Here is a 65,127-nt window from a genome sequence, read left to right on the forward strand (position 1 = left end):
ACCCGAGTCAGGACAGCTTAGAGGAGCCCACCCAGTTGAGAGATCACATTCTCCAATTCAGCCAGAATTACACCTGCGTCCTCCTCAGGCGAGGCATGGGCCCAGAAATTATGCTTAGGGTCTCCTTCCAGCTTCACAACAGCCTCAGGAGGTGGATGCTGTCATGACCCCCACTTTGTAGGTGGGGAAACTAAAGTTCAAAGAAGTCTCATAACTTGCCCAAGGTCACACAGAGCCAGCCATGGCCACTGCCTTTACTTAAACAAGAGCAACAACAATCATGACAGCTGCAGTCACTTTACGTGCATTATCTCATTTGACCAGAAGTAGGAAAACTTGTCTCCATTTTACAGGGCAGAAAACTCAAGTTCAGAGAGACTCAATAACTTTCCTAAACAACTGAATGGGAAGATGGCAGAGCCAGCCTACGACAAACAGGATAACAATAAGAATGGCAGCTATATTCATTCTGTATTGTTGCTCTAACAAGCTTCCACGAACTTAGTGACTTAAAATAAGATACATTTATTCTCTTACCGTTCCGGAGGTCCAACGTCTAAAATCAAGGTGTTGGCAGAGCTTGGTTCCTTCAGGGCTTTCTGAGGGAGAATCTGAGTCCTTGTCTTTTCCCGATTCTACAGGCCCCCTACAAAGCAGGTGCCTCCACCTTCAAAGCACGCATTCCACCCTCTGCTTCCAGCCTCACATCTCACGTTTCTTCTTGTCCTGCCCACCGCCTCTTATAAGGACCATTGTGGGCCAGGTGTGGTGACTCATGCCTGTAATCCCAGCACTTTGAGAGGCCAAGCCACCTGAGGTCAGGAGTTCGAGACCAGCCTGGGCAACATGGTGAAACCCCCATCTCTACTAAAAGTACAAAAAGTGGCTGGGCATGGCAGTGCACGCCTATAATTCCAGGTACTCGGGAGGCTGAGGCAGGAGAATCACTTGAACCCAGGAGGCAGAGGTTGCAGTGAGCTGAGATCAAGCCTGCACTCTACCCTGGGCAACAGAGTGAGAGTCTATCTCGAAAAACAAACAAACAAACAAAAGACCCTTGTGATTGCATCATTGGGCCCCTCGGGGATAATCCAGGTGAATTCCTTCATCTCAGGAGCCTTAATTTGATCACACCTGCACAGCCTCTTTTACCATGTAAATTAGCACTTTCACAGGTTCTGGGGATTCGGATGTGGACCTCTTTGGGGGACCATGAGTCCATCCACCACATTAGCTAATATTCATGGAGCTCTTGCTATGTGTCAGGCCCTGTGCTGAGCATTCTGCATCATTTTAGAACTGCACATCTCACACTTTTTAAAATTTTTTATTTACATAAATTTATGGGGTACAAATACAATTTCATTACCTGCATAGATTGTGTAACAGTCAGGTCAGGGCTTTTAGGATCTCTATCATCCCGATAACATATGTTGTACCCATTCAGTGATTTCTTTTTGTTGTTGTTGCTGCTGTGTTTTTTTGAGACAGAGTCTCACTCTGTGAGTAGGCTGGAGTGCAGGCTCAATCTCGGCTGACTGCAACCTCCACCTCCCAGGTTCAAGCTATTCTCCTGCCTCAGCCTCCTGTGTAGCTGGGATTACAGGTGCCCGCCACCATGCCCAGCTAATTTTTGTACTTTTAATAGAGACGGGGTTTCGCCATGTTGGCCAGGCTGGTCTCAAACTCCTGACCTCAGGTGATCCGCCTGCCTCAGCCTCCCAAAGTGCTGGGATTACAGGCGTGGGCCACCGCACCCAGCCTATTTTTGTTTTTTTAAACAGGTTCTCATTTTGTCACCTAGGATGAAGTACAGTGCTGCAATCATGGCTCACTGCAGTCTCTATCTCCCAGGCTCAAACGATCCTCCCATCTCAGCTTCCTGAGTAGCAGGGACTACAGGTGCTTGCCACCATGCCCAGCTAATATTTTGCATTTTTTGTAGAGATGGGGTCTTGCCATGTTACCCAGGCTGGTCTTGAACTCCTGGGCTCAAGTGATCCTCCTGCTTCGGCCTCCCAAAGTGCTAAGATTACAGGTGTGAGCCACCTCACCTGGCAGCCATTAAACTATTTCTCATGATTCACAGCGGTGGATGAACCGCCAGAATTCACATTCACTCTTCTGAATCTCTATTGTTTATTATTCCACTTTCTGTGGAGCCATGTGTATGCATTTTTTAGCACCCACTTGGGAGTGAGAACATGCAATATTTGTCTTTCTGTATCTGGCTTATTTCACTTAAGATAATGACCTCCAGTTCCATGCATGTTGCTACAAAAACATCTCACACGTTAATGTACACACAGATCACCTGGGGGTCTTGCTAAAATACAGATTCTGGTTCAGTAGGTCTGGATTTCTAACAAATGTCCAGGTGATACTGAGCTATTGATCCAGAGGCTACTCTTTTTTATTTTATTTTAATTTTATTATTTTTGAGACAGAGTTTCACTCTTGTTGCCCAGGCTGGAGTGCAGTGGTGCGATCTCAGCTTACTGCAACCTCCACCTCCCGAGTTCAAGTGATTCTCCTGCCTCAACCTCCCAAGTAGCTGGCATTACAGGTGCTCACAACCATGACAGCTAATTTTTGTATTTTTAGTAGAGACAGAGTTTCCCCATGTTAGCCAGGGCGGTCTTGAACTCCTGACGTCAGGTGGTCCACCCACCTTGGACTCCCAAAGTGCTGGGATTACAGGCGTGAGCCACCGCACCCAGCCCCCAATTTTTTTTCATAAAATAAAAATCAAAATGCAAAAATCATTCTTAGTTTAACGTCCTTGCAAAAATAGATGGTCAACCAGATCTGGCCTGTGAGCCACAGGATGTGGACCCTTGTTCTACAATGCCAGTTCCAGGAGGGCATGTCTGTCTGTCTGTCTACGTTTCCTGAAGTATCACTTGCGTCTAAAACAGTGCCAGGCATCTAGTAGCTGCTCAAAAAATATTTGCTGAATGAAAGCACAATTCCTCTTGTTTAATTCTTACAACTGCTTTACCAAGGGGTTACATATTTGAATATTGTGTTACAGAGGAAGAAATGTTGAGAGTAATGTCTCTGGATTTTTCGACGGGAAAACAGGCATAGAGATGGCATGTTCCAGCCTGTGTAGCTGGTCTCCTAGAGGAAGCAAAAGCACTGTGATCCTCCTCAGCAGTTCCAGAACCTCCTCCCCAACAGGTCTCCTGGTCCCCAGGCGGCTCGAGGCTCCCCGACCCTGAAGCTTGAGACCCCACCCCCAGGCAGCCCGAGGCCCCACCCCTGAAGCATGAGGCCCCGCCCCCAGCCGGCCCGAGGCCCCCTTCCTAGACAGCTTGAGGTCCCCCCCCAAACAGCCTGAGGCCCCACCCCCAGGCGGCTCGGTGCCCCGCCCCTGCAGCCCGAGGCCCCGTCCCCAATGGGCTCCAGTCCTCGCTGGACCAAGTGCCACAGAACTGGATGCATCCCCAGCACAGCAGGTCCAGGACCCCTCACGCCAGCCACATCTCGGGCCAGGCCTTGCGGAGCTCTCACTGGCAATAAAAAGCAGCAATACATTCTCTCCTATGTTTGTTGGAAGCAGCAAACAGCCCTGCCCAGCCAGCTTGGGCAACCAGGCCTCACTCCACCGGGCGGGGCGTAGGTCAGGGGACACTGGCGAGGATGTCTCCAAAGCCCGTCAGGTCAGGGCCTGGCACGCAGATCCCCTTCAGGGGCCAGTCTGGTAACATAGACATGTGAAACGGGTGGAGTTGAAACCACAGGCGCCAAATGGCCGCTACTGCCACAGGCAGTGACACCTGTCCAGTTTCGGGGCTTTTTAAAGCCCTCTGTGGCGGAGACAACGCATCAGAGAGACCCACGTGGCTGAAAGCTTGTTGGTTTCACAGAGGCCGCCTCCCACTTCATGGTCTTTGCCCATGCCGTCCCCTCGGCCTGGGATGTTCTTCTTGCAAAACCATTCTCAGTTCCTAATCCCTGCGAAAACACTCGGCCAACGAGAGCTGGGCCGTGAGCTGCGTGTGCAGACCCCTGTGGGCCCCATTAGCTAACTCCTTCTCTGACTTCAAGTCTCAGAGAATTCTTCCCCAGCACAGGCACCCTGCACCTCACTTATTATAGGGCAATTTCGCATTTGTTTGCTTACTTGATCAGTATCTGTCTACCCTTGTTTTCCTTTCCCAGGGCTACAGTAACAAATTATCATAAAGCTTAAAGCCACAGAATGTATTGTCTCACAGCTGCGGGGAACATAAGTACAAAACAAAGGTGTTGGCAGGGTTGGCTCCTTCTGGAGGTTCGCGGGGAGAATCGGATCCATGCCCGTCTCCTGGTTGATGGTGGCTCCTTGGCTGGTGGCAGCATCACTGCAATCTCTGCTTTTCTCATCACACAGCGCTTTCCCTGTATGCATCTGTGTGCCAGGGTCCCTCTTCGTATAAGAACCCCAGTTCTACCATATATGGGGCCCATCCTAAAACAGTATGACTTCATCTTATCTTGACAACATCTGCAAAGACTCCATTTCCAAATAAGGTCATATTTGCAGGTTCCAGGTGGATGTGAATTTTGGGAGGACACTGTGTAACCCAGGAGAGCCCCTGTGTGTGGGGGGTCCGCTTACACTGTGCCTGGAAGGTAGGGGCCCCCATTGCTGAAACCCTTCACTCACTTGCCACCAGTCCCCTGGCCTGATCTCTGCTGGGGTGAGAGGGTGACTGTGAACAAGACGGGGAGGAGAGATGGTCCAGGAGTGCACTGGCCAGGGCGGGAGCTGGTGGTGAGGGCACAGTGGGTACTTGATGTCTCAGTCTGTGTGGCCTCCTTTCCTCCTCTGCTTGATGACAGGGCCCAGAGTTTCTTCTGAAGTTTTGCTCCTCCCCACCTCCTGGCTGATGGGGTTTGGGTAGAGATGATGCCATTCCTAGGTCTGGAGATGGCCATGTGTCCCAGGCCTGGCCAATCAAACAATGCTTCTACCTGACACAGTGACCGGTTCAGGACCGAACAGATGACCCAGTCATTGCCAACGGAGTCTCGTTCTGTTGCCCAGGCAGGAGTGCAGTGGCGTGATCTCAGCTCACTGCAATTTCCGCCTGCCAGGTTCAAGTGATTCTTCTGCCTCAGCCTTGCAAGTAGCTGGGATTACAGGCATGTGCCACCATGCCCAGATAATTTTCATGGGTTTTTTTTTGTTTGTTTTTTTTTAGTAGAGACATGGTTTCACTGTGTTGGCCAGGCTGGTCTCGAACTCCTGACCTCAAGTTATCCACCCACCTCAGCCACCCAAACTGCTAGGATTACAAGTGTGAGCCACCAAGCCCGGCCTCAACTTGGGCTTCTGATGGAACTTATCCTTAAGTAGCTGAGCCTTTGGCTATAAGCCTCTTGTCCTGGGCAGCCACCTTGCCACTATGAGGAGGCAACAAATGCTTGAGTGTAACCCCTGCAGAGAAAACTGAAACCAACAGCCAGGAGAGGGACTCCCGATGCCACATGTGGGTGCCTTGATCCAGCCATTCCTGAAGCCACACCTATGCTTACACTTTTTGGTTATATGGCCCAGTGAGAACCCTTTTTGCTTAAGCCAGTTTGAGTTGGTTTTCCATCGGAGATAATAGAGTGAAGTGACATGTAGTGTGAAAGCCACATTGGATCCCAGGACTGTTATGGAAACTGAGGTTTGGTGTGGCTGGGCCACTTTCATTGAGGTCACAGCTCTGACTTGGCAGCAGGCACTGAACTACACAAAGCAGCGTTCCTGTTTAACAGGAGATAAGGAACAATTACAGTGTCAAGAGGTGAGGCCAGTTTGAGCATTTCAGTCCCCAAGCATACCCAGGAGGACTAGACTCAAGAAGAGAAACTTCAGGATGGCTCTAGATGCCGGAGGGAAGGGTTTGGGGAGAGGTGGGGAGATGGAAGTGGATGTGCTGATTTGGATACCATCCCCAAGCCTGAGAAGGAGCCTGGGACTTGGCAGAGTCCCAAGAAAAGACAGGGGGTGTGAGGGCCCTTGGTACTAAGAACAGAGCCAGGCAAGGTGGCTCATGCCTGTAATCCCAGCACTTTGGGAGGCTGAGGCAGAAGAAGCGCTTGAGGCCAGGAGTTTGAGACCAGCCTGGGCAACATAGCAAGACACTGTCTTTACAGAAAATTAAAAATTTAAAAATTTAAAAACTAGCCAGGTGTGATGGTGCATGCTTGCAGTCCCAGCTACTCAGGAGGCTGAGGTGGGAGGGTGGCTTGTGCCCAGGAGTTTGAGGTTGCAGTGAGTTATGAGGTTGAACCACTGCACTCTGGCCTGAGAAACACAGCCAGACTCTGTCTCTATTAAAAAAAAAATGCTAAGAATAAGGCTCCTTCTGGCTGCTAGGAAGGGCCCCGGTCCCTAAGCTTGGCTCATGAGCAATGGAACTGCCACCTTTGAGGGCTCCTGGAGCTTGGAGTCAGGGCACAGAGCAGGCCCAGTGTGGATTTGAGCCTGGAGGGCCTTTCCACACATACCTGACCCAATATGCTCCTGAGACCTTCTCGCAGCTCTGGAGAGCGACGGCAGGGAGCCCTGGTATTAAATAATTGTGGCTAGGTCCAAGCACGGTGGCTCACACCTGTAATCCTAGCACTTTGGGAGGCTGAGGCAGGTGGATCACTTGAGGCCAGGAGTTCAAGACCAGCCTGGACAACGTGATGAAACTCCATCTCTACTAAAAATACAAAAATTAGGTGTGGTGGTGCACAGCCAGCTACTCGAGAGGCTGAGACAGGAGAATTGCTTGAACCCAGGAGGCAGAGGTTGCAGTGAGCCGAGATCACACCACTGCACTCCAGCCTGGACACAGAACAAGACTCCATCTCAAAAATAAATAAATAAGTAAACAAAATAAATGATTGTGGTTCACAACACATTCCATTTAATTTAGAAAAAAATAATGGATTATGGCTTTAAAAAAAACAGAGTCTTGTTCTGTTGCTCAGGCTGGAGTGCAGTAGTGTAATCATAGCTCACCACAGCCTTGAACTTCTGGGCTCAAGCAATCTCCCTGCCTCAGCCTCCCAAGTAGCTGGGACTACAGGTGCACACCAACACACCCTGCCATTTTTTTTCCTTTGGTAGAGATGGGGTCTTGCTATGTTGCCCAGGCTGGTCGGGAACTCCTCAAGCAATCCTCCTGCCTTGGCCTTCCAAAGTACTGGGATTATAGGCATGAGCCACTGCGCCTGGCTAGATCGTAATGTTTTTACAACCCAAGTTTGTGGAGTGAAACTTATGTGTGTGATTAATGCTCAGGGATTCCACCAGGAAGGCTGGGGGCCACTCCCCTAACAGCCTCTGGAAACCCCACCCCTAGATTGTCCTCAGCTATTCAAGTGTGTCTCAACCCCTGCAAAGCACTTAGAGCAATGCCTTGTGTGTAACAAGGTTGCATAAGAGCCTGCTCTTACTGTAGCTGTTTTCATTCCATCTAGCACTTTACAAGCTTCAGGCAAGAAGTCCTAGATTCATAAAACACCAGCTTGTCCTCCTGGGAAGAAAAGGCTCTTAGAGAGCCAAGCTTATGACAGAAAAGAGACATCAACACATTCTCCTCCTAATATTTCTTGATTGATTGATTGATTGAGACAGGGTCTCACTCAGTTGCCCAGGCTGGAGTGCAGTGGTAAGATCACAGCTCCCTGTAGCCTCAACTTCTCAGGTTCAAGCAATCCTCCTGCCTCAGCCTCCTGAGTAGCTGGAACCACAGACACCTACCACAATGCCTGGCTAATTTTAAAATTTCTTGTAGAGATGAGGTCTCGACATGTTGCCCAGGCTGGTCTCAAACTCCTGAGTTCAAGCAGTCTGCCCATCTTAGCCTTCCAAAGCGCTGGCACTACAAGTGTGAGCCACAGCACCCGGCCTTCTCCTAATGTTTAAAGAGAAAAATATAAAGATGCATTGGTGAGTCCCAGGATGCTTCCCATCACTAACCTCTCTCTCCTTGGGCCACTGACTTGCTGTCCAAACAGTGCACCATGGTCATGATTCGTGTGCTTTAGCCATATCCAATGGCTACCCAGCTCCTCCTGCCATCTCGAAGCTGAGGCCTTCCCTTAGGAAGGGAAGGGACCCCTCTTTAGGGATCCAGATTTTCCCTCCAGTTACACAGCAAATCCCATGACCCACCCACAAATGAGAGCAAGCCCACCCTCCCCTCCCACCTGGATTCCCCCATCCAGTGTGAGACACCTGTCCACCCAAGTCCCTGCTAGCTTCTGGTTGAGATTGACTCTCCCATTCAGAAAGCGTAAGAGAAGAGGATATTGATGGCTCCCGGCAAACACATGATCACCGTGGAGACAGAGATGGGCATGCCTGGAGAGCAATGGGGCTGGAGACTGGGCTGAGGGAGGGGAAGCCATCCCAAAATGAACCCTGGAGTGGGTTGGGACCCTGCGCGGATACACTGTGACTGATTGCTTGTGCGCATGCAGCTTCAGCTCCAGGATGACAAGGCCACCAGATGAGGTCTGGAAAGGTGAGTGCTGGGTCCTTGCCATGGGTCACAAAACCCAAATAGTAATGTTTCCTGTGGTGGTCACTACCCGAAAGGACCCTCACGTTAGTAAACAGGCAACTCACTATATCTTCTGAGCATATCAAATTCCTAATAGAGAATATAATGGCAGAGTACCATGGCAGAGTACCATGTTAAGAAAAGCAATCACAGGCCAGGTGCGGTGGCTCACACCTGTAATCCCAACCCTTTGGGAGGCCGAGGTGGGAGAATCACTTGAGGCCAGAAGTTTGAGACCAGCCTGGGCAACATAGCAAGACCCCCATCTCTACAAAAATTTCAAAATTAGCCAGGTGTGATGGTGTGCACCTGTGGTCCCAGCTACTTGGGATGCTGAGGCAGGAGGATAGCTTGAGTCCAGAAGGTTGAAGCTGCAGTAAGCCATGATCGTGCCATGGCACTCTATCCTGGGTGACAGAGCAGGACACTGTCTCAAAAAAAGAAAAGAAAAAGAAAAACATCTAAGTACCAGTTCCGTAACTCTATTGCTAAGCTCAATGGTTATCAAGTGCTCATCACAAAGATGCAAGCTGGACACATATCCAGCTCCTGGCTGCTTCATAAATACTCCTGCTTTTTTTTGTTTGTTTGTTTGAGATGGAGTCATGCTCTGTCACCCAGGCTGGAGTGCAGTGGCACGATCTCGGCTCACCGCAACCTCTGCCTCCTGGGTTCAAGCAATTCTCCTGCCTCAGCCTCCCGAGTGGCTGGGATTGCAGGCGTGAGCCACCATGAATGGCTTATTTTTTATTTTTTTTATTTTTTGGTACAGATGGGGTTTCTCCATGTCAGGCTGGTCTCAAACTCCCAACCTCGGGTGATCCACCCACCTGGGCCTCCCAGGGTGCTGGGATTGCAGGCATGAACCACCGCGCCCGGCACAATTGATTAATCAGAAAGGAATAGATGGGCCTGGCGTGGCAGCTCACGCTTGTGATCCCAGGACTTTGGATGGCAGAACGCTGGGGATCGCTTGAGCCTAGGAGTTCCAGACAGGCCTGGGCAACATGGTGAAACCTGGTCTCTCTTTTTGTTGTTGTTGTTGTTTTGTTTTTGTTTTTGTTTTTTGAGGCGGAGTTTCTCTCTTGTTGCCAGGTTGGAGTGCAGTGGCGTGGTCTCAGCTCCCCGCAGCCTCCACTTTCCGGGTTTGGGTGACTCTCCTGCCTCAGCCTACCAAGTGGCTGAGATTGCAGGCATGAGCCACTATGCCCGGATAATTTTGTATTATTATTATTTTTCTTGGTACTGACGGGGTTTCTCCCTTCGTCAGGGCAGTCTCAAACTCCTGACCTCAGGTTACCCGCCCGCCTCGGCCTCCCCGGGTGCTGGGATTGCAGGCATGAGCCACCATGCCCAGCTTTTTATTTTTTTTCTTTTTTGGTAGAGACGGCTTTCTCCATGTTGGTCAGGCTGGTCTCAAACTCCCGACCTCAGGTGATCTGCCCGCCTCGGCCTCCCAGGGTGCTGGGGTTGCAGGAGTGAGCCACTGCGCCGGGCCCAATTTATTAATCAGAAAGGAACACATGGGCCTGGTGTGGCGGCTCACCCTTGTGATCCCAGGACTTCAGAAGGTGGAGCGCGACGGATCGCTTGAGCCTAGGAGTTCTAGGCCGGCACGCGCAACATGGGGAAACCCAGTCTCTCTCTCTTTTTTTTTTTTTTTTGAGAGGGAGTTTCGCTCTTGTTGCCCAGGCTGGAGTGCAGTGGCAGGGTCTCACCTCCCCGCAGCCTCAGCCTCCCGGGTTTGGGTGGTTCTCCTGCCTCAGCCTCCCGAGTGGCTGGGATTGCAGGCGTGAGCCACCATGCCCTGCTACATTTGTATTTTGTATTTTTTTTTTTTTTTTTTGGTAGAGACGGGTTTCTCCATGTTGGTCAGGCTGGCCTCAATCTGACCTCAGGTTATCTGCCCGCCTCGGCCTCCCGGGGTGCTAGGATCCCAGGTGTGAACCACCGCGCCGGGCCCAATTTTTAATCAGACAGGAATAGATCAGCCTGGCCTCATGGCTCATGCTTGTGATACCAGGACTTTGGACGGCTGAGCGCGGTGAATCACTTGAGCCTAGGAGATCCAGACCCACCTGGGCAACATGGTGAAACCTGTTTTTTTTGTTTGTTTTTGTTTTGTTTTCAAGGCGGAGTTTCCCTCTTATTGCCCAGGCTGGAGAGCAGTGGCGCAGTCTCTGCTCGCAGGGCCTCCGCCTCCCGGTTTGGGTGATTCTCCTGCATCAGCCTCCTGGGTGGCTGGGGTTGCATGCATGAGCCATCATGCCCAGCTACTTATTTATTTATTTATTTATTTATTTTGGTTGAGATGGGGTTTCTCCATGTTGGTCGGGCTGGTCTCCAGCTCCTCACCTCCGGTGATCCGCCGGCCTTGGCCTGCCAGGGTGCTGCGATTGCAGGCGTGAGTCACTGCGCCTGGCCCGAAACCCAGTCCCTTAATGGAAAAACAAAACAAAAACCACAAAGATTAGCCGGGCCTGGTGGGCCCCGCGGGTAGTCCCAGCCACTCTGAAGGCTGATGTAGGAGGATTGCTTGAGCCGGGGGTGGAGGTGGCAGTGAGGTATGATGGCACTACTGCAGTCCAGACTGGGCAACAGAGCGGGACTCTGTCTCAGGAAAAGGGAAAGGAAAAAAAATAATAAAGAAAAAGAAAGTATATAAAATTGCTAAATCCAGGAACAGCTTCACAACTTTTCCAAAAGAAATCTATTATTGACAAAAAAAAAAAAGTTGGTTTGTTACAATATACAAATAGCTACACTTTATATAGCCACGACCCTCTTGTAGCACTGCTCTAAGCCTTTTCCTGCTCTGAAATAGCTGCTATTGTTACCTCCATTGTAGAGAAAACAGATGCCAGAGGTTGTTGTGGAAGGACACGGAAACTGACTGTGAAATTGACTTGTTGTAAGTTTCTGACTTAAAGGTTCTTCCTGCTCTGCTCCTTACATTGCCACATTTTAGTTAACATACCTCTTAAAACAATGGTCCTTTCTGTATTTGGAGGGCATCCTCTTGCAGTTTGAAGTTTTTTCTTACACTAAGCATTTGGTCAGATCATCTGGTTTTATGTCAGTTTAAGTTTAGACATTGCTCAGTAAGGAATTAAATATGAGCAAACAGTTATCTGATTGAAATAGATAACCTAGAAAAAAAATCACCTATGAGAAAGTCAAGAAAATGTGAACTCTGGATTCGTGGCTATTTTCAGAATATTAATTTTTTGGCATTTAATGGCATTGTGAATATATTTATTTTAAAAAATTCCTTGTCTTCTACAGATACATATAAGGTAATTAAAAAATGATAAGATGTTTAGGTTTTACTTCAAAATAATTCAGAGGAAGAAGGAATGTACAAAAATGAAGTGGGAATATAAATGAAACAAAACTGGCTGTGGCCAGGTGTGGTGGCTCACACTTGTAATCCCAGCACTTTGGGAGAATGAGGCAGGTGGTTCATCTGATGTCAGGAGCTCAAGACCAGCCTGGCCAACATGGTGAAACACCATCTCTACTAAAAATACAACAGTTAGTAGGATGTGGTGCCAGGTGCCTGTAATCCCAGCTACTCAGGAGGCTGAGGCAAGAGAATCGCTTGAACCTGGGAGGCGGAAGTTGCAGTGAGCCAAGATCACACCACTGCACTCCAGCCTGGGCAACCATAGCAAAATCCCACCTTTAAAAAAATAAACAAAAAACCAAAAACCAAAAAACTGTCCATGCCATGAATGAAAAATTGTTGATGATGTGTATATGTAGGGCAATTACATTATTTTTCTCAACTTTTTTTAGGTTTGAAACTTTTTATTGAACACATGCACACATCCCTTGATAACTGGGGCTGCTTCCCCATTCTTCTCTCAGTAGCCCTTCTGATTTTCACTTCATCTTCATTCTTAGAGATTCTGGATTTTTTTTTTTTTTTTTTTGGCAAGTTCAAGTATGTCTTTGCAAGGACTATCCAGCATGTCTACCTACTCAGCCATATTATCAGAAACAGAAATAGTTTCCAGATTCTTGTCTTGTCCTGTTTAGATTTTTTAAATTCCAAGAACAGTCACCTTCCACCAGACACTCTGATGTTGGAAGACAAAGCATATTGTGTAAGTGGCATGATTTCTGGGCTCATATTTAGAACAGAGACACAGCTTTCAACAACCCAAAAATAACTTACTGTGACTCACCAAATTTAGAAAGATGGAGATTATTTAAAAAAGAAAACCTTAATTTACTACATGACCTCTAAGTATCTCGGCTGAAAATTGTAAAGATAGAAAGGTAAATCAAAAGATATAGAGACTATAATCATGCACTTAATGAAATGCTAAATCAAAATATTTTTGGCATATGTGAAAGAGTTTAATGTTATCACTTTGTTACTGGCACTATAGCTATTTGCAAGTACACATAAACCTACAGTGTTACATATAAACTACCAAAAACTACTTTTTAAGAAATAAGGCAACTTTATTTAAAAATTTATCTTAAGGGAATAATTAAGGATGGCCATACAAAAGGATGTAGCCACAGCATGAGAATGTTCTCCCTGGCAAATCAATGGAAATTATTAAATGTGCAAAAGGGGGCTGTTGGAATGAATTGTAATACCTTCATATGATCATATATCATAACCTTTTAAAATGATATTGAAGAGCTGCGTAAATTGACTTAAACCCATCTTCGCAGCACATCACTGAATAGTATAAATATAGGCCAGCAAAGAACATAAAATTGGTCCAATTTCTACAAAAACAAGGAGACTAATAGCATGATAGCAGGGAAGGGGGAATACGTCAGCGTATGTGTGTATATGTATATATATGCATAGCAAGTATGAACTTGAAAGGATATATTTCAAATTGTTTACACAGATTACCTCGGAGAGGTAAATAACTTTGGTCTTTGGTGTTCTGTATTCCACATATTCTGAATTTTCTTTTCTTATTTAAATAGAGATGGGATCTTAGCCAGGAGCAGTGGCTCACCCCTGTAATCCCAGCACTTTGGGAGGCTGAGGACGGCAGATTGCTTGAGGCAGGAGTTGGAGGCCAATCTGGTCAACACGGCAAAACTCTGTCTCTACTAAAAATACAAAAATTAGCCAGATGCAGTGGCTCGTGCCTGTAACCCCAGGTACTCAGGAGGCTAAGGCAGAAGAATTGCTTGAACCAGGAGGCGGAGGTTGCAGTGAGCCGAGATCACACCACCGCACTCCAGCCTGGGCAACAGACCAAGACTCTTGTCAAAAAACAAAACAAAACAAAATGAAACAACAACAAAACAGTAATAAAGAGAAAACCTTATGGACAGGAGCAATGTCTCATGCCTGTAATCCCAGTGCTTTGGGAGGCCAAGATTGGTTAATCACTTGAGGCCAGGAGTTCAAGACTAACACGGGAAACATAGCAAGACCTTTTCTCTACAAAAAAATTTAAAAATTAGCCAGGCATAGTAGTGCATGCTTATACTCCCAGCTACCTGGGAGGCTGAGGTGGGAGGATCACTTGAGCCTGGGAGTTGGAGGTTGCAGTGAGCTGTGATCACACCACCGGGAAGCCATGACCCTATCCCTGCCTCCTTCCTATGTCCAGTGCTAGCAATAAATAAGTTTCCCAGCCACAAATAATTATTAGAACTTCCTCCTATGTGCCAGTTCCAACCTCCACTAGGTATGATACAGGGGCAGCCCTACCCTCTGGAATATACAAAACGTTACACAGACACAGTATGTACACTGGGGAAGGGGGGTCACCCCAGCAGCCCGTGCCCTCTCCTGGTCCACAGTTAGTCCCACTGTCCTGCCTCAGCTACCTCTCTGAATAGGAAGACTGGAGCCCCCCAGAGGGAAAAGTTGTGAGTATGGAGGCCACGAGGCCTCCTCCAAACAAACTGACTCCACCAGCCTCTGGCTCTTAAATAACAATCATCATCATCCAGAAATGTAAGGACTCAGCCCTGGTCAAGGTGGCAAAGGGTCAGTTTGTCTTTCCCCATTAGACAGACGTCTTGTCTTGCTACCCTAATTGTAAAGGGGTGACTGGGAAGGGGTGGTAGGGACATGGTGGCAGTGGAGACTCCAGCCCCACTTCTCCAGGCTTTGCTTATAGGGGCCTGCTTTTAATTTTTATTTTTATTTCATGACTTTTTTTTTTTTTTGAGATGGAGTCTCACTCTGTTGCCCAGGCTGGAGTGCAGTAGTGCAATCTTGACTCACTGCAAGCTCCACCTCCCAGGTTCACACCATTCTCCTGCCTCAGCCTCCCATGTTGCTGGAACTACAGGTATCTGCCACCACGCCTGGCTCTTTTTTTTTTTTTTTTTTTTGTATTTTTAGTAGAGACAAGGTTTCACCGTGTTAGCCAGGATGATCTCGATCTCCCGACCTCGTGATCCACCCGCCTTGGCCTCCCAGAGTGCTGGGATTACAGGCATGAGCCACCGTGCCCAGCTCCCATGACTTTTTTTTAAATCCCATAACTTCTTTTTCATAACCTTTTTTGGGTAACTTTTCATAAAATTTTTTCTACTTTTTTGCCACAATTTTTTACATTTTTTATCCTGTAACTTTTTCACCCCATAACTTTTTTTATCCCATAACTTTTTTATTTTGTGTTCTTTTAATAAACCCTTGCATATATTACAATTTTGTAAAAATGAAACATTATCTCATGCCAAGCATGCCCAGCATTTGCGCAGTATCAATACCTTTAATACTATAGTTTTCAAGACATGCAAAATAAAATTTTAAGGCAAAAACAGCACTTTGCAACAACTTAATAATTTATTACATTACAGTAGCATCACACCAGCAGTAAATAATGCCATGTTAGGCAAAAGTCTTTCAGTATTTCCATTATACATTCTGTTTACAAGAATTTGTAAATTGGAAAAATTCATTCCAAGAAAACTTGGCAAATAAAGCTTTGGACTGGAACTGGCATTTCTTTCTCTACTTTTCCTTCCCACCATTTCTTTCTTTTAAACTACAGTATTCATATTTTAAATGTTTTATTTCAGAACATTAAGAGAGCAGTTACATTTTTTAATAGTTGTACTATTTTAAAATGACTCTTTAAGATAAAGATTTAGAGAAACTATATTATGGATAGGGTTGATTTACATTTTCAAATTTTCTAAAAATCAGCTTTTGTTTAGAGCTGATGTTTGTTCATTTCTGGAAAACCTATCAGATTTAATCCAATACTTTAAAAATGATTATTATATTTGCAATCTTTAAATAGGTGTTTTGATTCTTCCTACAGAAATTCAAATTTATTCAGTTGAACTCACATTTTAAAATTCTATGTTTCTGATGAACTCTAACCTTCCAATGTTGCCTTCAAAGCAAATTGAAAGCTGCCTTATACTGAATGAGGAAGAGCACAAATTCTCGGCTGAATCAGGTGTCACAAAAGACTGCATACACTTTGAAGAAAGATTTGTTATTGGCCTACGATTTCCATTCTTTTTAGCTTTTTCTTAAACGTATGACAAATACCTACACAAAGAGTGCTATTTCAGTTAATATAGTAAATTTATTTTCCAGACTGGCATTTAGCTTCAATGTGCCAATGTGTGATTTAATCCATAGGCACCTGATGAACACGTTATTGTCAGATTGGTTACAGATGCTAAACCCTATCCGAAGGTCATTCTTAGTCATTGATATTTGTCAGGGTAAAAGTGAAGTGATTTCAATGATAAAATTACCTTTGAAATAATTTATCAATGTATTAGATAAACCCAGTTTCAGAATGATAAAGAAAAAAAATTAGACGAAATAATGTGGCTAATTAACAGTGGTCCGATTTCTAGCCCAAGGGTTTAAAATGGACTTATCTTTAAACTGAACTCAAAGAATGCAAAAGCGGCAAGTTCAGAAAATAAAAGGCAAGAACAGGACTTTAAGTCCTGTCATGAGGATGCCAAATGCTAAAAATGGAGATGGTCTAGTAACTAGAAATCCCCACCCCAGGGAGCACACATACATATCTCCCTACATCCTAATAATGTCATGTGTTTTGGAACACAGACATTAGAACTTCATGAAGTTTGAACTGTTGAGTCTTTCCCAAGCATCATCAAGTTATGATTTAGGCAATGTATGACTGAAATTCATTCATTCATCATGCATAGGCACAATCACATAAATACTGCACAAAATATGTCCCTAACTGAAACTGAGAGTTACAAAAACATATTTCACTCTTCGTAGTATGTGAGGAAATATAACTCTGTGATTGTGTAGACACATTTCCTAATACACTGAGATTCACAAACAGTAGATTGCACTGCAGTTTGTAAACATTTTAAGTTGCATAAACTTCTCTTTGATTTTCAAAGATAGTATAATACTGTTTACTACAACTCTTTTTTGTTTCAACTAAGTACTCTCACGTATATTAGTTTATAATAATGTTCATTATTAATTTTTAAAGTGTTTTCCACTCAAGGAAAAGAAGTAAATTCCTATGTCAGAGTAACAAAGGTGGTTGAAGAATAGGTATTAGCCAGAGACGTCTAGATGGTAAAATTAGTCTTCAAGCCTCAGAGAAGCTCCATGAACAGGGGAATGCCAGGTGTCACACAGCTTTCCTTCACTCTAATTCATTCTTGACTAGAGCCTGTATGCCTGTTCCAGGGACAGTTGAACTCTTAAAGGATTTCTTATGATCTTTACTAAATACATTAAGAAGAATGCCAACCAGCGCCCTTTTGTGTGCTGGGACATGTAGTCATGTGATTAAAACAGGGAACATGAACTCTGACTTCAAAATGTATTGTAGATACAAATGCTCTAAGCTAGGAAAGGTTTTCCACATCCACAGTCAATGATGGGAACCTTTCATTCCTCAGAAATAATCCCTTTTTAGGTCATCGAAAAAGAGTACAACTGCTGCAGCTCCTGATGCAATATCTTCATGAGCCCAGAGCACATACAAATCCTTAAGAAACTACCATAGTACAGCACTAATTCCTGGCACCAGAACAAATGAAACACACTCTATCCTGCACATACCTGCCAGAGCAGGCCACTTTCATCTTCTGTGAGATTTAAAAAGCTCCCCCAAAATGTTATTACTCCCATCACCAATACACAGAAAATGGGGGAAAGGCTGTTTCCAGTTCTCAGCCTTTAAACAACTCTAAATGTCTGTACTCATGGTGGCATATTACAAAGTATTCAACAGTGCACACTTGGGGGCAAACCACGTATTGAGCTAATGAAGAGCTCACTGTGATTAAGATTAGATCAAACAATAGCAGAACGTAAGCAAATTTTATCTGAATTCTGTAATGAATATACATGCGGCAATAACATTAAAAACACATGGCAGCCTATTCCAAACCAGCGAGAATAGTTTTGTGCAAATACTGGGTCTTTGTGTGTTTGAACTCCCACCACATAAGGGCAAACTCAATATGCATGCTAATGACCTACAATTATGAAATTGAAAAAGAAAATTGCTAAAGGATACCAGAGTGAACATCAGTGAAAGCCACAGAGTCCAACTCTCTTTTAACTATTTACAAATAAACTTAAACTATAAATTAGAAACACAAATAATCATGAGTGGCTGTAACATTCAAATGAAGTAAATGAATTGTGTAGGAGATTAACCAATAACTTTGTTTCTTTTTTAAAAATTTCTTGAGCAGCTCTTGGATGACAGTGATATTTATCTCCTTCTTCTTGGCAGCCAAGCCCAGCAAAAGAATGGCACACAGTGGTTCCTGCCCAAGCCTGGGTGCTCCTGGGGGTCCTGCATGATTGGCTGTGCAGTAGGGTTGTCGTGGGGAGAACCCACCCTGGCCTCTCCTTGCGCAGACTCCACACTGTCAGTGAAGCTCACCTCACAAAGATCTTTGGAGAGAGGGAGGCGGGGATCTGAGCACAGTGCGAGCCCCCCTGCTCCTGCCTGCTCACCTCGCCTGAGGGCTCTACTCACCACCATGCTTGTGGGCAGCTCCAAGCTCCTGGGGGGCTGGGGCTCCTGGACCGGGCTCATGAGCAGGGTTCTGGGCAGCGGCCAGGAATTTGCTGTACCCCTTTTTGTAGTCTCCACCAGCCGCAACACCATCTCCTGCAGCTCCAGGAGCTTCACCTGGAGGGAGGGGTGCTCAGCTGTCATGCTGATGCCTGCACCCACCCTCACCCCCACCCCCACTCCCACAGAGATGTTGCACACTCTACCTTCATCTCCTCCCTGTCCAGGGCCAGCCTGATGATGTCCTCCTCCAGGTGCCACATCTTTGGCACTGCCCCCTGGCTCTGTGATAAGGTGATGAACTTTCCTGCGGGGGGACAGGGCTCAGATGCTGGGGCCCCTCCAACAGCCCTGCAGCTCCCCGTGCCATGCCGTGGCCTCCCACTCACGGATGGCATCTGTCTCTGCAGTACTGGATGAATCCAAGTTCTTCCTCCACCAGCTCACTCAGGTCTGCCTTCTCCTCCAGGTGGTCCATAAAGCCGCTCTGGAGCCAAAATAATGGGGTCACATCTTGGCAGCGACCTGCCCTCAGGTGGCATTTTCAAATCATGGAGAAGCTGGAGGTGAGTCCTGGCATGGACCAGCTTCTGCATGACTTCCTGCAGGGCCCACTGGGTCTCCCCACTCACAGACTCGCCCCCAGTCTGTGGGGGCTGGGACCACTGCCTCTGGCTCCTTCTGGGCCGAGGCCACTTGGTGAGCCAGGCTCTGGCAGCACACCCTCTGCTCTTTCACCTGCTCTCATAACCATGCCTGCCTCTCCTGGGCACTGGCTCCAGCAGACTTGAAAAATGCCACCTGAGGGTAAGATGTGAGCATTCTTGCAGGGGCATACACAGAACAAATGGGACAGGCAGGTGGAGCACAGCCCCTTCCCTTGGGGCCTCAGAGAGTGAACGTGTTGGTCACAGGTGAAATGGTGTCTGACCACTGGCTCCCGGAAGGGGTGAGGGTCCAGAGAAATCAGAAGGCAGGGAAACTAAGAGCAGAAAGGGGTCTTGGAGGGAGCACAGAGGAAGGTGGCAAAATGGGTTCAGGTGGAGTCAGGCTCACCATGGCCTCCCTGCTCTCCAGGTCCTGTGGGATGCTCGGAATGGGCTGAGGTGCCTCTTCCTCCTCACTGTCCAGATGTCCTCCTCCATCTCCTGAGGGAGTTGGCCAGAGTGGTCCTCAGACAACCCAACAAGGGAGGTATGGTGGGCCCACCTCTGCCTCCACCCTCACTGTGTAACCCTGAGCCAGCCCCTCCCCAGGGAGGAATGAGCTGCTGTTCTTTATTTTTACTTTTAAGAACCAAGATCTTGCTATACTGCCCAGGCACATTCCCACTACTGGTCTGTGTGGGAGTTCTGACCTGCTCCCTTTCTGACCTCAGCCAGTTCAGCCATCCTTAGGCAACTTGGTGGCCCCCCCGCTCCCAGGAGGTCACCATATTGATGCTGAACTTAGTGCAGGCACCTGGTCGGTATAATGAGCAGCTATTCTAAAGGTCTCTTCCAACTCCTCAATCCTATGCTGCTAAAAGTCCCCCCTTCCTCCTGGGGCTCTCTCCTCTTCCTCTGAGCTGTCTTGCCTACCTTCCCCAGGGAGACCCATGAGGCTCAACTGGGTTGTTAGCTGCTGTTTCAGCTGGCTGGCAGCTTCCAGATGCTCCTAAGGGGCCAGGAAAGAGTCAGAAGGGATGGAGTTTGCCAGGTCATCCCCCTCATGGCCCCATCCTTGGCACCTCCCTCCCCTGGGTCTCCTGCAACTTTTGGTGGGTCATCTCGGCCACCACTGTGCCCCAAGCTTCCTGCCGCTGCAGCTGGTTGATTAGCTGGGTCTGCCGCAGTCACTGTCTGTGCAGCGCCTCCTTCTCAGAGGTCAGCTGCTGATAGGCGGCCACCTGCTGCTGATAGGTGGCCACGTACTGCTGCAGGTGACCCAGGTAATGATCTGGCTGCCACTGCAGACTCTGAGCCTCTTGGCTCTTCAGCTCCCAGGAAGACCCTGGGCATGAGGGCACGTGGTGGCTGGCTTCTAGATTCTGGGCCCATTAATATGGTAGTGAGGGCACTGTGGGGCTCTGTCACCTGCCCAGGCCCCTGGCCCCTTACTTCAGGCCTAAGTGACTGCCTTGCTTTCCTAGAACCCCATGCCTCCTTCCTCAGCCTCAAATCTCATACCCTCTTCTCACCATTTCAACTGTAGACCACAGACTGGTAGAAAAGTAGTGGGAGCCAACCACCATCTGCTAAGTGTGCTACAGGCCTAATGCTTTCCATGTATTATCTCATTTAATCCTCAGCACCTCTGTAAGGAAAATGCTAACTTCCTTTTGAAGTTAAAGAAACAGAGACTTAGAGATGTGAAGTATTTGAATGGTGACCAGTGGAACTGAGGCTGGAATCCAGTTTTAATCTAAGGAGACTTTTTGTTTTGTCTTGAGACAGAGTGTCACTCTGTGGCCCAGGCTGGAGTACAGTGGTGCAATCTCAGCTCACTGCAACCTCCACCTCCTGGGCTCAAGCAATTCTCATGCCTCAGCCTCCTGAGTAGGTGGGAATACAGGCATGCGCCACCATGCCCCACTAATTTTTCTTTTTTTTCTTTTTTTGCAATTTTAGTAGAGATGAGGTTTTACCATGTTGGCCAGGCTGATGTCAAACCCCCAACCTCAAGTGATTCCCCTGCCTCAGCCTCCCAAAGTGCTGGCACTATAGGCATGAGCCACTGCACCTGGCATAAGGAGCCTGTTATACCACTCTGTCTTCCCCTGTGATTGGGGGGCTCCATGCCTCTAGCTGGGATGATGATGTCCAGACCTGGGAGGAGCCCAGGGCTACCCACCTGTAAAAGTCAGAGGGCAGGAAGCAAGAAACAGACACAGGACTGCCCTGGAGGGTGCTGGGGTCACCTGCCCCCAGGCTGGAGCTGCCTCTGGCCTGGCACCTCCCCTCCCCAGAGGCTGCTGCCTGCCTCCCAGACCTTCTTGGATGAGGTGGAGGTTACCGTCTCCTTCACCTTGCCTAGCTTCTCCTGCAGCTCCTTTACTTGCTGCTCCAACTGTAGTACACTCTTTTTCTCCTTGTTCTGGATAGAGAGAAGCAATCAGCAGCCACCCACTGCAGCTGGAGACCCCAGAACTTGGTGTCTGCCTCCCATGGCACCGGGAAGGGTGGAGGCAGGTTAGAAAAATCATCCCCTCTCTCCCACAGCCACCAGAGCAGGGCTCTTGCTCACAGGTGTCTTTAGAATTAACATTTCATGTGAGGGCTACACTGCCCCATTTTACAGGTGGGGAAACAAATGCCTGGAGGGCTAGGGAGGAAGACAGGCTCCCCAGCTGGGGCAATGCACCAGCTCCTTGAAGCTGCTCTGTGGCTCAGCCAGCTGCTGAAGCCTCTCCTCCTGCTCCTGAAGCTTCTCCTCTTGCTCCTGAAGCTTCTCCTCCTGATCCCGAAACCTCTCCTTTTGCCCCTCATTCAGGAGACTTATGCACTGATTGTTCTCCACCTGGGCCTGGAGTTCTCCTGCCACTCTCTCTAGTTCCTTCCTCAGGTGCTGCATCTCCACCTCAGAGGGCACTGCTGGGGGCTCTGGGGGCAGGGGTTCAGCTGAGAAAGGAAGCAGACAATAAGGGCCTCTGGATTCTCAAAAAATAAAAAATAAATAAATAAAGGAAAAACCCTCCTCTTGGTCCACAGATCCTCTCAGGCTCCCCAAACTTGGCCTCGCTGCTAATGATTCCTCGCACCCTGATGGTAGCCAATTTTCCAAACCACTTTCAGATGGAGAGCACTGTGGGTGGCTGGCAATGGGCCCTCTTTGCTGATGGGGACACTGAGGCTCATTGAGATGACAAGACTTGCTGTCTCCTGGCACAGACCTCTTTCCCTCTGCCTCAAAGCCCTTCCATCCACCCACCTCCCTGGGGCATTCGAAGCCACCCTCACAGCCCTCTGATGCCAGTCCTTCTCCCAGGTCACGCCAGCCCCATCGTACCCATATGGTTTTTGAGTTTGGACAAGCTCCTCTCCAGCTTCTCTACCCGATGCTTATCATGCTTCTTCTCCTTCTTCAATGTGCAAACCTGCCCAAAACACAGGGGGAAAGGGCCCTGGAGAGAGGGGCTGGAGGCTGGACAGGCTACCATCTGCCTCTCTGCCTCCACCTCCACAAAGCCCAGACCCAGGACCACCTCTGGCTGTACTATTCCCATTTTACAGATGCCCAGAAAGATCCAGTGACCTATCTAAGGTGGGGGTGCTGAAGGGTCAGATCTCACCTCCTGTGACATTTTTCTCATCCTCTGCTGCCACCGGGTCCTCTCTCCTTTTATATGTTGAGCATATTCATCCCTTTCTAGCTGGACTTGTTTAAGTGACTCCTTCAACTGCAAGAATGGGCACAGAAGTTAGGAAGGGCTGTCACTGGTCCTCACCTGCTCCTGGCCACCTGGGGTCATCTTCCTTCTACATCCCTCCCTCTGAAAACCTCACCTGTGTCAGCTGCACTTTCAGCGGTGCCTGCTCCCGGATGGACTGCTCTAACTTCCACTCCATATGTGCTTTACTGCGGCTGGAGAACTGGATGGTGAAGAGTGAGAAGTTTCAATCTGGGGAGCCCGGGCCATTCCACACTGTGCCCCTGAAAAGGGCCAGGGCTAGGCCCAATATACAACTCAGTCAGTAAAGATCAAGGCATTTCCAAGCCTGTGGTTTGGTTTTTGAAGAACTCAGTAAAGTTGGAAGGGACAGGGAAAGAGATCGAATGTATAGCTGGCTAACAGAGGCCCAGAGACATCAGATAATATTGCTATTGTTATTACTGTTATTATTACCACTGTTTGAACCTTTATGGAATGCTTCACCAGGTACCATGCTAGCAATCCCATTTAATCCTCACAACCACCATAGGAGACAGTTACTATGATTACCTCTATTGTATAGATGAAAAAACATGGAGTATTTGAGGTTAAGTTCTTGCCTAAGATCACTTAGGCAGAGCCGGGATTTAAACACTCAGTTCTATCCAATTCTCTAAGCCCATTTTTCTTGCTGGGGGTGGGGGCACAGATAGGAAGGGGAAAATTAATCTTCTGTTCACTTTTTGAAAGGATGATACATTCACATAATCCAAAACTCAGAAGGTACAGAAGGGCAGTATCTCCTAGCCACCCTGTTGCTCTCTCCTGAGTTTTTATGAACCCTTGCAAACATGTTTTATGTATATTATCATAATATGTACACACACACACACACACACACGTTTCCTCTCTCTACAGAAATGGTAACATACTAAATGTACTCTTCTGTGCCTTCACAGTACAAGTACCCAATACCCCACCTAGGACTTGGCCAAGACCACCGCCAGGTAAGGGCAGGGCAGGCACTTGGCCTCCAAGCTCTGTGTCCGGTGCTCACTCCCCAGAGTGCCCCCCAGCTCACCCACAGCAGATGACTCAGCCCCAGGCTGCCGCTAACAACCATACAAAAAAGCAGTGAGAAATGGCCATGCTGCCTTCTGGGCAGGACACTCCATCCTGCAGCAGGGACCTTTAGGCTCACTCCTCCATCTGTGAAGCCGGGCTCCCAGGGGATGGGGCAGGTGGTTGGACTCACCCTGTCCACCTTCTTCTTCTGTGTGGCGGTGACAGCAGAGAGAGCCCGCTCTAACTCTCCTTTACGCTGCAATGAATGTTGCAGGCGGATGGCCAGGTCCTTGGACTCTTCTGTAATAAGAGAGTTGAGATGGGGCCCAAAGGACTCCCCCTGAAGACCTGTCAAAGTCCCAGGTTGAAGGATGACAGGGTGCCCAGATTCCCACCTTTAAAGTATCTGAGAGAATGTTTCATGTGGTACAGGTCCATATTTAGTTTCCCTTTCTGTATGTCCAATCTCTGGATTTGAAACTTTGGGAGAAAAGCCAAGCAAGTGCTGAAAGAGAGGGAAAGAAACATTCTCCGGAGGACAGGAGGAAACTTCACACCCTCCACTCACCTCTAGCTCCCTTTTGACTTTCTGTTTCTCATTGTTTGCTTTCTTTTCCTGTAGGAAGAGGAAGACAGAGCTCTTACCAGGCAGAAGCAGAGATGGCACAGCAAAAGACATGTCCCCAGAATGCCACCACTGCCCCAGGACAGGCCCACCCATGAGACCAGGTTATCAGGGACCCTGTGGGGGTGGGGTGGAATCTGGGGGTGAGCCTTCTTCCCCAGGCTGGGAGTGAGTGAGATGAGATTCGGGGCCTCTACATCTGAGTGTTCCCCAGCAGTCATGTCACGAGCAAACAAAGAAATCATGTTACTTCTTCCAGCTGATGTTCCACTTGTTTCTTCTGTTGTTTCTGTGGGGAGAGTCACATTAAGGTGATGGAGGGTGGCCCCCTCAACTCTATTCCCCAGACCAGGAAGCGGTAGGCAGGGGCCAGGAATGGATTTTAAAGGCAAAGTTCTCAGACCCAGTGGGAACTCGAACTGGTAAACTCTCCTCAAGCTCCCAAGGACAGAGGATTTGGGTCTTTGTTGGCTTTTGTCCACAGCCACAGAACTCAAGGTCTGAATCTGGAATCTCTTGAGAGGACAGTAACATAAACCTCTAGAGATGGAGTTTGAGAAACGCCCCCCCTTCTGCCAACTTGTGATTTAGAAAAGTGCGTTCATTCAATAAACATTTACTGAGCACGTACGGGCCAGGTACGGTTCTTCACAGCAGATTTAGGGTGGAAAAGAACAGACAGGAGCCCTTGGCCCTGAGGTTTCCATTCTAGGAGGCCTTTAAATGTCGGACACTCAGAGCTAACAGAGATCTTTGCTACTCACTACCTCCTCTGGAAACAAGAGCCCAAAAAGGAGAGGTGGCTTGTCAAGAATCAAAGAGCAAATTAGGGACTGAGTCATGGGCAGAAATACAGGGCCCCTGACAACCAGTCAGGCTAGCACTTCCCCGAGAGGCAACAAGCCCAGGGCATGTGTAGCAAGGACTCGAACAGGGGTGTCTGGAGAGGAAAGAGTTGGCAAAGAGGGCAGCAAAAAAGAACCATGCTGCATGCTCTGGGGTCCCTCCAGGTGAGGCCTGGGCACCCCAGCTCCCTATTTGCTCTTGGCACCAGGGGCCCCATCCCCTTTCTTCAGGGCTCCAAGGGGAAAATGGATCCCAGGATTGGCAGCGTGGAATCAGGGGACCCCACTGGACTCTTACCAAAGCTTTGATGGTGTTCTTCAGTTGACTGATTTTTACAGACCTTGAGTCCAGGACTACTGCTAGTTCTTGGCACGGGCTCTGAGGCACATGCAGAGAGGAGGAGGTGGAGGAGGAGTGGGTGGAGAGGTACAGAGAACAATCATTAGGGCTGGGGTGTGTGGTGTGTGGGCTGTCTCAGCTGGCAGAGGGGCACCCAGTCCCCACTGTGGGCAGAGGTTGGAGGGCTGGCCTGCAGGGTCACTGCACCTCTGCCCAGAGCCTCTTACCTCCAGATCCTTCAGGGTAGCAGATGATGTAGGGCCCTCCCCGTGGATATCTGTTGCTGACTACCAGAGATGAGAGTGCACATGGAGATATTCTGTCCCCCTCAGTATCTAAGCCCTCTGACTTCTTTTCTTCCCCATCAACTGGCACAATTTTCTTTTCTGCCTGTCCTGGACCCTTTGTCCCATAACTCCTTTGTGCCAACTTCTCTCATGGTTCTTATCTCCCCACCACAGCACCCTGGGGCCCTTTCAGTGATTCCTGATGACAAGTGACTGTTTTCATTGTCCTGGCTTCCCCTTGAGACTGGGGATGAGGAAAATCCAACAGCAATGACCATATCCTGGGTGTCCTGGGTGTTTACAGCAGGTCATGTACTAGGGATTAACATAAAAACAACAATAATAAATCTCATTTAAACTTCACAAATGGAAGTGAAACAATACCACCTCTATTATACAGATGTGAAAAGAGAGGCCCAATGAGGTCAAGCAACTTGCCCTAAATCATATCCCTACCAGACAAAGACATAGGATTCAAACCTAGAATTCTTCACTGGTACCCAACAGTCCATCCACAATCTTAACAATCACCCTCTTCTGCCCCTTGGTTCCCCTGTCCCCAGGAACCTGGTCAGCCAAGACTCACATCTCCAGGTGAGTGGCAACCACCAGAAGTGGCCGTCTCAGGGATGCTGCCATTTGTTTTCCTGTTCCTCTTGGCTCCTGCTGGAACACCAGGGCTGTTTCTCTGCCAATATTCTTTTAACTGTCAGAAAGAAGAGCAGTAATACTCATGAGAACTATCAGCCCTTACAGCCACATCCTCCTTTACAGTTTTTATAAAATACTCTTATACACCATCTGATTTAATGATACCAACAACTATACAAGGTGTTGTCACAATCATTTAGTGACTCAGAGAGATTGATATCATGGCTAGAAAAAAAAAGAAGAAAAGAAAAAGGTGACACAGGAACTCTGAAACTCAGTCTTCTGACTCCAAACTCTGGGGTTTTGCCAAGAATCAGCAGCTGCCAGGGACCAAAACCAGAGGCAGAGGTAGAAAAGTAAACATTAAGTAGGCAGGAACTGTATGCCGTGTTGTTCAGAGTCATACATCCTCACACGTCTGTTAGTGTGAAGAAGCACACCAGTACCTCTCAAACTTTTATATCAACGTGTCCTCCTGGCAGAAGGCAGCCTTTCTGTTAAATCTGGGAATTTATCAGAAAGAGGACAGACAACCCAAGCCTCATTTCAGAGAGAAGTCTGGTATACCCTTAGAAACCTATGTGACTGTCATCCCTAAGTACATTAATGTTTTTTCTCTTGATCTCAAGAGAATCAAGGGAAACTGATGCTTCAGAAAGATGTCCCATATTTATCCTGTGGCACTCAAAGTACCCCAGGTTTACATAATATAAGGAAGATTCAAGCTGTCAAGTTCAGTTTCCCAAGATCTATTCCACAGAAGATGAGGAAATCTCACTTCACAGACCACTGACTGAAGGGCAGTCTGGTCCCAGAACCATGGAGAATTAGAATATGAGGTGGAGAACTCAGAAAAAAATGTTAAAATCTCTCTGGAAAGTAGAAGCCTGGGAGAAAACCAAGACAAACCAAACCCATTCTCCAATTGGCATCCAGAGATACTGTCAATGTTTTGAGCTCACAGGGGAAGGGTAGGCCTTTCCCACTGTCAATGTCTATGTTAAGGGAGTGAGGCAGCCTGAAACCTCTTGCTCCTAGGTCCCAGTCTCCATTCCCCTTCCAGCTGGAAATTTGTGCTGTGACCACAGGAACTAGAAATGGGGTGACAATGCTTAGGGGACTGGGTTGTAAGATCAAAGGCCAGTCTTGCAGTAATGACAGTTACTAGGTGGACTGTGACATCACTACATTCCACTCCTCCTGGTGAGGGGGAGGGACCACATCAGCATGATGTCTGAGTCACCACTCCATGATAGGGGAGGGAAAAACAGAGATGGGACCCAGGTCCTTGGAGATGTGAGCCCAAAGAGCCCAGGGAGGTCAAGCTTGTGGTGGCAGGAGACGAGGGCACAGTAAAGGAGCGGGGAGCCCCAGGATTCACCTGCCCAAAGTCACCCTGAGGTGATTGGTGAGGGTAGAGACTGGGCTGCTTGCTGAAGGGGTGGGGCTGACTGACAAAACTTTGGTGGGGGTAGCCCAGAGGCACCCGGGTGGGGGTCCCAGTCTGGTGCACCTCAGAAGTGGTATGGACTCTGGCAGCAGTCTTGTCATTGGAGGGGATCTGTAGCTGTGTTGGGGGGCCGTGATCTGGTGGGTTTTTACCTTTTTCTTGGCTGCTGCCAATTTGCTCTGTCGAGTTTCTTCTGCCATCGCAGGGTGGGGAGGGAGGCGGGGTTGGGGCCACATCAGCAAAATCCCAGGGAGCACTGATCAACACCTCCAGTCACCTACCAGGTAGCTGTGCGACTGAGCCAGAGGAGGCGTAACCAGGGCTCCAGTAGAATGCAGAATAGGGGTGTGGCCTTAATGCTCCAAGCTCATTGGTCAATGAGAAAGATGAAAGGGAAAGGGGGCGTGGCCAGGTATCATGTGTCCAGAGGGACCTGTGGCCCACAAGGAAAGCTGCCCATTCAACTGCTGTTCCCACCCACTCTAAGAGAGGGGAGAGGCTGCCCACTCTGGGAGAGGGGCAGGGCTGGCTTTTGCTTTAAAAGCTTTAAAAAAATATATGTGTGTATACTTTATATACATGTATATATGTATGTCATAGTGCTATAACAAAACCCCTGAGACTGGATAACTTACACAGAGCAGAAGTTTATTTTCTCAGTTCTGGAGGTTGGGAAGAACAAGATCCAGACTCCAGCAGATACAGTGTCTAGTGAGGGCCTGGTCTCTGCTTCCAAGATGATACCTTGAATGCTGCTTCCTCTGGAGCAGGCAAATGCTATGTTCTCATGAGGCAGAAGGGACAGATTTACCACCACCCACAAACCCTTTTATAAGGCACTAATCTCATGCATGAGGGCTCACCCTTATGTCTTAATCACTTCTTAAAGGCCCCACTTCTTAGTACTATCATCTTGGGAATTAAGTTTTAATACATAAATTTTGGGAGACACATTCAGGCTATGGCAATACTCTTCATGAAAGGCCTTGTGTATACTTTGCTAGATATCTTCTCAGGATTTTGTTGCTATTGTGAATAGAATCTCTTTTTTTGTGTGTGTGACAGAGTCTCACTCCTTTGCCCAGGCTGGAGTGCAGTGGTGCGATCTCAGCTCACTGCAAGCTCTGCCCCTCCAGGTTTAAGCAGCCTGTTACCCAGGCTGGAATGCAGTAGCATAGTCATAGTTCAATACAGCCTCAAATTCCTGGGCCCAAATGATTCTCTAAGCTAATATTTTTAATTTTTTAGAGATGGAGTTTCATTCAAGGATCTCTAAAGGCCAGCGATCCTCCCACCTCAGCTTCTGAAATTGCTGGGATTACAGGTGTGATTGAGCCATGGCGCCTGGCCAGACATGGGCTATTGATTCTCGCTGTTACTCTTTTCCCTTTCCTTCTAATCCTTGTATTGGGAAGAAAACAGTATGGAAATTTTATTTCTTCATTTTATTGATATGTAGATCTCTGCTTAGAAGACAATTTTAGTTTTAAATTATAAATGTTTTGTTCATTATTCATAGAAAACTAGATTTGCCATGGGATATTTTTAAGTGTTGCATGAATGAAGGGTCTTCTAGTCAAATAAGTTGAAACACATTAGGTAAAACAAACTTGGACAGTGTTGTTTCTGGTCATTTTTAGAGTTCTAAATTATGATTCTACTCAAGAGGATATTGTATGTGGTATTTTCAAACTGACTCATCCTGCGTCAGGTTGTGGTTACGCTTTGGGAGAGGAAGCTATAATCTTATACTGAGACTGTAATGAATGTATTGAAGTAATTTTCATAGCTTTCTCTTTTTGGAGTTACCTGAGAAATTATGACACCTTTTTCTAAACAGGTCAACCTGCTTTGCGAACATGATTTCCATGATTTTAACAATGGTGAGGCCAGGCACGGTGGCTCATACCTGTAATTCCTTCCAGCACTTTGGGAAGCCTAGGCAGGCAGATCACTTAAGCCAGGAGTTCAATACCAGCCTGGGCAACATGGCAAAAACCCATCTTTACAAAAAATACAAATATTAGCCAGGCATAGTGGCACACACCTATAGTCTCAGCTGCATAGAGGTTGAGGTGGGAAAATCGCTTCAGCTCAGGAGGTCGAGGCTGCAGTGAATGGTGATCACACCACTGCACTCCAGCCCAGGTGACAGAGCAAGACCCTGTCTCAAAAACAAACAAAACAAAACACACACCAAGGGTGAGAGAGATGTTAGATGTTTTTGTCCTTGTTACAGATGTAAATGCTCAGTTGGAAAGAGGGAAGTATTTAGAATGAAAAACTTTTGATGGAACACACACAAAAATAGGAAGATCAGGTATAACTGTTAAAAAAAAAAAAAAGAGTATGACAGTATACAAGAAAAGGTCTCCCTAATAATGCAGAGTAACAATTTCAGAGCTGGTGCTGGCATTTCAGAGACCTTGAGCTGGGAATCAAAAGATGGGACTTTCAGTCTCGGATGTGCCACTCCTTAGAGGTTTAATATCTACTAAACCCCACGGGCTCCACTTGGTGGTGTTTGCTATTTAAAAAAACAAAAACATGTTGCAATGATCTTCCAGGTGATTCTGACTTGAGTCCCACCCCTGAGTCTGCAGACTTACCCTTCCATTGTTTTGCCCTTCAAGTTTGCGCCCATTAGCAAAGAGAAATTTTCTCTTTGGGATCACTGCTGTGTTGATCTCAGGAATATTTGGCATTGAATTTAACATATTTTTCATATGTGTGTGCAATAGGGAGGCTGAGAAAGTTCTCTTTTTTTTAAGGTGTTCATTTTTGGGGGACAGATAGCAGCCTGCTCCACAATCCACACAGAAGCTGGAAGTAGCCTCTAGAGAATTTCCACATGTTTAGAGAAGATAAATTTAACACATTTGTATCTAATCAACATTTTTTAGCTTACATAGTAGTCTGTACAATTATGGGTACTGAAATGACACCTGGCATATGCTGTATTTAAAAATGCGAGGTTCAATGAGAACACATGGACACAGGAAGGGAAACAACACATAGTGGGGCCTGTCAGGGTGGGTGGGGGAGGAGCATCAGGAAAAATAGCTAATGTGTGCTGGGCTTAACACTGAGGTGATGAGTTGATAGATGGACCAAACCACCATGGCACACGTTTCCCTACGTAACAATCCTGCACATGTACCCTAGAACTTAAAACAAAATTTTAAAAATAATAAAATATAAACATTTGAAATTCAGAACATAAACTGTTGGTTTTATTATTCATATTTTCTTAATTCAGAAATTATTTTCTGAACTAAGGTTTATTAGATAATTTTGATGTAACAATTTTTTGAGAGGAAATTTAAGTTTTACTTTTTAATTAGGGCTCTTTGTTCTTTTTAAGAAAGCCAGAGATAAATAATTTATACATTTAATTAGAAGAGACTGGGCTTGAATTTTTAAAAAGTACTAGAAATCGTAGCCATTATATATGTTATCTTTGAAATGTTTTAAACACTAATTACCTAAATGTGGAGCAAATAAGTTAAACCTCTTGGATTTTAGTAAGAGCTAAAATGTACAGTTGTATTTTCTGGTTTTTTAAATTGTTACAGTCTAAATTTATTCTTCCTAATGAAGAAATGTATGTGCCATCAATATCAGGTTCTTTGTGGGTACTCACAATTCCCCTTGCCTTTTACGCACTGAATGTGGGCAACATGTGTGTGGAAAAGAAATGATGTCGTTTTCTTTATTTTGAATATCACTATGAATCTAATAGTTCAAAGATTCCTAACATTCTGAATGCCATTATTAGTTGGATTCACAATGGCTTACCAGGGACAGAGTTGCCCAATGTGTCTTGGGGTGAACTATTGAGAGTGGTATGAGGGAAGCGACTCTCAGCTAGCACTGAGTGGGGTAGACCACTTCCAAAGAGGTGATGGGGTAAGAAGCACACACAATGTGGCATTGTCACTGCAAAGGGAGGTTTGTGCTGCCTCTCCTCCTGTGGCAGGTCTGCTCGCAGGGGAGGCTCCAAAGTTTGGCTTTGCTGGGTTTGGCATGTGAGAACTGATGAAATATCTGTATGTAGTATCTTTCAAGGATTTATATTGGTTGGATTTCTGTGTAAATTTGCATATCCCTTTGACTGCTTTATCCCATACAAGGTTTTTATGCTTAACAAAATCTATAACTTTTCTGTCACTTTCTCATTTACTATCTGCCTTTCTGGCTTTTTACTTTATCTTTTTATTATTGTTTTTAGTTTAATGAGATTATGGTTAGAGAGAAAGATGGATGCATGATTCCGCTTCTTTGGAATTTCTTGACATTTTCCTTATGGCTCAGTACATATGTACTTGGTGGGGGTGAATTCTGTCACTTTGGAGAGATATGCTTTTTCTGTACATTAGGTCAAGCTTGTTAATTTTCTAGACAGATGTAGATCTTCTATGTCTATGCTGATTGTTTTTTGTCGCTTTTATCAGATACTGAGATATGTGTTTAAATTGCCCTCTCAGGGTTGCAATTTTGTCATATTTTGCTTTCATGTATTTTGAGTGCTAGTTATTAGATACATTAAAATTTTAGATTACCTTCTCCCTTGGTTTATTAGATTTTTTATTATTATATTGTGACCTTAAAAAGTCTCCCATATTCCTTTTTGCCCAAAGCCTATTTTATCTGATAATAATATAGCTTCCAACCCTTCTTTGGTTCAGGTACATATGACATGTGGATCTTTTTTCATTCTCTCTGTCTTTCTGTGACTTTATGTTTTAGATGTCTTTTCATACTGTTTATTTTCTGTTTTTTGTGGGGTTTTTTGGTGTTTTATTTTTATTTTTTTTTTTTGATACAGAGTCTTGCTCTGTTGCCCAGGCTGGAGTGTAATGGTGTGATCTCGGCACTGCAACCTCTGTCTCCTGGATTCAAGCGATTCTCGTGCCTCAGCCTCCTGAGTAACCAGGATTACAGATGTTCACCACCACACTGGCTAATTTTTGTATTCTTAGCAGAGACGGGGTTCACCATGTTGTTCAGGCTGCTCTTGAATTCCTGACCTTGTGATCCCTCTGCCTGCCTCATCCTCCCAAAGTGCTGAGATTATAAGTATGAGCCACCACGCCTGCCCTAATTCTGTTTTATAGTCATTTTCTCTTAATTATTCAGTCTATTTACATTTATTGTGATTGTTGGCATAGTTTCTTTTATAACTTTCATCATATTTTGTGCTATTTGTTCCATCTGTTTTGTATTTCTTCATGTCTTTGTTGTTTCGTTTTTGCTAATTCCTTTTATATTCATGGTTATTCTGCTCTTGAAATACATGTTATGTGAATATATTTGTGAGTTGACAATACTTTATTAGCAATTAAATATACTATTTCTCCTTTTTTGTTTAGAACTTGCTCAAATGTTACATAACCTCAATATCCTTAGTATCTAAATTAAACTGACTTTCTGAACAATCACCATTTTAAGGCAGTTACCATGATCTACTAAAAATAAAAAATAATTAGCCAGGTGTGGTGGTGGGCGCCTGTAATCCCAGCTACTCAGGAGGCTGAGGCAGGAGAATCCCTTGAACCTGGGAGGCAGAGGTTGCAGTGAGCCGAGATAGCGCCACTGCACTCCAGCCTGGGTGACAGAGTGAGACTCCATCTCAAAATAATAATAATAATAAAATAATAATAATCATAATATAATTTAAAAAAAGACTGGGTTTAACAATGTTGCCTAGGCCGGTCTGGAACTCCTAAGCTTAAGCGATCCCCCAGGCTTGGCCAGTCCAAAGTTCTGGAATCAAAAGCGTGAGCCACCATGACAGGCCGATCACGCCTGTCATCCCAGCATTTTGGGAGGCGAAGGTGGGTGGATCACCGGAGGTCAGAAATTTGAGACCACCCTGGCCAACATGATGAAAACCTGTCTCTACTAAAAATACAAAAAAATTAGCCGGGTGTGGTGGCAGGCACCTGTAATCCCAGCTACTCAGGAGGCTGAGGCAGGAGAACCACCAAAACCCGGGAGGCAGAAGTCGCTGCGAGCGGAGACCCAGCCACTGCACTCCAGCCTGGGCAAGAAGAGGGAACCTCGCCTCAGAAAAAAAAAAAATAATAAGAGACCGATTTTCACTATGTTGCCCAGGCAGGTCTGGAACTCTTAGGCTCAAGCAATCCGCCAGGCTGGGCAGTCCAAAGTCCTGGGATCACAAGCGTGAGCCACCATGCCAGGCCGATCGATTCCTTTCTGATTAATAAATTGGGCTGGAGCGGTGGCTCACGCCTGCAGTCCCAGCACCCCAGGAGGCCGTGGAGGGCGGATCACCTGAGGTCGGGAGTTTGAGACCAGCCTGACCAACATGGAGAGACCTGTCTCTACCACAAAAAAAAAAAAAAAAAAAAAAGAGCCGGGCATGGTGGCTCCTGCCTGCAATCCCAGCCACTCTGGAAACTGAGGCAGGAGAACCACCCAAACCCAGAGGCAGAGGCCGTGGGGAGCTGAGACCGCACCACTGCACTCCAGCCCTGCAACAAGAGGGAAACTATGCCTCAAAAAAAAAAAAAAAAAGAGAGAGAGAGACCGGTTTTCACCATGTTGCCCAGGCTGGTCTAGAACTCCTAGGATCAAGGGATCTCGCTCGGCCCATCCAAACTCCTGGGATCAAAAGCGTGAGCCACCACTCCAGGCCGATCCCTCCTGTCATCCCAGCACTTTGGGAGGTCGAGGTGGGTTTACCTGAGGTCAGGAGTTCGAGACCAGCCTGGCAAACACGATGAAAACCCATCTCTACTAAAAATACCAAAAAAAAATTAGATGGGTGTGCTGGCGGGTGCCTGTAATCTCAGCTACTCAAGTGGCTGAGGCAGGAGAATCACTTGAACCCGGGAGACAGAGGTTGCAGTGAGCCGAGACAGCGCGCCACTGCACTCCAGCCTAGGTGACAAAGTGAGACTCCGTCTCAAAAATATATATATATAGAAAAATAAAAAATGAAATAAAAATAAATTGGGCCATGTGCGCTGGCTCACGCCTGCAATTCCAGCATCCCTGGAGGCCGAGGTGGGCGGATAACCTGAGGTCGGGAGTTTGAGATCAGCTTGACCAACATGGAGAAACCCCATCTCTACCGAAAACAAATAGACAAACAAAAAATTAGCTGAGCCAGGTTGGTCACACCTGCAATCCCAGCCACTCCGGAGACTGAGGCAGGAGAACCACTAAAACCTAAAACCCTGGAGGCAGAAGTCCCCAACAGCGGAGACCCAGCCACTGCACTCCACCCTGGGCAACAAGAGCTAAACTCCGCCTCAAAAAAAAAAAAAAAAAAAAAAAAAGAGAGAGACCGGGTTTCACCATGTTGCCCAGGCAGGTCTGGAACTCCTACACTCAAGCGATACCCAGCGCTTGGCCATCCAAAGTACTGGGATCACAAGCGTGAGCCACCACACTAGGACAATCTATTCCTTTCTGATTAATAAATTGGGCCGGGAGGGGTGGCTCAAGCCTGCAATCCTAGCACCCCGGGAGGCCTAGGCGGGTGGCTCAACTGAGGTCGGGAGTTTGAGACCAGCCTGACCAACAGGGAGAAACCCCGTCTGTACCAAAATAAAAATAAAAAAATACAAAATTAGCCGGGCTTGGTGGCTCATGCCTGCAATCCCAGCCACTCTGGAGGCTGATGCAGGAGAACGACCGAAACCTGGGAAGCGGAAGTCGCGGCAAGCAGAAACCCAGCCACTGCACTCCAGCTGGGCAACAAGAGCAAAACTCCGTCTCAAAACAAAACAAAACAAAACGACCAGGTTTCACCATGTTGCCCAGGCCTGTCTGGAACTCCAAGGCACAAGCGATCCGCCCTACTTGGCCATCCAAAGTCCTGGGATCACAAGAGTGAGCCACCAGGCCAGGCAGTTCAGAGTTGAGCTGAACAAAGAGTTATCTTTTAGCATTTTGTGGAGCAGGGGTAGATCTGTGCAGGCGGAAGCATATTACAGAAGCGGGAAACAGAGGGTTATTTAATTGAAGCATGCATTATATATTTTTTTACGTTTTTAGGAAAAATATGTTTTGTGACTTGCATTTGTTTGTTTAGTGACCTTGCAGTTGCACAGTTAGGGAATTAGGGTTTTGATAATGCCTGGGAAGGGAGCGATAAGGCTCACTAGCCATAGGAAAACAGGCAGTTTTTTTAAAGGACTGCAGCTCTTTCTCATTCTCAGGGGGAATTGGTTTTTTTTTAACATACAGCTGAGTTTTTGCTTACATATTTTTTCATTTCTTTTAATTCCTGTTCCAATCCCAGCACCCAGGGAGGCCGAGGCAGGTGGATCACGAGGTCAGGAGATCGAGACCATCCTGGCTAACACGGTGAAACCCCGTCTCTACTAAAAAATACAAAGAAATTAGCCCGGCGTGGGGCGGGTGCCTGCAGTCCCAGCTATTCGGGAGGCTGACGCAGGAGAATGGCGTGAACCCAGGAGGTGGAGCTTTCAGTGAGCCGAGATCGCGCCACTGCACTCCAGCCTGGGTGGCAGAGCGAGACTCCATCTTAAAAACAAAACAAAAAAGAGGAGCAGGCTGTTGCCTTCTCAGATTTTGTACAGGGTTGAAACATCTGCTCCTCTGATGAAAGAAATATTTAAAGATGCTGTGGAAACTAGGTTAGGTGAAACTTGAAAAGTTTTACCTTTCCTCACTGTTGAATTTGTAAATATATTCCCTGTGCTTTTTTATAAATGCAAAATGTCAGCATAAATGTGGAATAAAAATGGGCTAGTTAGCCTGTTGCTTCAGGTTCTCTAAAATGGAAGAAATAAAATAGAAACCTAAAATGGTATATTCAGGGATGAAGTTGTTTGTTTTTTTGCCTTCAAGCAAAAGGTAAAAAAGAACTGCCTTGCTTTTTGTTATTTTTAAGAAATCAAGTCACCTTTTATTAATGATTGTTAGAATCAGTAGCTTATAGGCTTTTCCTGGCATCCTTTGCTGGAGTATTCTACAAACCTTTTACAAGACAGTATCAATGTTGCTCAGAAGCACTTGGAATTTGGGATTTCTCTATGATGAGAGAAAAGAAAGCTGAAAGGGGCTTTTCTCCTTTGCTCTAGCTTGGACTTTGTTACCTTTCCAGCTCCTCAGGGTATTTCACAGCTTGAGGCTATGAATTAACAGAATTGGGTGAGTGGCTCCTCTTTGATGAGAGGGCAATTGTGGAGGAAGTCAGAGGTTGGGGAGCTAAGCTTAGGTTTTGCTGTCAATCTAATTAAGTTAGAACCTCAGTTCCATCATTTACTTTCTGTGACACCTGGAGTGTTATTGAACCTCTTTGAACCTTAGTTTCCTGTTTTGTATGATGCAGATGGCACAGGGTCAGCTTTGTGAGGAATGTAGGTGGTAAACATAAAGTGAGTGGCACATAATAAACACTCACAAATGTTAGTTTGGGTCTCTAAAACCACCATTTTTTTTTTACTTAATTAAAATTGATTTTATTTTATTTTATTAAATTTTTTTTATTATACTTTAAGTTCTGGGATATACGTGCAGAACATGCAGGTTTGTTACATAGGTATACACGCGCCATGGTGGTTTGCTGTACCCGTCAACCCGTCATCTACATTAGGTATTTCTCCTAATGCTATCCCTCCCCTAGCCCCCCACCTGCTGACAGGCCCCAGTGTGTGATGTTCCTCTCCCTGTGTCCATGTCCAGCTTCATCCGTGTCTCTGCAAAGGACATGAACTCATCCTTTTTTATGGTTACATAGTATTCCATGGTGTATATGTGCTGGATTTTCTTTATCCAGTCTATCTTTGATGGGCATTGGGATTGGTTCCAAGTCTTTGCTGTTGTGAACAGTGCTGCAATAAACATACATGTGCTTGTGTCTTTATAGTAGAATGATTTATAATCCTTTGGGTATATACCCAGTAATGAGATTGCTGGGTCAAAGGGTATTTCTGGTTCTAGATCCTTGAGGAATCACCACACTGTCTACCACAATGGTTGAACTAATTTACACTCCCACCAACAGTGTAAAAGCATTCCTGTTTCTCCACATCTTCTCCAGCATCTGTTGTTTCCTGACTTTCTTTTATTCTTTTTTGAGATGGAGTCTTGCTCTGTTGCCCAGGCTAGAATGCAATGGTGTGATCTGGGCTAACTGCAACCTCCGCCTCCCGGATTCAAGTGATTCTCCTGCCTCAGCCTCCCAAGTAGCTGGTATTACAAGTGCCCACCACTGTGCCTGGCTAATTTTTGTATTTTTTAGTAGAGACAGGGTTTCACCTTCTTAGCCAGGCTTGTTTCTAACTCCTGACCTTGTGATCCACCCAGCTTAGCCTCCCAAAGTGCTGGGATTACAGGCGTGAGCCACCGTGTCTGGCCAAGACCACCATTTTGAATGTCACATGTAATGAGCCAGAGAAAATGATGTTCACGGAACTCTCCTGAGAAAGTGAAAGGTGTCTCTGAAGGACAGGATTTTTATGAGTGTAGAGTGGTACTATGCTCTCCCTTTTCCTTTGCCCCAAGGAATTAGGGTATATTCTAAATCGATTCCATTTGAGTGATACAAGAGATTCTGTTGGTTGTTTAGAGATGTTGAAAGATCAACCAGGAGAGCACATGTGAGCTCTCTGAGGTAACCCCTCTCCATGTGTCACCCCTGGTCTTCAGGAAGCCTCTCCAGTTCATGAAATGTGCTATTTTAGTGGTGTCTTTCTTCTGGAAACTGGCAAAGGGCCTGAGGGTGCTGCGGAATTAAAGACAACCAAGGGCCAGGCATAGCGGCTCATGCCTGTAATCCAAGCACTTTGGGAGGCCAATGTGGGAGGATTATTTGAGGCCTGGATTTCAAGACCAGCCTGAGAAACATAGCAAGACTTTGTTTCTAAGAAATTAAAGTAAAAATAAAAAAGCTGAACGTAGATGCATGCATCTGTGGTCCCAGCTACTCAGGAAGCTGAGGTGGGAGGACTGCTTGATCCCAGGAGTTCGAGTTCATAGTGAGCTGTGATCATGCCACTGCATCCCAGCCTGGGCAACAGAGTGAGACCCTGCCTGTCAATAAAAACAAATAAGGAAGACAGAGATTTCAGTGGCAATAGAAGCAGGAGGAAATGAATCTTTGAGCTTGCAGATGTTGTGGGAAGACTGTTAATGTCAATGGAATTGGGAGTCAGGAGAAGTTTAACCGAATCTCTGAGTGGCAAGAGTCAGGAGAGGTTTAACTGAATATAGGTTAGTTTTTCTCTTTTAAGGTTGTGCATACTTGAGATTAATGTTTCTATTTACATCTTTTTTCAGATACTGCTGCAAAACTGACTTAGCCAAATCACTCCAAATCTTTGAGTCTGACTCTTTTGCCTCCCAGATAGATTAACTAATCCATTGGCCTGTCAGCATTTTTATTACCCTGTAAAATGTTTACTAGCTTTCCCCACGAATCCTGGCACCTTACTCAGAAGTAACAGAGCTGGTAGCAAGGATGGGACAAGGTTTGATGAAATCTACAGTTAATGCAAGAAATGTTCTTGTTTGCCCAGAATATAATTTCTTTCCATTCTAACCCATTTTCCCCCTGGATCTTGGGCTTGTGCTTATCTTTCTGCATTATTCTGCATTTTACACTATACAGTTTTTTCTCTTCAAAGACACAGGCTGTAAGTCAAAAGCTAGAATTGGAATACAAAGCTTGGACATAGACTATCCAGGATGACAGCTAGAGAACAGATTTCAGATGGAACCAACCAGTAAAGGAAATATCGTAATAAATATACATAGATTGCCAAATTCTTTGTTTCCTCTTCGGCTTAACTATATGCAGCCTGCATTGCTTAATGATGGGAGTATGTTCAGAGAAATGCATCATTAGGCAATTTCATCATTGTCTGGACATGATAGAGTATGTGCTTACACAAACCTAGATGGTGTAGCCTACTACACACCCAGGCTATATGTGAGAGCCTATTATTGCTCCTGGGCTGCAAACCTGGATAGCATATTACTGTCCTGAATACTGTAGGCAAACGACTAAAACACGATGGTAAGTATTTGTGTATCTAAACATAGAAAATGTGCAGTAAAAGCACAGTATCATAATCTTATGTGATCACTGTCATGTATGTGGTCCATCTTTGACCAAAATGTTGTCGTGTGATATATGACTGTATATTCAACAGCCTGTAAATTGTGTTGATATTAACAACTTTATTATGGTAATTGTTAGAAAGAGAATTAGCTTTGTGCTAAGCCACGCATTAGATGTCCACACACAGACTATGTATGTAACAAGTCAAAGTGTCCCTTAAAAGGTTGTAGAAAAATAGTTTTATTATAAATAACAATATAACCCATGCATTTGTAGTTACAGCTGGTAACAAGGATATAACTAATACTGGACACAGGATGATAAACTATGCCTTGGCAATTTCAGAAAAAAGTGGCTGGAATATTAATTGGAATGATCCCTTTCACTAAGATATTATGAGTCCTGCAAATGCTACTGAATGCCAAAGCTATTAGCCAGAGAAGATTATATTGAGGAAAAGAAAATGAATACTTTTGAATATCCATGAAGTTCCAGATACTTAAATATATATAGACTCCTTAAATACTCCTAATCTTGTGATATAAGTATTACTATTTTCACAGATGAAGACTTTGAGGGTAAGAGAGGTTAAGGATTTGTCTGATCTCAAATGGCAAGTGAATGCAAATGATGGATGTAAAATTGAAACCACATCTGTTTAGCTCCTAAATGTATTCTCTTTCCATTAGTCAGACCTCTGTAGGGTTAATGAATTTGATTCAGAAGATGTTTTGCTTCAACACCAATATAAGGGGTAAAACAAAGGAGTTATCTACAAGTCAAGAAATGAGAAGATTCAGCTTCACATATTTTGGCAGTTGGCAAATGCCCATCTTCCATTGCTTCTCTGTCTCTTAGAGAGAAAAGAATACATGCGCAAATGTAGTGAAAAGGAGGGGACTTGTCAAGGTGTTTTCAGACATAGAATGTTGAGAATAAAGATAATGAGTTGGAGATATTAAAAAGAGACAGCCTGACTTCTTAGGGAGGGTTTGCAATGTCGATGTGCAATCCAAGGGTCTTTCCTTTCTGAATCCACAAACTAAACTTGTCAGTGCGCCAGATGTGATGAGCCTCAGGGAACTGACTAATGTTTAGAATAGAGTATCTATTTATTACTTTACAAGCAAAGCTTTTATTTCCTGTGAACATAATAATGGTGCCCACCACCAAAGAACGTTTTTCTTCATACTAAGATAATGGTGCTACAGACTTTGTAACCTTAGGTTTATTAGTGAATAGACTCGGAAGAAATGGAATTAGGTGACCATGTGGGTACTTCCTCCCATTCACAGAAGAGAGTAAGCCACTTTAGTGACCAGAACATTCTCTTGTGATAGATAACTGCTACAACGTTGTTGCTCTTTTGTGCTGCTTTCCTAAACTCCACATAGTTCTTACTCCTTTTTTAGATTCATTAATTTAACTGTTTAAACTACTGTTATAAAAATATACCCTCTAGTCACCTTAATTGGATCGCCATAAGCTCTCTTTAGTGTCTAGAATGTGGAAAACTCAAGACCATTAGATACTTATGTCCATTGCCAATCTCCTCCATTAGTATAAATCTCAGGTGCTACATATATTCCCAAGTTTGATGCTATCTTGTCATAGTCATCGTATATACCAACTATAGGCACATCAAGCCTCTCTGAACAGTCTGACCTGACAGTCAGCTTTGAAATAAAATTAGGAAACTCATCAGCTAGAGATTGTTTGTAGGGAAAGAAAGTTAATATAAGGCAAAATTGTGAAACTATTTCTATAGATAAGAATTAAAGAAGAAATGAAGTATAGAGGGAGAGACTGACATGGCATTTTATTTTGGTCAAGAGAAAACACAGGAAGAAATATTTTCTGGGAGAGAAGCTGTGTTTCTGATGTATCATTTTCATTAAGGATGGCAATAATTTGAAGGACCCATGTAAATTAAGACTTATTATTTTAAAACATATTTTAACAATTTCTTTTAAATCATCCAAGGGTAATATGGCATGGTTGGAATTCTGCTTATCCCAATTATGGTTGTTCTTTATGTTATTAACATATATCTAATGAGCACTCACTATATACAAGACGGGTGTTAGGCACTGTGAATAAACAGAGTAAGATGGTCTCTTTTTAATGGGACATTTGCTCTAAACCCCATAATAAAATGTTCACACAGCAGAGGGTGATTTACCACCAAAGGCCATAAGTGGGTAATGCACTCCACTGTTGGGAAGGGTTGTGAAAATATTTTGGAGGTCAGAAGCTGCATAAAGTAACATTAAGTCTGGTTAGGGCAGGTAATCAGTGCTATTTACCTCCTAGAAGAGATGGGGTGTTCTCTTCAGGCATAAGTCCTTGCTAGGGTCCTTAAGTTTCCCAATAGGTTCCTTTTTTGAATTTCACTATCTGTGCAGGGCCACATACTCTTCACTCACATGGTCACATAGATGCCTGTGTTCAAGTACTTCCCAGGAGTGCACTCTGGAATTTATAGCTGTCCAATAGTTATTAAAATCATAACTGAGAAAAGCGATATTCAGCATGTATTTTGTAAAGGATATGCAATTAATTTTTTCTTTTGAAATGTAAATATTTTCTTCCAGACCCAAGAGAGCTATGAATCTTGATTGAATAATAATGGTGTCCTCAAACATTTGTACTATAAGGTGAATCGTGAGCCTATGTTGAAAAATATTATGAGAAACAGCATTAGAAATACCTTGTGGGGCTGTGGAGAGAATATGCCTGAGGATGTCTTGTATTGTACGGTGCAAAACATGGAGGAAAAATCTGTTGAGCATGTTGCTTCACCAATAGTCTAGCCTTGCTCATTGGACACCGTATCTTTAACTGTTTCTGGGTTATTTGTCCCTCCATGATGATATGAGCAGGAGAAGAGAGAGTAATGGAAAGCGAGATCTGCTACTATTGTGAATTGATCACTATATAAAGGGACACAGTCATTAATGACAAAAGACTTGTTTAAGATGAAGAAAATGAATCTAAATGAAATTATTTCTACTTACCAGATGATATGACTTAATGAGTCCAGATCTGCACTGTCCAAAATGATAGCCACTAGCCACATGTGGCTATTTATATTAACATTTCAACAAAGCAAAATTAAGTAAAGTTAAAATTTCAGTGCCTCGGTTATACTAATAATGCCTCTGGTGCTCAATAACCACATGTGACTATTTGGCTCCCACATTGGACAGAACATTTCCTTTATTACATAATGTTTTATTGCATAGCACTGGTTGAGATAATAACAAGGAATGAATGACCCAAGGAATTAAATCAATGGTCCATTTTGTAGAACAATTCATCATGATGTTTTATACCCTCTTCCTACTTTGTTCATCTCATTACATTATTAGTGCTTTGACTGGAGCTAGTACAAATAGGTCAGATTTACTTAATTATTTTAGAATAATATTTCCTCATTAACCAAATACATGAACTCACATTTATTCTTCCTTCCTTCCTTTCTTTCCTTCCTTCTTCCTTCCTTTCTCCTTCCTTCCTTCTTCCTTCCTTCTCTCCTTCCTTCCTTTCCTCTCTCTTTTTTGCTTGCTTTGCTTCTTTCTTTTATTGGCTTTGTAGAATATCCAAAGTTAGTACATCAGCATCGACTCTGCAATAAACTGTAGAAAAATACTACCTAGAAAAGTTGATTGAAATTAATAGTTGAGGGAGTCTTTTGAATACTTTGCAGACTTAAACTCTTCCTATTCATTTGTTTTCTATGAGCACAAATAATCAAGAATTAGTTGTAGTTTTTATTAAAGAGAAAAATTAAGTAAGACACTGACAGATGGAGAGGACAATGACAGGGGCAAACAGATAAACAGATGTATGAAAGGAGAGACACTTATTGAGTACATTCTTTGGTCTATTATTAGACTAGGTTATTCCTTTAATACTTAAAAACCCATTGAAATAAATTTTGTCCTGATTTTATAGATGAGTAAACAGGCTCAGAGAGGGATTTCACTTGCTCACTGTTCATATGACTGTAGACTGTTCATATGACTGTAGATGAAAGTTTGAACTCAAACTTTCTTACTTCAAGGATCAGGAATATTCTATTAATCTCTAAGCCATTATCTTTTTCCCCCTTATGACTGACAGCAAACTCTCCATGTCTTTTTGTTGTCTTATATTTTCTTTTACCTCTTGTTTCTTCCTTAAATTGTTTTTATTCAAGGAGTTTTTGTCCTCTTTCTGTGAAAATAAATAGTAATGCGTCAGGAAGATTTTTCACCTGTTTTCTAGAGTAAATCTTTTTCTGAATTGTATTTTACCTACTTTTTGCTCTTATAGCACTTCCAATTTTTATTGGAACATTTATGCAATGGCCCATGCTGTTTTATTTCTAATTATTACTTATCCTTTTTAGTGGGAGTGACTTTGTCTTTGATTTGCTCACTTAACATGTGGGAGTGGAATGAGAGGAGGGAACTAAGGCAGCAAGTTACTTCTATTTTGTCTCCTTGTCTCCAAATTCGTTCTCATTAAATCTGCTGCATTTTCAGTTCTCATGGACACCTGTTCTTTCAAATTTTGACATTCTGGTCTTAAAAGCGAGAAGTTTAGTGTAATTTTCAGTGAAGCTGAAATTAAGTCTTGTGATTTAATATGAACAACATATACATGTATACTTAATAATGTAATGAAAACAATTGCCCATTACTCAGTTTAAGAAACAATTATTTTCAGAACCTTAAAAGCTCCTATTGATGCTTTTAAAAAAATCCCATTTCTTCCTTCCCTCAGAGAAGCCAATCCCTTGGATTTTGTGGTTATCATTTCCTTTTCTTTATACTTTTATAATGCATAAATATTTCCCTAAGTAATATATCTATACTTATATATATGTATACTCCCTAAGTAGTATACCTATATCCCTAAGTAATACTTGGTATTGCCTGCTTTGAACTCTATGTGAGTAGACCCATATTAAATATATGCTTCCCTGATTTGCTTCTTTCACTCAACATCATCATTTTGCATTTCCCACATGTCGAGACATAAAACTGTAGCTTTACATTGCACATATGAATACATTGCATGAATAAATCACTTATTTATTCACTCCAATGTTTCTGATTGTTTCTTTGTTTTTGTTTTGAGACGGAGTCTTGGTTCGTCACCCAGGCTGGAGTGCAGTGGCGCGATCTGGGCTCACTGCAAGCTCCGCCTCCAGGATTCACGCCATTCTCCTGCCTGAGCCACCGGAGTAGCTGGGACTACAGCCACCCGCCAACAGGCCGGCTAATTTGTTATATTTTTTGTGGAGACGGGGTTTCAGCGTGTTAGCCAGAATGGTCTCGATCTCCTGACCTCGTGATCCGCCTACCTCGGGCTCCCAAAGTACTGGGATTACAGGTATGAGCCACCGCGCCAGGCCTCTTTCCACTGTTAATGGACATTTGAAGTGCTTCCAGTGTTTCTCTTTAAACTGTGGACTATGCTCTTTTGAGCATGTTTTCAGGTCTCTATTTGCAAAAACAATCTCTTGCTAGAGAGTTTTTTGAAATATACTTAAGAGGAGAATCACTGGGCTGTAGAATGTGCCATCTTCAACTTTATTAGATAATGCTAAACAGTCTTCCAACATAATTGTAGCAAACTATAATCTCCGCAGTAGGTGAGAGCCTGTTGCTCCACATCTTTGTCAACATTTTGCATTGATAGACTCGTTGAAAATTGATTCACTGAGGGAACTTAAAGGACAGGGCAATAGGTGCAGCAAACCACCGTGGCACACGTGTATCTATGTAGCAAACCTGCACATTCTGCACATGTATCCCATAATTTAAAGTAAAAAAATAAAAATAAAAATAAATCCGGCAGGGCGCGGTGGCTCACGCCTGTAATCCCAGCACTTTGGGAGGCTGAGGCAGGTGGATGACGAGGTCAGCAGATTGAGACCATCCTGGCTAACACAGTGAAACCCCGTCTCTACTAAAAAAATACAAAAAACTTAGCCGGGCATGGCGGCGGGCGCCTGTAGTCCCAGCTGCTGGGGAGGCTGAGGCAGCAGAATGGCGTGAACCCTGGAGGTGGAGCTTGCAGTGAATCGAGATCGCGCCACTGAACTCCAGCCTGGGTGACAGAGCGAGACTCCATCTCAAAAATAAATAAATAAATAAATAAAAAATCCTTTTCTCCCTAAAATATATATAAAAAGAAAATCAATTGACTGTTATCCAAAGCCTTTATGTCTAGACTCTAAATTCTATCTGATTGAACTATATGACATCTTCTCGGCAGTACCAGGCTATATTTATGACTATAGCTTTTTAGAAACTCTTGGTCAGGCATGGTGGCTCACGCCTGTAATGCCAGCAGTTTGGGAGGCCGAGGCCGGCGGATCACGAGGTCAGGAGATCGAGACCATCCTGGCTAGCATGGTGAAGCACCGTCTCTACAACAAAATTAGCTGGGCGTGGTGGTGGGCGCCTGTAATCCCAGCTACTTGGGAGGCTGAAGCAGGAGAATGGCGTGAACCTGGGAGGTGGAGCTTGCAGTGAGCCAAAATCGTGCCACTGCAATCCAGCCTGGGCGACAGAGCGAGACTCCGACTCAAAAAAAAAAAAAAAAAAACTGTTGAAATTGGCTCCACCTACTTTGTTCTTCTTTTTAAAGGTTGTTTTGGCTACTATAAGTTCCTTGACTTTTAGAATCAGTTAGTCAATTTCTGCAAGGAAGTCATCTGGGAGTTTAATGAAGATTACATTGAATATTTTAGATCAATTTTGGAAATATTTATTGCCATCTTCGACAAGTAGTCTTCTAATCTATGAACATGGCATGTCTTTCCATTTATTTATGACTTTTTCAGTTTCTTTCCACAGTACTTTTTAGTTTTCAGAGTACAAGTTTTACACTTTTTGTTAAATGTACTATTTTTCTTTTTGATGCTGTTGTAAATGAAATTGCTTCTTTATTTCATTTTTGATTGCTCATTGTAAGTGTATACAGATAGAATTGACTATTGTGTATTGATTTTTTGTCCTGCTTACTTATCAAACACTTTCGTTAGTTCTAGTAGTTTTTTAGTGAATTATTTAGGATTTTTTGTATATAAATCATGCCATCTGCAAGTAGAGACAATTTAAATTCTCTCTTCCCAATATGGATGTCTTTTATTTAATTTTTCATCTAATTACACTGGCGCTGACCTTCAGTACAATGTTAGATAGACGTTGTGCAGAATTTTTTTTTTTTTTTTTTTTTGAGATGGAGTCTCGCTCTGTTGCCAAGGCTGGAATGCCATAGCACAATCTCGGCTCACTGCTAGCTCCGCATCCTGGGTTCACGCCATTCTCCTGTCTCAAATTCCCGAGTAGCTGGGACTGCAGGCGCCTGCCATCACGCCTAGCTAATTTTTTTTGTACTTTTAGTAGAGACAGGGTTTCACCGTGTTACACAGGATGGTCTCGATCTCCTGACCTTGTGATCTGCAGGCCTTGGCCTCCCCAAGTGCTGGGATTACAGGCGTGAGGCACCGCGCTCCACCAACTAGCAGTCCCAGTGTTGGCTGCCGCCCTTCCTGCAAGAAGCTCAGATGGCTTAGACGGCAGGCAGCCACAGCTGTGGTGATGGCTGCCCTTCTGCCCGGGAATGCAACAGGCTTAGACAGATTCTAGCTGAGTGGCTGTTGAAAATTTGTGCGGCTCCATGGCTGGGATCCTAGGCCCTGGTAGTACGGGGTCACAAGTGGGATCATCTGATCTGTAGGTTGCATAGTTCCATGGAAAAAGCATGGTTTCCCAGGTTGGGTAGCACGCTCACTCACCGCCTCTCTTGGCTGGGGGCTCCCCTCCCCCATGTGGCTTTCAGGTGGGCCACCTCACCACACTGCTCTTCCTTCCTCTCCGTGGGTCACACCAGCCACCTGGTCAATCCTGATGATACAACCCGGATACCTCAGTTGCCAGAGTAATTGTATCACAGGTGAAATTTCCTGTGTTGTTCTGTGTCAATAACTTGTGGGATAGGGGTTGATAAAATTCTCTTGTATTTTAATGTCTACATCCTTGTGGATGATTGGATCTCTGAAACATCAGCTATTCGAATATATTTGAAGTGACACTATGTGTGGAAAGCAGGGGTTGGAGTATGGAGGACGGGAGGTGAGGATGGAAAATTTGGAGGTGAAAACAAAGAATATGAGATAGAAAATAAAAGATCAAGACTATTTAGGATATTTGCATCATATTAATGATTTTGGATTTTAAATCTGAGAACAATGAAAAGTCACGATTGCAAGTTTTATGACTTAATTCACATTTTAAATATTGTTCCTTATGCTTTCACCAGTTGGTTTTTATGGCTTTCTTCTTTCATTTCTCTCCATTTGTTCTTGCTCTCATCACTGCTTCATTTCCTAATTTAGTCATCACTTAATTGTCTTCTCTAATTTTAGCTCCTTTTGCTTATCATGTTGTTAGTGCTGTTACGCGTTATCTCCTTTGTCAATTCTTAGAGAGAAACAAATCACAAATTATTTGAGAAACACTTGAGTATTTTCTAGGCTTCTTGATTTATGTATTTTGACATTTAGATATTACATTTTACTTGGTTCAATATCTTTTCCTCAGAAATTTATTTATGTCTGTTCTCTGTAGTATATATTTTTAATAATTGTCATGAGTTTTATGTCATTTAATTAGTCCTCTCTACATTATATCAATTTATACTTTAGTATCTGTGTATTGAGTGAATTGGATAAGATGAAATAAAAAGTTTAGGGAATAGGTGTTATTACTTTTATCAATTTGTGCTCAGACCTTGCAAAACTAGTATATAAACCTGATTTTTATGAACAATTAATGTTGTTCCCAGATCAAAACTCATTTTAATGTTTAATAAAATTCTTTTTTGATAATATTCTCTAAAGAGCAGAATACATTCAAGGATAAATAATTCATTATTATAGTAGATTTTTAGAAAGAGTGTTTTCCTAGGCCTTATCGTTTTAATAACCAAAGGCTATACTTGTATCAAATATAGTCTGATTATGCTCAGCACATGAAATCTAATTATTTTAGCTACTGAGTGTGGAAAAAAACAAAAACATATGCTTATGTAATTTTGTCTACTGGTATCAGAAAGTTGGCCAGTGCTAATATATTGGTTTGACTATATGGATAAGAATGCAATTGACTAATTTTTAAATATCAGAAACATTTATTCAGCTAAGACATGATTCTCTGGATGCAGTGTTAGCACACCATATTAAGAGTATTATTTTTATCTCTGATTATTTCACCCTTATCTACTCATTTAATCTTCAGCCTTGCTGTCTGATTGGTCACTGGCATTCACAGAAACAAATCACATGCTGTAGGAGAGGAGCTGAAAAGCCCCACATTGCTCTATAAGTGATGAGGTTTTTGACCTCCGTGTCTATTTATATTCCATTCTCTGACACACTGGGACCCAGGAAACAGTTGACAATAGCTAGGATAGTTAACCAATGGTGAATCCCTTCATATTCCTGTAGAGAACTCAGTAAGTCAATGGTTAGGCTCAAACTCATCAACGTGAAAAAAATGCTCAATAACCAGCCTGGACTATGATTGTTAATTTAGCAAAGACATTTTGAATAGGAATTTTAATCGCTTTAGTTTTAAGTAGTAGATGAGATGCTTGCCCTTACTAAGCCAGGATTTAAAGATTTGAGAAGTGGTAATGATTGGTTAAAACCTGGCTACTGGTGCAGAATATGAAGGAAATAAGCTCCAAATGTGAGGGACTAAGAACATAGAGAAAAACTGAGGATGCCATAAATCTATAACAAAGGCAGTATGCAAGGTTAAATAAAGCAAAAAAGCAGAATTGCTTTGGGAAATGAACAAATTTTCTTGGATTTTAAGGAAAAAGTACCACAGATGTTTAAATATTTTAATAAACAGAAAGACAGAAAATAATCAGTACTGATGACGGTATTTTATCCATCTCAGTGATTGAAATGAAATGCCCACACCATTTGAAGGTGCATTTTTTTTGTGCAATGGTACAATTATAGCTCATTGTAACTCTGACCTCCTGGACTCCAGAGATCCTCCTGCCTCAGCCTCTTGGTTAGTTGGGAGTACAGGTCTGAGCAAGTACATCCCACCTAAGTGAGTTTTTATAAAGAGCCAGTATTATTAGCAGCAGCCTTTGAAAATGTCAGAAGTCTTCTTTGTAAATTTGATTTGATTTTTTAATTTTTAGTTTCTGTGGGTGCATAGTAGGTATACATATTTATGGGGTACATGAGATATTTTGATACAGGCATACAATGCATAATAATCACATCAGGGTAAATAGGGGATTCACAACATCAAGCACTTATTCTTTCTTTGTGTTACAAACAATCCAATTATACTCTTTTAGTTATTTTAAAATAGACAATAAATTATTGTTGACTGTAGTCACCTTTCTGTGCTATCAAATACTAGATCTTATCCATTCTATCTAGCTTTGTTTCAAGTTTCAAAAACCATATACTTTATTTTTTCATTTTCTATTTAAAACTTCTTTAAACTTCAGTTTCAAAGAAAATGAAAACTATATTTTATTTAATTGTATTTTCAATTTATTTAATTACTAACACTGCAATATTTAAGCAATGTACTTTTTACCCTTAAAATTTATCATATTAGGTTTTGACCAATAGTTGTCACAAGATAAACTATTAACCATTTCTGCTGCTTCATTATTTTATTGAAAGTAAACATTTGAATAACCACATTATGGTTACATGTTTTCATATGAAACTACAAAGCCATTTTCAAAACTTTATCATGTTTATGTTCTCACTCATATGTGAGAGACTTAAAAGTTTATCTCATAGAGGTAGAGATTAGAATGCTGGATACCAGAGGCCAAGAAGAGAGGGGGTAGAAGGTGAAGAGAGGTTCATTAAGGGGTACAAACATATAGTTAGATAGAAGGAATAAATTCTAGTGTTTTATTGCCCACTAGGGTGACTCTACTTATCAATAATTTGTTGGACATTTCAAAATAGCTAGAAAAGAAGATTTGAAATATTCTCAACACAAATAAATGATCAACGTTTGAAGTGATGGATATCCCAATTGCTCTGATTTGATCATTACATATCAAAATCACCTGTAACCTATAAATATGTACAATTATTACCATAAATAAAATAAAAATAAACAAAAAGATTATCAAATGTTAATGCGAAAATATTTTGCAGTCTTAGGAAATGACTTGCAAATAAGAGCATGATCTTCCATAGGCTGAATTTTCTTTGCAATGCAGTGGCAAGTAGATTGTCAGTAACAAGATATTTTGGCATTTAGAAATACACAAAGTGACTTGAGGGCAAATTGACTAATTTTGTCATAAATTTGCTTTTTATTTCTGAATTAAAAGATTTAAAATATATCTTAAAAATACAAATATGAAAAAATTGGTAAAAAGCTAATTTTATAATGATGAAAAATTTAATATAAAAGTAGCTTATAACATATATTAGGGTGTCCATTTATTTTAGAATTAGCATAGGATAGGATAGCTTGCTATTTGTTTGAATATGAGACATTTGTTATAAATACTACTTCATAGAAAGTATATTTGATAATATTTATTTATTTATTTATTTTGAGATGGGAGTCTCGCTCTGTCACCCAGGCTGGAGTGCACTAGTGTGATCTCGGCTCACTGCAACCTCTGCCTCCTGGGTTCAAGCGATTCTTCTGCCTTAGCCTCCCGAGTAGCTGGGATTACAGGCTCATATCACCACGCTCAGCTAATTTTTTTTTTTTTTGTATTTTTAGTAGAGACAGGGTTTCACCATATTGGCCAGGCTGGTCTCGAACTCCTGATCCTCTTGATCCGCCTGCCTTGGCCTCCCAAAGCACTGGCATTATAGGCGTGAGCCATCGTTCCCAGTCGATAATTTCTATTTAGACATAAAAATGATTAATAAAATGATAAAACAATCCTCTTTGTGAGATAAATTCAAAATTTTTTTTTTTTTGTAAAGTAGTAATATATAACTTAATATCTACTTGGGGCTCTAAGTATGAATCAGGCGAAAACTAAACACTATTTGTTAGTGAGTCCTTAAATATAAAAGATATATTAGTGGGTAAGTTTAAATTAAGACCCATGTTGAAAAATAAAATAAGGTTAGAACCAAAGAAATTTTCAAACAACATTAATTTTCAGAAGTCATGATATTTGAATAACAATAATTTATTTATATACCAAGAAATCACATAAACACAAGGAAAATGTAAATATACAATTTTCAGTACGAAAGAAGTAATGATAGGACAGAACTGCAAAACTAATATGAGAACTGTAGGAAAAACATTAATTTTGAAATTATTTGCACAGGAGTAAGAGTTTGTTCTGTGGCAAGGGACTAAGAGTTAACCAGGCAGAAGGGAGTGTGATGGGGCTATTCATTTTAAATATTTATACATTGTGATCAAAGATGCAGAGGAAGAAGTAAACATGTTTCATTGATTAAGGAAATATTTATACTATCAAAATGTTCATTGTCTAGTGGGTTAGAATATATAACAATTATAAGTCTGAATAATTCGTATATTGCATGTGTATAATAAGAAAACAAATCCAACAGAAGCAGATTCACCTATTCAATGCACATTTATTTATACACTAGTTACTGTATTAGACCCTGTGGACACATCTGTCAGCCAAAAAGGCAGGGCTGCAGTCCTTGAAGAATGTATATCTATTCTTCAGTGTTTGCTTTTACCAATTTTATGACCAAAAATATGGAATCTGTGACACGTCAAGCTGCTTTGTTGGAATCAGACAATAGTAGTTAAGAACAGTAAAAGTTCTGCACAGCAAAAGAAACTACCATCAGAGTGAACAGGCAATCTACAAAATGGGAGAAAATTTTCGCAACCTACTCATCTGACAAAGGGCTAACATCCAGAATCTACAATGAACTCAAACAAATTTACAAGAAAAAAACAAACAACCCCATCAAAAAGTGGGCGAAGGATATGAACAGACACTTCTCAAAAGAAGACATTTATGCAGCCAAAAGACATATGAAAAAATGCTCACCATCACTGGCCATCAGAGAAATGCAAATCAAAACCACAATGAGATACCATCTCACACCAGTTAAAATGGCGATCATTAAAAAGTCAGGAAACAACAGGTGCTGGAGAGGATGTGGAGAAATAGGAACACTTTTACACTGTTGGTGGGACTGTAAACTAGTTCAACCATTGTGGAAATCAGTGTGGCGATTTCTCAGGGATCTAGAACTAGAAATACCATTTGACCCAGCCATCCCATTACTGGGTATATACCCAAAGGACTATAAATCATGCTGCTATAAAGACACATGCACATGTATGTTTATTGCGGCACTATTCACGATAGCAAAGACTTGGAACCAACCCAAATGTCCAACAATGATAGACTGGATTAAGAAAATGTGGCACATATACACCATGGAATACTATGCAGCCATAAAAAATGATGAGTTCATGTCCTTTGTAGGGACATGGATGAAATTGGAAATCATCATTCTCAGTAAACTATCACAAGGACAAAAAACCAAACACCACATGTTCTCACTCATAGATGGGAATTGAACAATGAGAACACATGGACACAGGAAGGGGAACATCACACTCTGGGGACTGTTGTGGGGTGGGGGGAGGGGGGTGGGATAGCATTAGGAGATATACCTAATGCTAAATGGCAAGTTAATGGGTGCAGCACACCAGCATGGCACATGTATACATATGTAACTAACCTGCACATTGCCACATGTAACCTAAAACTTAAAGTATAATAAAAAAGAAAAAGAACAGTAATTAAGATTTGGTGAACATCAGAAAAATGCAAAGCAACATCGCAATGAGATATTACTTCACACCTGTTAGGATGGCTGTTGTCAAAAACAAAACACGTGTTGGAAAGGTTGGAGAAAGATTGGAACCTTTTACGCTTTTGGTAGAAGTAATTGTAAAATGGCACATGTAATACGGAAAACATGGAGAGTCTTCAAAAAATGGAAAATAGAACCACATGTGATTCAGCAACCCTACTCCTGGTCATATATTAAAAAGATCTGATGTCAGGGTTTCAGAGAGATATCTACACTCCTATGTTTATTGCAGCATTATTAACAATAGCCAAGATATGGAAATAACCCAAATGTCCAATGACAGATGAATGGGTAAAGAAAAGCGAAAATGTGAAATATACGTGCAATGGAATAAATTTCAGCCTGAAAAAAAGAAATCATAACATTTGTGACAACATACATGAGTCTGGATGCCATTTTGTTAAGTGAAATGTCAGTGACAGAAGGACAAATGCTGAATGACTTCCTTTATATGGGATATCTAAAATGGCCAAGGTACAGAAAGGAAAAATAGCATGGTGACTACCAGGAGGTAGGAGGAGGACGCAATGGTTATTGTTGTTCAGTGGGTATAAAGTTACAGTTATACAAAATAAGTAAGTTCTTGATATGTGGTATACAGCATAATGCCTATAATTCAAAGTACATTTTGTGCACTTAAAAATTTGTTAAGAGGATAGAGCTCATGTTAAGTGTTCTTACAAAAAAAAAAAAAAAAAGGACACGGGAAAACCTTTGGAAGTGATGGATATGTTTACTGCCTTAACTGAGGTGATGGTATCATGGATGTACGCTTATATCCAAACTCATCAAATTTTATACATTAAATATGTGTGGTTTTAAGATACGTCACTTTTACATTCATAAATCTGTAAAATAATATGGTGTAAATTTTTTCTCTGCTCTTTAATTCTGAAGAATATATTACTATATGTAAAGGAATTCACAGAGAAGAATGAAAGGTTGTATTTCTCATATGATGATTCCAGCTTAAATAAATAAGAAGCCAATAGTGACTCTCCCATTCAGCAGTTCTAAAACTTTTTATAAATTATTTGGCCGCTTTGTGTTTCTTCATATGAAAACAAAAATAATATATTTGTAAAGATTATAAAGTAAACATGTAAGCTTTTACAGCTATGCTTGGCACATAGATGTGTTGGTTATTATAGTATAAATAATTTGATAATAATTTCATTGTGGCTTACTTTGCATTTTCCTCATAAACAATGAGATTGAGCCTCTCTTCATATGTTTATTAGTCATTTGTTTATCTTATTTGAAGTGCCCATTTATTTCTAGTTCATTTTGTTATTACATTTATCGCTTTTATATACTGAAATTTTTAATATATTTGATGTGTGAATCCATTGATCAGTATAAGTATTTCAACTATATTCTTTATGTCTGTGGTTTGCCTTTTCAATTTTTTAGTTTTTGATTAATAGAAGTTCACAATTATACTGTTTTCCAACTTTCAAATTTTATGGTTGTTTTTGCTTTTGTTTTCTTGTATTCATTTTAGAAAATCTTCGCATGCCTTCAGTTCATGATTACATGAATTGGCTTGTCTATGTTTGAGCCAGTACCATACTGTCTTAATTCCTGTGGGCCTAAAAGTCTTGGTATCAAGTAGGGCACTTCTCAGTTTCATTCTTCAGATGTTTTAGTTCCTGTTGGCCTCTTATTTACTTGTCCATATAAAATTAGAATTATTTTGTCAGTACACACACACATACACACACACATTCTCTCTCTCTCTCTTCTAATATTTTGTTTGGGATTTCCTTGAATGTGTAAACTAATTTGCAGAAAACTGACATTCTTACACTATCGAGTCTTCCAAACCACAAACATCAAATGCAATTTATATCTCTCTTTATTTAGGCCTGTTATGATTTTGCTCAGTTAAATTTAGTATTGTTTTATTCTTGCATAACTCTTCCTAGATTTATTCTAGATGCTTGACTGTTTATAATAATAATCTTTTAAATGATATATTCTGTTCGTTGGATGCTTTTATCTGAAAATTGATATTTGACATGAGTGTGTCTGATAACCTTGCTAAAAGTTCTTATAGATTTCTATAATTTATAGTTTTTCTTGGGTTATTCATATAGACCATACTGTTGTATATGGATCAAGACGGACTTATTTCTTTCTCTCCAACGTCCTTTAATTTTTCTTTCTTACTTTATTACTAAGAGCTCCAGGCCAGTTATAAACAGAAATTATAATTCGTGGTCTCAGGGAAAGCATGCAGTAAGATCTTTTTTTTTTTTTTCTTGAGACGGAATCTCGCTCTGTCGCCCAGGCTGGAGTGCAGTGGGACGATCTCGGCTCACTGCAAGCTCCGCCTCCTGGGTTCACGGCATTCTCCCGCCTCAGCCTCCCGAGTAGCTGGGACTACAGGCGCCCGCAACCACGCCCGGCTGTTTTTTTTTTTTTTTTTTGTATTTTTTAGTAGAGACGGGGTTTCACCGTGTTAGCCAGGATGGTCTCGATCTCCTGACGTCGTGATCTGCCCCCCTCGGCCTCCCAAAGTGCTGCTATTACAGGCGTGAGTAAGATCTATTGTTAATGACTACAGCACATATAGTGATGTCCCTTTTTCACCTCTGATATCGGTGTATCTTTCCGTTTAATTTTGGTGGAAATTTTTTACAGTTATACATTTTCAAATAACAAACATAAGAGTTTAGAAGATTTTGTACAATTTTAAATTTGATTTCAATATTTCAGTATGTTCTCAGTCTCATTTATGCTCTTGTATTTTATGCCTTTCTATTTTTAACACCTTGAGCTGGATAATTAGACTGTGTCAACCGTTCAATCTTTCAATTACAAGAACTACAATTACATATTTTCCTCTACATAAGCTTTAGCTGCATAGCATAATTTACAAGATGTTGTATTTTTATCATCTTTAAGTAAGAACACTGACTAAATTTCAAACAGTTTGAGAATTTTCTAAGTTAATTATTGGTATTTAGCTGAATCTCCCTATGACATGGTTAACACCTTCTGAAGGTTTATTCTTGAGGTTTCTTGAGACTTGTTTCTCATATTTTAAAATAAATTTTATGGCATGTTTTAAGACTCTATTTAACAAGCTCATAAGCCTATAGAGCATCTTTTTGAGTCTCATATTGCCTGGCAATCATTGATTCATTTTATATAATTTTGCTAGTCTCAAACCAGCCGTGGTTTAGTGTAGAATTTCTTTCTTTCATCTTGTACATTCTGTCTTCCAGTGTAAACTTTCTTCAACATCTGCCACTGACTGTATAATAAGAAATAACAATTTCTGGTAAGATAATTTTAAGATTAGTAGGTTACAAATAAAAGAGTTTATCTTATTCTTGACCATTTCCTTTTCACAACATATCCCTTTCCTTAGAAATGCAGCATTTTAGATCTAGACAAAGTATTTGACAAACTATAATTTATCTGTTTAAATGTGAAAGCATTTAAAAGTTTTAAATAAAAGTTACATAGAATCTTAGTACTTGATATGGAAAAACGTAAGTGCAGCCACTGTATGTGAAGTGAAGAGAGAGGGTCCAATATTCTGGATGCTGAACCTTCATATTGACCATCCTGAGGTGCCTTTAGAAGCACCTTCCAATAATCTCATTGGAAATCTAAGAAGCAGAGCTGAAAGCGCCCTCATACAGTTCATCTTCCTTTAGCAGAGGATGCAGCCCAGAGAAACTGTTTCCATTGTCTTCTACAGAGTTGGTTTGTGGACCACTTTCATCTAAACTTTATTCTCCTAAATAAGTTTATCAAATGTTCCACCATTGTCTAACTGTTTGCAAAGAAATAAGAACATATCATTGAAAAAGGAAAATAAGTAAATAAATATTGTAATCTGTTTTGTTAGAATGGCTTGCTGATCTGGATATAAAATTATCTCTCTTCTACCCCAAATTTCCTTTTCTGAAAAAGGTGACGTTAGAGAAAAATGTACCTTTTGGAATAAGAAGGTTAAGATATTTCTAATAACACTTATGCGTTATGGCAAGGTAAACTGAAATTTTGTTAATTATACCATGTTTTTCCACTCTCTCTTTCTTTACCCAAATCTATTTTGTATTTCAAAGCAGTCAAGTGATGAGAGTGATGAGTAAAGACAAAGTCAGGCCAACTTCTAAGGCTGTACTACAATTAATCTAATATTAACTGAATACACAATGCAAATATTATGCTTCCTGAAAATAAGTAATAGAATTTCATATATAGAAAATTACAGTCAATATAGTGACGCTAAATTATTAGCCAAAGCTTAATCAATTGCGTTCATTTGTAAACTCTTGTCATTCCTAATGGATTTTTAAAGTTTTGAAAGTAGTTGAAATGAAACACTGTGCATAGTTGTCACTTTGAATGTAATCTATTTATGCTTCTTCCATTTATTTACCATTATTGAATGTCAAAAAGAAAAGTGATAGCACTTTGCTCAGCCAATTTTCGTGACAAATATAAGTGATTTGTCAGTAAGTTGTACTAAATTGTCTAATTATGCTTGCATTGACTCTGTTTTCCTGGGAGGGGAACAGAAGTGAAAAAAGGTTTAAAGTGTTCAATAGCCAAATCTGTTGGTATTTGGAAAATATTGAAGCTTTTTTTTCATATAAAGAGGCAGAAAAGGTAAGATAAAGTAAAAGTAAAGAAAAAAAGAAAAAGAATGAAGAGGATGAAAATAAAAAAGAAAGGAACAGATATTTTACTTAAAAATTAAATGATATCTAAGGGTATTTTTTATTTGTAGTAAAGCACAGAAGATAAATTAAATGTATGAATTATGCTACATTTATATACTAATTTATCTGTGATTTATTGAATAATTACTATGTTCCCGGCACTCTGCAGGTTGATAAGAATGAAAATAGTGCCAACGAGGAGTGCACCGTCTTTTGAGACACTGGCAAGTCGATTGGCAAACATGATATTGTGTAGTGAGGGTTTTAATACAGGTAAAAGAGAGTACATAAGAGAGATATTCTTAGAGTTCTATAGGTTAGAAGTACTGTGTGGGTCGTAAAGGGATCTGCAGGGCTCTGTTTCTTTCTGGAAGCTCCTAGAAGAAAATCCATGTCTTTCCTCAACTGTATTATTGCCAGAATTCAATTCCTTGCAGCTATTGAACTAAGGTCTCTATGTTTCTCTGGTTGTAAATTGTGGACTATTCCCAACTTTTAGAGGCTGCCACATTCCTTGGCTCCTAGCCTACTTCCTTTCCCCCAAAACCAGCAAAGGTGGGTGCAACCCTTCTCACACCAAATCTGACTCACTTTTCCAGCTTCCTCTTTAGCTTTTAAAGGCTCACATGATGCGATTGGCCCCACACAGGTAATATAAAATAATATTCCTAAATCGATGTCCTTTGCCTTAATTATATTTTCAATTCTTTTCGCAATTTTACATTACATATTTTCAGAGCTAGAGATTGGGAAATCAGCATCTTTGAGTATGAGGGCGTTATTCTGCCTATCACAGATACTTAACAAAAAGTAGTGAGAGATGGGCAGACAAGGAAGCAGTGGATAGGTATCTATACATTAAAGAATAAATTGGTCCCAAGGAAAGAAAAAAAATGAGTTTAGCAAGAACATTTTTAAAAAGTGGTTTGTAATTCAGAGAAAAGGAAATGACAACTTTGGAAAAGTGTCTTTCCAAGTGATATTGATGTCATGAAAAGCTGAAGAGATTATTATCAGCTGGAATGAAGTGTCTCCTACGCCATGGTTGGGTATTTCAGTTTTATTTTAAATGTAGCAGAAAACCAGGGAAACATTTTAAGAGATAAAATGCCATTATATACTCATTGTCTAAAAATCACTGACAGCAGCGTGGGAAGGAATGGCAGGGGAGGGTCAAAGCTGGAGAAATAAAGAAAAGTTAAGAGGATAATACTACAAATGAGAGGAGAAACAGCCCATCATGGGCAGTGACAGTAATGGCCTTGCAGAGGGGAAGGATTCTAACAATATTCAGGAAATATAAGTGAGAGAACCTGGCAGAAAATTGGATGTGGAGGAGAAAGTTAACAGGGAAGAACAATAATTTCAAGAATTCTAGCTTTGAAAGCTGCAGATGAGAAATCAGAGTGTCAACTCATGTGCTTTTTAACGTGTGCCTGAAGAATTGTCAAAATTAACCCTGAAAAGACTGATGTATTCTGTGATGAACTGGGATTGGTTGTTCCTCAAGGAAACTTCCATTGAAGCTGCGAGTTCACATGCAGTAAAAAGATGTGGCTCAGTCCTTATAAAATCTAAACCATTGTTGTTCCCAATTAATATCATAACATCTATAAATCTAACTGACATAGACCTTCACTGTGCTAAGAGTCGAAAATCTGGAAGTTTAAAAGGTACAGAGGAGGTACTATCAATAAATGAGAACATCTTTGGCATCCATAACCCCTCACATTGAAAGAAAGCTATAACTAGGGTAATAATGAAAAAATTAATTGGAAATCATGACTTACACAATACATATTTTTCTAACTCTATTATTCCTAATCATAACTTTATACTATATCTGTGCTTTTTTCCATGAAAAATTCTCATGAAGGCCCATACAAAACAATCTAGATATTATTTTGTTTCTATTACTAATGTCTACCAAAAGTAACTAGGGCTACTTGAAGCACATTTGATTATGTGTCATGGGACAGGAAAAATAAAGGCTTGGGTCTGGAAACTCTTAAAACAGTTCAAATTTTAGGATAGTTTTGAGGTTTTCATAGGTATTAAAGCCATCTTAAAGGGACTATTACTGGGCAAGTGGTAATAATTAACTAGATAATGCAGTATTAAAATTATCAATATTTGGCCAAATATTAATGGCCATTTGAATCAGCTTACAATGATAAAAATCTACCTGTTCAAGAGCATAAAGTGCAAGACAATCTATGTACTTATAAAAGGAGAAAAAAGATGACAATGTTAGAATAATTATATTTTTGAATTTCTTCATACAAAGTGACATTCTATACATATGCACTTGATTATGGAACATGTAATATATGTATATATATGTGTATACATATGCACACATATACAAAGGAAAAACATATAAGTACAACATATAAAGTAAAAACATATAAGTACAAACACTAAAATTGACAGAAAAAACATCATCAAAAGCTGAAGAAATCCTGCAAGAAAAAGGTTTACAGTGAGTGCAACTGTTGACTTTCACTGGTGGTCACACCAAAAGATCAGTTAATAAAATGGTCAAAAAGTCACTATTCCAAAAACATAAATGTCAAATGTGTCAAAGAATAGACTTGTGACTTGTGTCACACATCCCCTTACTCTAGAATTGAGAAAACTTCAAAATCACTTTATAAGTTTTTTTAAAAAACTGATGTTCCGTAATAAATTTCCAATAATACTGAGAAACCATGTTAATATATCATTAAAACATGGCCTTATGCTAGCTCCTGGCCATGGCAAATGTAATTAATACATCATTTTAAGAAAAGATACCGAATTTCAAAATCTACCATTTATATCAAAGACAGAGACATAAAACCCATGATATAAAAACTAAAGCTTCATTGCATTAAGGAAAAAAGCTCAGGCTCTATTGAATGCTATAACTTGCAACAATCTCATTGGACTAAACATCTCTATCTTGGCTTCTATTTAAGGATCTTCCCTCTAGAAATCAAAATTTTATTATTTTGATATGGTATTATTTTATTGTGTCTTGAGAGACAACTAACGATAAATGTAAACATAACATACAGTAGAATAACTGAAACCCTAGGAATATGTAGAAATGGCAAATAAAAGAAGCTGTAAATATACGATACAATCAGGTTTATGTCGTAAGCACTTTATAACTTTGAGCTCCATCTCTGCCTCCTCAGTTCAGTAAGGCCATGATCTGCTCAGAATCCGCTTCTCTGCACTGCCATTTGGAAAGGGCCTTCAGGCACTGCCTGCATTTCAACATCCAAACTGTAGCGGTTGGCTAAGTCTAGTCTTAGTTATTTTATCACGTCCAATAGCAGGTGTTTTCTCCAAAACAATTTTGCCAAATTATCTAACAGTTCTAGTGCATAAGCTATACTCTTTAAAAGTGGGCCTTTTACTTGTCTGTCTGGATGACACTCTATTCTAGTTTTGTTACAAAGTTTGTAGCAAATAGGTCTTAAGGAGAATTTCATCCATGTGTGAGGCAAGGGCACAGATAATATTATTCATTAAAAAAAATACATTGGCAAGCTCCTTTTTTGTTTATCTACACATTGAGGGTGCAGGTTTTCTTTTTCTCTGCATTTACATACTGGGAGAGAATTCTCCATGTGTACCTTCCCTTTCTTTTTTTTTTTCTTTTTCTTTTCTTTTCTTTTTTTTTTTTTTTTGAGATGGAGTATCACTGTGTCACCCAGGCTGGAGTGCAGTGGTGCAATCTCGGCTCACTGCAAGCTACGGCTCCCGGGTTCATGCCATTCTCCTGCCTCAGCCTCCCCAGTAGCTGGAACTACGGGCGCCCACCACCACACCTGGCTAATATTTTTGTATTTTTAGTAGAGACGGGGTTTCACTGTGTTAGCCAGGATGGTCTCAATCTCCTGACCTCGTGATCTGCCCACCTTGGCCTCCTAAAGTGCTGGGATGTGTACCCTCCCTTTCTACACATCTGCTAACCAGAGACACTGATTGCTTTTGTTTCAGACTACTTTGCTGTCTGCATAGCAAACAATCTTGGAAGATAGAGATAGTGTTTCCCTCCAGAGCAAGCAACAGGCATGATTCCCTGATTCCCATCCTGTAGAAGATGTGCATTTCCTAAGAAAAGAGTTTCTCCTTTGTAATTCAACCCATTGTGTGTAATTCTCTCTCTGCATCACACTGTAGAAATTTGAGCTTATGGAACAGAAGGCAAGAAGAACCTGCTCTTCTGACTACTGCTATCAGAGTGACCAACTAATTTACTTGCTTTCATCCAAGAGGGTCATGTCTTCTGACAGCATTCATGAAATTGTGAGGCTAATATTTCAGTTTGAAAATAGGGTAACATCTCAAACCATTCACATTTCTTGACAGTTTTGTCTATGAGATGGGGACACTGGCAGAAATATAGCTTTTGAGGAAAGGAAGAATGAGACCTTGTAGGCCAATTAAGAGAGTCTGAGAAAAGTCCCTGTGAATCTGTATTGTGAAGATAGAATAAATCTTGTGGTTATCCACATAATAAATGGTCCTTCACTTTGATGCCTGTTAATGAGGGGGAATTAAAAAGAGTAACGACGGGCTGAGTACTGGAAAGCAGATTCAAAGGCAGCTCCTTGAATGGTACCCTGGTTGTTGCTAACCTTCCTCTAAGTAACAGGGCTTTGTCGCAAATGTAGCAGTCAGCCCTATGGCTGCCTGGGTGGGCAGAAGTTTCTGATCCATTTTAGATAACAATTACAGAGAATACACCAACACTAACAATCAAAAGAGGAAATTTGCAACCATTATGTGTAAACCCAAGTCACTCAACAACTCCAAGGTCCAATAGGCATGGAGAAAGGAATGATACTTACAGATATTGAAATAGAGAGATGCATAGATATCATATTTATGCTATTAAAATATATTTTCAGGTCTTCCCTTAAAGTCTTTCTCACAAAGAAAAAAACTATAGTGTGGCTCCTCAAACTGTTGCAAGCTCCCAAGTTTTAACTGGCCACTCTTTTATTAACTGCCATTCTCTTTTATATGGATTTAGCCATAATTAAATCACCATTTTCCTTAATGTGAAACCGAAGTCTACCAGAAATCTCAGCAAATGTTCCCAGGTTTCTACTCCTCTCAGACAAATCAACTGTCTACACCTCAATATGTATGTCTATTTCTCTTTCATTTTCCATGGCTCATGGCTCCTGAATGGCATAGATCTTACTTGGGGTGCCCCATCAATTGTGAAGAAAATGTTTTATTTAGGGAGGTCATATTGGCTATACTCTTCTTGTATCCCTGACTGATGTAGGTTTCCTTTGAGACCCTGACAGTTGTAATATTTCAGTTGGAAAATCCAAAAATGTGGGAGTCATCAATGTCTCCTCTTTTACCTCACCAAAATAATCCAAGTTCTAGTAATTTAACTTTATTTATGACCTTAGCTCCTCATTTTATCAAAGCTGATGTAGTGTAGCGTCCACCATAGAATTGCCCTTCATGCTTCCAGACTTGTTGCCTAAAGTCTATCCTCCATCATATTAGTCTTTTCTCACAATGTTATAAAGAACTGCCCGAGAACGGGCAATCTATAAAGAAAGGAGGTCGAATTGACTTATAGTTCCACGTGGCTGGGGAGGCCTCAGGAAATTTACAATCACAGTGGAAGGGCAAGCAGCCACGTCTTAGATTGGGGCAGGCCAGAGAGAGAGTGTGTAAAGGAGAAACTGTGAAACGCTTATAATACTATCGGATTTCATGAGAACTCACTCACTATCACAAGAATAGCATGAGAGAAACTGCCCCCATGTTCCAATCACCTCCCACCAGGTCCCTCTTTTGACACGTGGGGTTATTGGGATTATAATTTGGGATGAGATTTGAATGGGGACAGAGAGCCAAACCATATCATCCATTCTCTACAAACAAAGCAAAATAAAACAAAAAATCCAAAATATAATGAAGCAAAGAAACAGATTTTCCTAACATAAAAATTATTTCTCAGCCTGATGTTTATTAAGAGCCCCAAACATCATAGGATATAAAGATCAAAATCTCTAGTGTGGTCAACAGCATCTCCCATGACCTGGCATTGATCTTCTTATCCAAGATTCCACTTGTTACTCCCAACACCTTCTTTATAAATTCAAGCGCAGGCATATCATGCACTTTGCACTCACTCTTGTAGTTCCCTTGCTTTCTGTCTAGTTGTTCTCTCTGCCTAAAATTTTGTTTATTGAATAATCCATAATCTATCTTGCTTTATGGTGTTTATATTCTCTATGTCTCATTTGGGGTATGATTTCTGCTTGAACTCCTTCCTAGGAATTTGGTTGGTT

The 65,127-nt window shown here is 42.2% G+C and overlaps 1 protein-coding gene across 1 annotated transcript; it reads right to left on the reverse strand.

The window, feature by feature from the left end:
* Window positions 1–17,821: 17,821 nt before the first annotated feature.
* LOC129050293 (putative golgin subfamily A member 8G) lies at window positions 17,822–28,482 on the reverse strand. The gene is made up of 19 exons (XM_054532165.2): window positions 28,302–28,482; window positions 26,635–26,754; window positions 25,989–26,048; window positions 25,720–25,800; window positions 24,827–24,865; window positions 24,520–24,567; window positions 24,347–24,431; window positions 24,142–24,251; window positions 23,020–23,106; window positions 22,806–22,913; window positions 22,523–22,610; window positions 21,878–22,134; window positions 21,542–21,610; window positions 20,116–20,191; window positions 19,592–19,683; window positions 18,925–19,022; window positions 18,742–18,842; window positions 18,497–18,652; window positions 17,822–18,411 (listed from the first exon to the last, which is right to left on the reverse strand). The coding sequence occupies exons 1-19, from the start codon at window positions 28,383–28,385 to the stop codon at window positions 18,227–18,229; spliced, it is 1,944 nt and encodes a 647-aa protein (XP_054388140.1). The 5' UTR covers window positions 28,386–28,482; the 3' UTR covers window positions 17,822–18,226.
* Window positions 28,483–65,127: the final 36,645 nt, after the last annotated feature.

The sequence above is a fragment of the Pongo abelii genome, chromosome 16 (genome assembly GCF_028885655.2).
Source record: "Pongo abelii isolate AG06213 chromosome 16, NHGRI_mPonAbe1-v2.0_pri, whole genome shotgun sequence".
NCBI classification, from domain to species: domain Eukaryota; kingdom Metazoa; phylum Chordata; class Mammalia; order Primates; family Hominidae; genus Pongo; species Pongo abelii.

Excerpts from the sequence above, each read along its gene's own strand:
- LOC129050293 (XM_054532165.2), bottom strand. The coding sequence starts at position 28,385 with ATGTGGCCCCAACCCCGCCTCCCTCCCCACCCTGCGATGGCAGAAGAA. Across the intron at positions 24,252-24,346 it reads TTCTCTCAGATACTTTAAAG|AAGAGTCCAAGGACCTGGCC; the intron begins GTGGGAATCTGG and ends CTCTTATTACAG. Across the intron at positions 22,135-22,522 it reads CAAACTCAAAAACCATATGG|CTGAACCCCTGCCCCCAGAG; the intron begins GTACGATGGGGC and ends TTCCTTTCTCAG.